Below are 52,220 nucleotides of genomic sequence, written 5' to 3' on the forward strand. Positions count from 1 at the left end.
TAGTTTGATTATTACACAGATACTTCCTGTTTTCTGCTCGTACTTGTCTTCTGGCCACCTCCAAACTGCCTGGAAACCAGTTATTTTTAGCCTTTGAACCTGAAGCCTGGGTAGGAGAGAGCCCTGGGTTGGGAGCTGGGGGCCTGAGTCCCAGACTGGTGGTCACCCCCTCCCTCCTGTTTCTCCACCCAGTGGCCCCACACCAGGCGGGTGGATAAGTGCTGTGCCCATGCCTCGCCTGGTCCACTGGGGATTCTCTTGCAGGCCAGGGTTGCTTGCTGTCTTCAGCAAACTTGCACTGGGCCCCATCCCTTCCCACTCCAGCCTCTCAGGGGCCCTGGGCCTTGGGCTGACTGGCCTCAATGTGGGGAACGGGTGGTTTCTAGCATCAGTATCCTGGCTTTGCATAGTCATTTTGGGAAGAAACCCAGGAATGAGCAGAATAGGAATGAGGGGGCCTTGATCTCCAGGGCAAACTAGAGTCCACATGCTCTCCAGCTGAAGCCATAAAGACCCGGTTCCTGCCAGCCTGGAAATAAAATCTAAACTCTTCCCTGGGATCCATTAGGCCCTGCCCATTTCTCTAGCTTTGCAGATACTGGTCTCCTTGCTGAATAAGGTTAGCTTTGGTATCCACCCCCCCTTATTGTCTCGCTGGCGTAGGTGGGTGATACATGGAGCACCTAACAGCCTCACTGCCCCCCAAGTGTTGGGAGGAATGTGGTGAAGAAAACTGAATGGGGAGAAGGGGGAAATGAAGGAGGGCTCATGGGCTCCCTCTGCTGGCTAAAGGCATCCCTGGAGTGCTGAGCTAGCCAGGCACTAGGTGGGCATCCAAGAGGATGGAAGGACCTGCAGGTCAGGCCTTCTCCCCGAGGTTGTGAGTTCACAGTCCCCAGAAAGGGGCTTCCAGGGAAACTTCTGAGTGGGAGGGTGAGAGCTAGTAAAGGCAATGCAGGATGCCGGGTGCAGAGAACCCCTCCAGGGGCACAGTGGCCTGCCTGAGCAATGGGATGACATTTTTTAACTGGGCTCCACACTGGGCAAGGAGTTCAAGCCCCAACCACGGGGCTTGAACTCACAACCCCGAGATCAAGAGTCGGACACTTAACCGACTGAGCCACCCAGGCGCCCCTGGGATGAATTTTTAATGTAAGGCAAAGTCAGTCCACAGTACAAAAATCTAAAAATCAGACCCACTTTTCCCACCTGGTATCTGGGAGGGTGGGGGAAACTGGGGCTTCTTTTGCCTGCAGGGGTTGGGAAAGGGCGGAGGAAGGCCAGAGAAGGGGGACGAGGGAACAGGCCATGGGAGGCCCTGCTGGAGGGATCCTGTCACCCCCACCCCTCTCCTGGAGCTGCCCAGCCTCCCGCACCCTGGGCCTCCGGCGCCCTCTGCCCGCGCAGGCCTGTGCTGGCCTGCCCCCGTCTGCCTGGCCTGGCCCTCAGAGGGTCAGGCCAGCCGTATCATTTCTCCTTCTTCTCCAGCCCCTTCGATGCCGAGGGCTCTGTTCCCTCTTTGGATCCCTCTGTCACTGCTGCTGCATCCTTAGGATTTGACTCCTCATAACTGACCAAAAAACAAAACAATAAGAACAACACCTTTAGAGGGGGAGGGCAGAACTCCCAGGCCCCGCCTCCCCACCATCCCAGGAAAATCCCTGGGCACACGAGGAACACCAGCCTGGCATTCACAGCCCAGCATCTTCCAGGACTTGGCCCCGGCCCCACAGTATGCCTTTCTCAGACAGGTTGCTGTCTTCTCTGTGCCTGGTGGTGCCAAGAGGTGGTAAAGGGCAGAGGCAGATGGAGGAGAGGATGGGCTTGGATGGATTAACTTTAAGCTTCTTGGACCTTCCACTGGAGAGTGGGGGAAAAAAATGGGGCAGCCAGGACGAGGCTATGGGAGAGGGTCTGCTTCCCAGGGCGCATGGCAGGAGTCAAAACAATTTGGCCCCAGGGGTGCAGGGAGGCAGGGGGTTGCTCTACTGGCAAGTGGCAAGGTGCCACTCTCGAAGGCTGCCACCTGGCTTAGCTCTTGCTATGGGCCCCATTTATCGAGCAACTGAGTTCACACCAAGGACAGTACCTATATCTCTTCCCCAGGTCAACTCCAGGAGGCAGGAATGTACCCACTTTGACGAACAGAGAGAGGCTCTGGAAGAGGAAAGTGATCTGCCCAGGGTTTATATGGAGGCCAGCAGTAAGAGAATCTACTCCGGATGACAAGGCTGTCGCTATCTGCTCTTTCACAGGAACCCCATACCATTGGTGAGGACAGTGACTTTCTAGAACCCTGCTCCCGGCCCTGAGCTTGGGTGCAGGGACTGCCTGGTGATTGTGGAGGTACCACTTGCTGCCTGCCCCTGGCAATGCTCCCTGCCCCGTCCACTGGAGCTGGGGTGTCTGCCCTACCTTGGGCCCCGGGGCAGTGGGGGGAAGCGGGCAGGTGGGCACCCGCCAGGCATTACATGGCGCTGGGATTCTGCGGGCGCCGGCGGCGAGGGCCAGCTAGCTTCTGCTGCATGGAGTCGGCCAGGCTGGCTGGGGAGCCCGAGACTGTGGGGAAGTGGGTGAGCCTCGGGGTGTGAGGCAGGATTTCCGCCGAGGACTCGTAGCTGTGTGAGAGACAGAGAGAGACAGAAAAGAAGAGATGGAGAGGAAAAGACGGGGTGGGGTGGGGTGGGCAGAGACTTCTCTTGCAAGGTAAAGGAGCAGAGCTGTGTCTTATTTTTACCTTCCTCTGCATTTTCAGACTCAGTGGGAAGCAGCCGGACTTACTAGGTGGATAAAAAAGATGTGCCTCACCAAAGGGACACCGTACAGCTGTGCCAGAGCAAGGTGCTCCAGACGCACAGGTGCTGCTGCAGAAACGTCTCTGAGATCTACGTCTGCGTGGACAATCCAGACGCAGAATGCTCTGCGAGTGCCTCCATCTGTGCAGGAATGTGCACGTGCACGTGTGCTGTTAGGAGCAAAGCTGTCTCTGAAGGTCTGTGTGACAGGGTCCGGGGTGCGGCTGGGGCGTGAGGGGGTTTTCCCTCTCCTGGCTATGAAATTTTGAGCCATGTGAGTGTGTGAGCTAAGTGAATAAAAAAAAGGAGAGCACTTCTCAAGGGAAAAGTAAAACAAAAGGTAAGGTGGAGAATTAGGGAGAGAGATGAAGAAAGAAAGAGACCAACCTGCTTTTTCATCTCGACCCAAGAACCTCCCGGGGGCAGGGGCAGAAAGGGGCGCCGAGTGCCCAAGTGGAAGAACATTTAGGCAAAGCAAGCACCGAGCAGGTGCCCTGGCTCTGGAGGCGCAGAGCGTGACCCACTGTGGACACAGCAGGACTGGGACTGATCGGGGGCTGGTTACCCTAAGGCAGGGGAGTGGCTGAGAATGGATGAGCCAGAGGGTGAGGGGAGGTGCTGAGTTCTGGGATCAGATAGCACCCCGGTCCCGAGATCTGCCCCAAGTTCATCCCCCAGTCTGGCCTCAGAGTCCACAGGGCTTTGCCAGCCAGGAGATATGGGCAGGCAGCTTGGGAGCCTGGGGCTTCTAGGCAAGACAGGGAGGGCAGAGGCAGGTACGGGGGAGGGGTGAGTCACAGGTTCCCCTGCAGGCAGCCAGGTGCACAGATGGCCTGGCAGGCACTCGAGGGACAACCTGGAGGCCAGGCAGGTGGAGCTGGGTGGAAGGCCCCGGAGTGGGCAGCTTCGATCACAGCTGGCAGCTATTTCTGGGTCCCTGGCAGGCGGGGTCAGTGGTGCCGGGGAGCAGATACCTGTCAGAGTCATGCAGGCCTTGGGGTATGGGTGTGGCTGGGCACAGGGTGTGGCAGCTGTGCATATGGCCACGGGGAAGGGGTATGAGTGCAAGTGAGACACTCGCCGAGGCAGAGCTATGGGTTAGAGCCACTGAGGCGGCTCAACAGGGACTGACACTTGATTTCCAATCTGGGGCACCTCCCACCACACTAGGATCCTCCCTATTACTCACATGGGAAAGCTGAGGCTGAGAAAGGGAAAGACTTGCCTGAAGTCACGCGGTGGCACAGTCAGGCTGGGAACCCAGGGCTCCTGATAGTAGGAGTGGGGCGGCCTGGGGTGGGAGGGAATTACAGCAGCCAGTCCCTTCCGAAGACCCAGAAGTCATCTGGATGTGGGGGTTGCACTCCCCTGGCTCCCAGCCTCACAGGCCAGGCACCCACGTGCTGGCAGAAAGGACAAGGGGTGGGGCAGGTGGCAGGAACAATGTTCCCCTGGAGACGTGTATAAGCAGCCCCGGCAGGCTCTGTGAGCTGCCCGCAGGTGCGCCTGTGCCTTGCAGATGTCCGCCCCCTGCCCTGCCTTACCTGAACATCTCCGTCACTTCCCCCTTGGCCAGTGCCACCAGGACAGGAAAGCCGATGCAGGCGGGGACCAGGTACAGAAGGGCAGGCTGTGAGAGAACAAGAGCTACTGACCAACTGCTGGGCAGCATACCGGCTCAGGGCCATGCCCATCACTCCAACCCCCTCCAGGGTGTGACTGATGGACAGTGACGGCCCAGGTTCCCAGAGCAAGTCAGTGGGTGCCTGGGCCTATCCCTGGGGCTCCTGACTCCCTGAGCAGGGCTGCTCCTCCCTGGGAGGGAAGGCAAGGAACCCAAAGAAAGTTAAGGGTACCCAGGAGTCTGGCGGGCAGGATCCTAATCACCTGGGACATCAGGTTCAAACAAGGAACCTCCTGGGTGGGTCCTATTCCCAGAAATTCTGCTTCCCTAGTCCAGGGATAGAAGTTTGCATCTTCAACAAACACTCCAGGAGATGCTGTTAGTTGCTAGTTACAAGACGACCTAGGCAGCCTGGCTCTAGAGCCTGGGCGGAGACTCCTGGCGAAGCTGGGTCTGGAGGGCAGGACAGCTGCGCCCACCACCCTGTGCTCAGCCTGCTGAAGAGCATTTCAGTCCATCTCTACATCCCCTACGACCATCCTCCTTGTTCACATGAGGAAGGCTGATGCTCTGGGAGGACAGGGGACAGCGCAGGCCTCAGATATCTAAATGGCCAAGTGGGGACTGGACCTCAGGCATATCGGACTCTAAAGCTATTCCTTTCCCTGCAGCATCTGAAAGCTGGACATTACTGTTCAACCCTCCATGACCTGCAATGCTCTCAGCGGCCTGAAGTCCTCATGAGATGTGACCCCGCTTCCTTCTCCAATGTTGACCTGACTTGCCCTACTCTGGCCACTATGACCTTGTTGTGGTCCTCCTTGTCACCTCTAGCCACAGGACCTCTGCACGTGCAGTTTCTGCCACTCGTGATGCTCTTCCCACCTCTGCCTAGACGCCTCCTCCTTCGGACCTTCGTTACTGGCGGGGAACCAGCCCTCCTGTTGCCTACTCTCGGCCCCTGCAGCATTCTCCGGCAATCCGGAGTGGAACATCACTCTGCCATTACAGACTTCGATCTCTCGGCTGCTAGGCTGTCAACTTCATGAGGGCAGGGTCCACGGCTGTCTTGGTCACTGCTCTATTCCTGGCATTCAGAAGAGGGCCTGGTAAATACTAAGCAAATGGCTTTTCCATGGGTGCTCACAAAGTTAAGAGGGTGTCTTGGAGACGACTGGGGTAAGGGCGAGGAGACCTCACTCCTAAGGTGAGTAAGGTCACAGAACAGGGCTCCAGAGGCTGCCGAGCCTGACATTCAGACCATTTGTTGGCACCTGCCACGCGTGGCCTGTGGACCATCCACTCATGCGTACTACCCCTGAAGCTAAAAACACAGTCTGAGTTCTACAGATGATGCTACTGAGGTTTAGACAGCGGGAAAGGACTCGCCCAAGGTCACATGAGGTGTGTAAAAGGAGCTGAGCTTCTCCCACCGTATCACGTATTTGCTATGAGTTAGGCTTGGGCAAGTCAGGCTTTAGGCCTTTTGGAGGGTGAAAGAAATGACAACAACAAAAGTCTACACCAAAACATGTGAGAGGTAGCCAAGGGGGTACGCAGAGGGGAATTTATAACGAACTCTAGGTGCGTTTATTAGAAAACAAGACTTGAAATAATCTTAGCTTTCAAGTTAAGAAGCCAGAAAAAGAGGGGTGCCTGGGTGGCTCAGTCAAACATCTGCCTTCGGCTCAGGTCCTGATCCCAGAGTCCTGGAATCAAGCCTCCCATTGGGCTCGCTGCTCAGTGGGGAGCCTGCTTCTCCCTCTGTGTGTGCTCGCTCAAATAAATAAATAAAATCTTAGGGGAAAAAAAGAAGAAAAAGAAGAAAAAAAAGCCAGGAAAAGAATAAAACACCAAAAAGTAGAAAGAAAACAATGATGACAAAAGACCAAATTGATGAAACAGAAAATGAAACAAATACAAACTTATTAGAATTTAATTTCTCAACAGGGCTTCTCATACCCACTTTACAGACGAAGACACTGAGGATCAGAAGAGGGAAAGGAATGCCCTCCTCACATGGCTGGCCAGGATGTGGCTCTAGGTGCCTCCGTCTCTAAGGTCTCTAAGTCTTCATCAAGGCCAGGCCAGGCAAAGTAGAGGGCTTCCCGCTGCGGGGGTTGGGGGGGTGGGTACAAATTTACCTCCCCTAAGGCCCGCCTTGAGAGCCAGGAGCCACTGAAGGGCTGCTGTGGGAGGTGGCAAGGCTGCTACTCTCAAGGCACCAGGGAACCTCTCCAAGGTCAGTGCTGAGGAGAGGCTGGGATGTCCAGCTCAGGACAGCAAGCTGGGCTTCAGGGCTCCTGGCTTGCCACCAGCCTTGACTCTGCTGTGTGACCCCAACTAAACTGCTTCCCTCTCTGTTACAATGAGGACACCTGATCATCTTGAAGGGCCGTTCTAGGAGGCTGCTGGACCCCTGGCTTGGAGTCTTTTTTTTTTTTTTTTTTTAAGATTTTATTTATTTATTTGACACAGAGAGAGAGAGACAGCCAGCAAGACAGGGAACACAAGCAGGGTAAGTGGGAGAGGAAGAAGCAGGCTCCTAGTGAAAGAGCCTGACATGGGGCTCGATCCCAGAACTCCAGGATCACTCCCTGAGCTGAAGGCAGACACTTAACCACTGAGCCACCCAGGCACCCCATGGAGTCGGTTTTTTTTTTTTTTAATTTTTTTTGAGAGAGAGAGAGTGAGAGTGTGCACGCGAGCACACGTGCATGGGAAGGGGCAGAAAAAGAGGGAGAGAGAGAGTCTTAAGCAGACTCCATGTTGAGCACGGAACCTGATGCAGGGCTCAATCTCACCACCCTAAGACCACGACTTGAGACAAAACCAAGAGCAGGACACTTAACTGACTGTGCCACCCAGTGCCTCTGGAGTTTCTGATAGAGGTTACATGGGTTGAAGACCACATAACCAGTGGTGACTCCCACCTAGGGAACTGCTGGCACTGGGACTGCCTGTGTCTTAGAAAGGAAGAGGGTCCTCAAGTAACAGGTTCCCCTTGTGTCCTGGATCCTCTTTCTAAGATTTCCAAGGAGATGCCCAGGTGGATGATGGGACAATGGCTGAGCTGCTGTGAGGGAGGAGCACAGGCCTGGGGCCAGGGGCCGGAAGTCCAGGGCTCCAGCTGGGGCCTAGCTCGACTTGCTGTGTGACCCAGGAAGGCTCCTTTTCCCTCTGGGCTACACTGCCCCACAGAGAGGACCACCTCTCCAGCCAGTGTGGGAGCTCCCAATGGGATCCTTGGAGTCTAGCCCAGGCAGAAGGCAAGGCTGCCACCTGGTGGCCTCTGGGGGAATGGCTCTCCATTGGAACACATTGGGGCTGGGACCCCAGAGGCCTCTAAGCTAGTCCCTCAGGCCAGGTTCACTCACTCTCGGGGACCTCCCTGTCAAGTGTCACTCTCAGCCAAAACAGCTCCCAAGGCCATCTGGAGTAGAAATGAATGAGAGGTGGTTCCTCCCTGGTTCTTGGTTTCTCCACCTATATGCTAGGGGACCCTGGACCTTTGACCTTCTGTAGAATGAGAAAATACTACTATCTACTTCGTAAGTATCATAGATGCCGTAGGGACTTAAGTGACTTAATGAGCAGAAGAATCTAGCATAGTGCCTGGCACACAGTAACTGCTCAACAAACAGCTATTGTGATGAGTTCAAAGGTGGCTTCTCTGTGGCTGGTGACCTGGGGAACCGGAAGGAGGGAGACCAGGGGAAGTGGAGGATGGAGGGGACAGTGGCAACAGCGACAGCTAATACTACCTGGGCCAGGCAAAATTCTGAGCACTCTCCTTATACTAACTCATTTCACCTTAAAAAAGCTCCAAGCTGGCTACTATTACTTATCCCAATTTTTTTTTTTAAATTAATCACTGAGGGAAATCAAGCATAACTTCAGTAATCTGCCCAGAGCCCTGCAGCGAACAGATGGAGGAGTGTGGACTTCCTCCCACCTGCGTCCCCTTAGCCTTCATTCCACCTGGCCTTTCTCACTGCCAGGGGTTCAGAGCCTGGGCTTGGATGCCACGTGACACGGGTTTGGATCATGGCTCTGCCACATGCTGGCTGTGTGGCACCTGACCTTCAGTCCCCTCAGCTGCTCATGAGGACCCTAATGAAGTCAGCAGAGCCTGGCACATTTGGGAAGTGCTTTGATTTCCAGTAGAGAGTAATCCTGTCTGCTGGCTGTCCCCTCCCAGTCTTACCCTCTTCAGGCCACAATGACATGCTCAGCCTTCATCCCACACCCTGATTCACTCTGGGGCAGCTCAGTACCCATCTTAGTGGGAGGAGGAGGCAGAGGCTGGCCTGCTTGGGGAGTCAGAGAAGGCCCCTGACACCTTATCACTCATCTGGAAAGGTAGGCACTGGGCTGAAACACCCAACACCCACTCCAACACCATTCCATCTGCCCCACTACGGAGGCTCAGAAGCCACAGCCCCTCTGTCCTAGACTCCCTGCAGTGGGGGCCATGTGACACTGATACGGCCCATGAGATGTGAGCAGCAATCTGCCGGGAGGGTTCTGGGAAAGGTTTTGTCTTCCTGATGAAGGCCACAAGCACGGCTGGTATCGTGCTCCCCCCTTGCCACTCCTGCACCTGTGCTACCTGCAACAGCTGCTGACATCCTGTGACGGCTGCAGGTGAAAGGCCAAGGGTCACAGACATGCCCACTCTGACCCTGCTGGGGAGCACCTACCTCTGGACGGCTCGTGTATGTCACAAGCCCTACGCACGGAAGTCCCTGCTGCCCGCAGTGGGAGTAATCCCGATACACGCCCACTCACCTGGGCGTGCTTGAAGATGTGCATGATGAAGATGGTGAGGCCCAGGCCGAAGATGTAGGCTGCGAAGCTGGTGTAGAAGTAGGTGTGGGTGTTCTTCTTTAAGCTTCAGGAAGGTGCGGGGCGAAAGAGGAGAAGGGTTAATCGCAGGCATGGGAGCAGCACCATCTCGTCTGAGGGGGCAGCTGGGGAAGACCCTGGAGGCTGAATGGGGTGGCTGAGAGGCTGGCACTGGGCACGCACTCTGGTACTGTCCCAGCTATAGGTCTTTGGACAAGTCGCCTTCCTTCCTTATGCCTCAGTTTATTCATCTTGGGAAAACCAGGATCCATCTGCTCAGTGGTTGTGAATATCATGTGCTGTCACCTAGAACGGTGGCTTTAAGGCTTTAGCCAGCATTCAAATCACCTAGAAACTTGCAAAAAAAAAAAACCCAACACAAAAAATAACAGACTTCCGGGTCCAATTAACCAGGGAGTCTGACTCAATAGGTCTGGGACAAAGTCCAGGAATCTGCATTTTGAGAAACCACCCAGGGAAAACTGATCTGGGGGAGTCATGGTTTGGGCAAAACTGATGCAGAAGCTGCAAAGCTGATTTACTCCTTTTCAGCGCAGCGGACGGTCAGTTCAGTGACCTGTCGCATGCTAACTAGATGCTGACTACGTGGATAAAGTGCCAGTGGCTTCCTGGAGGCGAGCCATCCGAGAGCAGCCTCAGGACTCAATCACACCGTTACAGGGCTTCCCTTTACGACCTCTGCACCATGACCTCTGGCTGTCCCTGGCACGAAGCACAGTGCCCAGCACCATCCGTGGACCAGAGGAATACTCACAGCCCCCTTTCCCCTTGCCCTGGCTGCCGCAGAGCCCGGAGCTGCGATTGCACTGGGGGCTCTGCTGCCGTGGAGCCTGGGGTGAAGCTGACTGCTGTGGGCATGCTGCACAGATTCTGGAACCAGCTCAGAAAGGCTGGCCGATCCTGCCCACCCAGGCTAGGAATGAGATTCTGCCTCTGAGGGTGCTGGCATCCAAATGTGAATCTGTGTCTCCAGCAAGCGGCCCAGGGACGCTCATGGGGTTCTCTCTGTGTCACCTCTGAACAGTCAGGAGTACAGCCGGCTGGCACAGATGTGCCTCTATTACAGACTGGCCAGGTCCTTCCCAAAGGCTGCCTGTAAGCCCATGGATGTGAGGTCTGAGTGGCACTATACAAATACCCCAGATGTGTGTGAGCGGGGGCAAGTTTCACAGGCAAACTTGATTTCAATGACACTGGTACAGTTTTTGTTACCACTGTCAATACTATTACTGCTTTTGCAATTACTGGGCAGAAGGAGATTAAGAAATTTCACAAACCATCTTGAAATTCAGTGTGCATACTGCGAACCTTCCACTGGAAAGACATCGCCACCTGCTGGCAGCACACCCAGCCGCTTTCACAGTGCAACCTCTTCTGTTGGAAGTAGTGACTCAAGTTGGCCCCCTTCCCTCTCCCTGTGCTCACTTTCCACAATGGACTGCACAAATCTGAGTGAGGGGAGCTCGGGGAGCAGCCAGAGCAGCTGGGACACAGTGACCTGAGCCTGGGCTGATAATGCACGATGACGACTGGACTGCAGCTGGGTCTCCCTGCGGCCCTGTGCTCAGCGCTCCCTCCAGGTTTTTTCTTGGTAATGCCGAGGTCAGAGCTCTTGTTTACCATGAAGTTAAGAATGAGAAACCTTAGCCCAGAAAGGTCAGATCACTTGCCAAGGTCACACAGTGAGAAAGCACTATGAGTACCACTAGGACCTTCTGGGTTTAAATCTCTTGGGAGTGTGATCTTTTTTTTTTCTTTTTGGCCACAGGGTCTTTGAACACACAACCTTCAAAGTGCAGATAAATCAGAATTGCACCAGCTACGCAGGTGGCGAGTGGGGTGGCAGGTCACCTCCTCTGGGCTCCTGAAAGCCACCGAGGAACCCCTGGGGTACCCCGCCCAGGAAGTCCCCTCACTCACGGAGCTTGAGGGCTAGAGTTTCCAAGCGGCTTACCTAATGTCAAACCGTAGCAGCAAGGCAATGAAGATCCCTGTGGGCAGAGAGCCAGGGTTAGACGGTGGCAGGGAAGCTGGCACCTCAGGAAGGCTTGGGGATGGAGTCCCCTGCCCGGGCCAGGGAGGAGCAGGCACTGAACTAACACGCAGATGGGTCCCCAAGCTGGTGTTCTCAGTCGTGGAGCAGTCACTGGGGCCAGCACTGCCACGTGCCAGCAGAAAGCCCATCTCTCTACCGTCAGGCCTCCTTAGAACAATAAGAAGGTCCCAGGAGTCTGCTTTGGTCTGGGACCACGCTGACCTGGCACCTCACAGTACCATACTGTGTCACACTGGGCCCATCCACCCAAGTGTTTATTGAGGCCTTCTAAGTACCAGGCAACAGGAAGCAAAATCACCACACCCACAGAGCTCAACCAAGGCGACAGGAGGTAGACATGCTGATCAAACAGGAACAAAATTCAATACAAGATCCCAACTGTGAAAGGGTGCTTTCTGTGTCATGGGAAGATATATCCGGGGACATGCCAGGCTGGAGGGAGTGGAAGGGAAGAAAAAGAAGGGCTTCTGTGAGGAAGTGACACCTGCCAGGGAGAGAGAACAGTACATGCAAAGGTCCTGAGGGAAGAAGGGCTGTGGTGTGGCATGGGTCAAGGAGCCAGGAAGGCTGCAGCCCAGAGGAGGAGACACGGGGGAGGGACGGCCACGCAGGGCCGTGGGGCACAAGGAGGAACTGGGTCTCTACCGTAAGGGAACACACAGCAGAATTCCAAGCAGGGGAACAACCTAAACAGATTCGGAAATCAACCCGTGTGGCAACTGTTTGGTTGGCGCGAGAGGCAGGAGCAGGCAGACCATCGGGAGGCTCTGCGGGAGCAGGAGAGGGTGATTAACCCCGTCCACCCACCGCACTCCTCCTGGCACTGCAAATCCCAGCCCAGACACGCCAGAAGCCTAAGACTCCCCGAGACCCAGCCAGCCAGGCCGGCCTCTGTATGTTGCTCACATACCACAACCATCGGTGACTGTCTCCCTTACTGGGCTCTGGGCTCAGACAGGGCAAGGGCTGAATTGCATTGAGCTGATCAGAAGCACTGGCTGGCAGTGTAGGACTAATTTTATTATTTATTTATTTATTTTTAAAGATTCCATCCTTAAGCAATCTCTACACCCAGTGTGGAGCTCGAACCTATGACCCAGAGATCAAGAGTCATACGCTCCACTGACTGAGCCAGCCAGGCGCCTCCACATACGACTGATTCTAAACTGGGAAATGAGGGGCGCCTGGGTGGTGCAGTCGTTAAGCGTCTGCCTTCGGCTCAGGGTGTGATCCTGGAGTCCTGGGATCAAGCCCCACATCAGGCTCCTCTGTTAGGAGCCTGCTTCTTCCTCTCCCACTCCCCCTGCTTGTGTTCCCTCTCTCGCTGGCTGTCTGTCAAATAAATAAATAAAATCTTTAAAAAAACCCAAAAAACTGGGAAATGAGTTAGTCCTCCCTGAAGACCTTGAGATTGTGTGTGAGTAGGGAGTGGGTGGGTGGAGAGAGAAGACAAAAGCTGCCTTTCTGGAAACAAAGCTGGGAACTCAGCATCCCCCTGGCGGCCGAATTCTACGACTGTTCTACTCATCCAGGGGTCAGAGCGCTTTCACCGCAAGTCATGCATCTGGTCTTCAAAACAATGGTCTGCAGCAGCCTATTCTTTGAAGAGTATCACTGGGGCACTGCGAGGGTGCAATCGACTTTCAGCTACTGAAATTGCTTAAAGACTTAGATACGTAGGTACATGCAGGGGTGTCCTGTGCATGCCCCAAGTCCAGAACTATGACCACCAAGGATACTGGGGAAGTCTGTGGTGTGCTGGGGCAGCCCATGCCCTGCACAGTCAGCTGGCTGCTTTCCAGGCTCAGTTTCTTCTCTCTGATGGAGCTGCGTCTCCCGGCCTCACAGCACTGCAAGTTATGGAAAGTCTTGGGTTCAAGACCATACTTCCATGGGCCCAGGAACCTGAGCAAGTCTCTTTGAGCCTCAGTGAACTCATCTGCAAAATGGAAATACCCTTTACCTCACTGGGCTGCTAGGAGCGCAAAGAGACAATGCAGGAGAAGCAGCCAGCTTGGCGGCGGGCACCCAGCAGAGTCTGACCCATGCGGCTGTGGTCATCACCATCCTATTACTATCATTGCTGTTACGGGCCATTCCTGCAGATGGACAACGCGGGCTGGGGCCCAGCCTTAGCCCTTATCAGTGCGTGAAGTTGTGAAAGTCCCTTTACTTCTGAGCCTCAGTTTCCTCGCTGGTAAAAGAGAAAACCTCTCTCCTTCACTGCCAAACAAAATCAAAGTGTCGCAATGGAAGTGCCTGTACCATCTCAGATATTAGAACTGCCATCATTTCTTAGAGTGAAAAATAGGTTGGCTTTTCATTTGTTCCACACTTTCTTCTTTTAAGCAAGCACCAGGGGCGCTCTGATCCTTGGACTCGGAGCCTCTGGACTACAGGAACAAGTGTGCCCTTTGGCTACCTGTCAGCAGGTCCGGATCTGCAGATACACACATCCGGGCTCAGCCCCTGCAGCGACCTACAGAGCAGCAGCTCGGCTCTGCCCTGAGGCTTCGGACTGGTAGTTTAGGCTGCTGGTGCCCCAAGGCCGGGCAAGGCTGCAGGCGCCCAGGGCTGTGTGCCCGGAGCCCAGGTGCGCTGACTCACAGCCACATGTAGTCGGTTCCGAGGTCCGCTCACGTGGACCAGCAAGCGCGTGCCACACATCCCTTTGCCAGAGTACAGGAGCGCACGCTCATGGTGCGCCCCCCCCCCCCCCCCCCGNCACACAGGCGTGTTCTTGCTGGGACCGGGAGAGGAGGACCAAGGGGACTTCGGCAGTTCGGGCAGACCAGTACTACTCGTACACGCTGGCAAGGGGCGGGTGCGCGTGAGAAGCCTCCGGGGATGCGCTCGTCACAGAACGCATTTCAGTCTGTCACAGACACCTAACTTTTCCTGTTCTTGAGTAATGTCTGTTCAGTTAGACCCGAAGCTCCGTGAGGACGGTTGTGCTCACTGCTGTTCCCCCGCTGCCCGGCTCAAGGCCTGGCACGTGACTGCTGCTTGACCCTGGGCTGACCCAGGGCTGGGTGTCCAGAATCGCCTGGCCTCTCCCTTCCCCGTTCCCAGTGGCGAGGCTGCGTCACATACTCGTCCCCTGCTTTCTCTCAGGCCCCTCCACCACTTGTACCTCGACCCCACCCCGGCCTGCTCACCAGGAATGACGATATCTCCGAGTCCCAGCATGGCAAAGTTGTCTGCTTCGAGGCCCTTCTCCAGCAGGTCCTGGGGAAACACCACTGTGGGGGGAGGCAGGGATGCGAGGAATTGGTGAGAAGCTGGTTCAGACTGCCTCCCAGCCCCCCATCTCTGTTGCATGAAACTCACACACCTGCATTTAAAGGGGGGGGTGGGGAGGTGGTGACAGGTTGAAGGGCAAAGTCTCCATCTGGAACCACAGCGGGTTAAAGGGGAAGAATCTAGGACCATCTAGATCAAAGTTGCCTGCCTTTACTGAGCCACAACTCACACAGCACACCATCGGTGTTCTTTGGTAGCCATGGAACCCTCTGGTGAAGTGGGATCGACCCCAAAGCCACATGGATGAAAGAGACCAAAGAGCCCACGCAGTGCTGACATCTAATAGGCTTTCCGTCTCACGACGGCAAGGGTGGGGACAGGTGGTGGTCCTTGCTCTGCAGCAGGGGGAGCCTGGGCTGGAGGCCCTTCCTGGATGTGCGGAAGGAGAAAAAGCCACACTCCTACAAACTCCTTACTCAGAAATCATGCTGACCCACTCGTTTAGATAAACACAGATGGAGAGAAATGCTTCCTCTGTGTCCAGTTATGGCAAGAAGGGGCTGTAACTGGATCTCATTCATAGCGCCTATTTTTCTTTTTAGTATTTTATTTGAGAGAGAGAGAGCGAGAGAGCACAAGTGGGGATGGGGGTGGGGGGAGAGGGGCAGAGGGAGAGGGAAAAACAGGCTCCCTGGGATTAGGACCTGAGCCGACGGTAGACGCCTAACCGAATGAGCCACCCAGGCGTCCCTCCATACCACTGTGTAAGCAGAGAGCAGTTAGGTGAGGGCTTCAGGGCGAGACTGCATGGGTCTGAATCTTGGCTCTGGTCTGTGACTTTGCACAGGTTACTTAGCTGCTCTGCGCCTTAGCTTTCTCACCTGTGACAGGGTATAACAGAACTGACCCCACAGAGTTGTGGTGAGAATCAGATGATTTGCACACATTGTTAACCGTCACCCCATGCCTTCTTTACTAACCCGGTTCTGACTTCGGGTGGGGCAGCCTTCCCAGGGGATGGATCAAGTGGCACAAGGCTGGGGCAATCTGGACAACCCTGGTCCCTGAATTCCCCACTTCCCTTCCAGCTAGGGGCGGCCATGTGGCCCGGCTCTGGCCAACGCTATGTAAGGAGAGGTACACTGGGGGTTCTAGGTGAGCTTGTGCCTCCCTAATGAGCGCACAGATGCCCCCCCCCCAACCTACTTCTTCCCCCCCTGAAAGCAGTCACAGTGATTCACAGATCTCCGCATTCCATCTTCCCAATCCTGGTACCATTCAATTCTGAGAGGCAGAGGTGAAAACTAGGGCCCAGAGAGGTGAATGGTCTCTTGCCTAGGCGGCCCAACCAGCTAGTGTTGGATCTGACACACCAGTCCAGGCAGCCCAACTTACCCACTCTGCCATCCTGCTTGAGCTCTACGGCTAGCAGTGGAGGGCAATGGGCCTTCTCCCCATGCCAGAACCCATGACAGTGTCACTGCCCTCTTCAGAGCCTTCCAATGGCTCATTCACTGCCCACTGGGCAGTCCAGGCTTCCTGGCATGATACTCTTGGCTTCCCAAATCTGGCCTCTTTTCTGCTGCTCCCCTAAACTCAGCCATGTTCCCTCCCTGATTCTCTGTTCCCAGGGCCCTCCGTGTATTTCCCTGCCTCTGCCCTTTGCTGAAGCTCTGCTCTCTCTTCCAAAGGCCCACCCTGCCCCTGCTTCCTTGGTAAACACGTGATCATCCTTCATGACAGCTTTCCTGGCACCCTGGCTGGCTTCCTCTATCATGGCACATGGGGAGGAGCTGCTGTTCTGGCTGGCCCAGCATCTCTTCTCCTGCCGCAGAACTGCCTTGCTTTACACCCTTAGTTCTGGGGGGCTGCCAATTCAAACACTCTGCTCCCAGGCACTGGGGAAGGCAGCAACCCAGGCCTATCCGTTGTGATCCTTGCCTCCCCAGCAGGAGGGCCTGGCTCACAGGCCCACTGGTTTATTCAGACCAAAGCTGGTAGAAGCTTGTTTCCCTCAGGGTCCCTGAACTGAGACCATAGCACCTGGGAGCAGTGTGTAGCCACGAACGTCTGTCCAGCTCATGGGGGCCTGTCTGCAGCAGCGGAGAGCAAGACTTTGCGGAGAACAGTTATTTCCTGCTTCTCGGAGGCCGGCCTCCCCCTGGCTGCTCAGCGCCAGTGGTGCTCACTTCCCAAGACCAAGGCCTTCCCAACAGGACTCCCCCTTCTTCCTTGCTATCAGCCCGACTCATTCCATCCTCTTCTTTGGTACTCATGATCCCAAAACGGGGCTCTTCAGTGGTCTGAGCCTTAAACTCAAAGCTAATCAGGCTTTTCCACCCCCACTGCCGATGACCAGTTTGGATTTGGGCCTGTGGGGGGAACCTCCCTCTCTAATGAGAGAGACACAAAGTTCCCTCTCTCTGCCTCTGGACATGGCTGGGTGAAGAGTCAGTACTAAGAGCTGTGGCAGCCAGCTTGGGACCACGAGGTAATGAGCTGAAGGGACAGGCGGATATGCTGAAGATGGTGGGGTGGACACTGAAGCCAGCCAGCTCTTGGTGACCGCACTGGGGGACGCTCAGGAACGCACTGCTGAGGCGCTCTGCCATGGGCCCGCTACAGAGACGGCAACACTTCTGCGTTGCTTACTGATGCCTAGATGCCTGTCGCTGGATTTTCTCCTCTTTATCAACAACGGGTGGCTACCCGGAAGAACAAAACCTGAGCCATGTGAGGGGGGTGGGACAGATCATGCCAGCTAAAGCGCCCAGTGAGAGGCTTCGGGCCTCAGTGTGGACTCTCCTTTCCTGGAGAGCCCCCACGTGCCCCGCTGCAGGCTGTGTTAGACACCCCCTCTGTGCTTGCTCCCCTCTGGCTCATCCCATATCACACTACACTGGGGCCAAGCGGCAGGACGTCAGGGCCTGGGCAGAGGGCGGCTGCGTGTGAACACAGCCGATGAATCAAAGAGGGAAGGAAACCAGGCTGGAGACACGGGACAGCCTCGAGGAGGAAGAGCCAAGGGAGAGGTACCGACCAAAACAGGGACCACGAGGGGGAAGGACCACGAGGTGGAAGTAGAGGGGCTCCCCACGGTGGATGTGGTCACTTACATTTTATTGGTGCCTCAAAGGACTTGGCCACCGTCACCATCACGTTGGTGCCAAATACCTAGGAGGAGAAGACAGGAGTCTGGAGGGAGGTGAGGGCCAGGTGGGAAAGGAACACTGTCCTAGGAACTCTTTTTTTTTTCTTAAAGACTTATTTAAAGGAGAGAGAGCGCATGTGGGGATGGGCAGACGGAGAGAGACAAACTCCAGGAGACTCCTGTCCGAGCTTGGAGCCTGATAACAGGGCTCGACCTCAAGGCCCTCAGATCATGACCTGAGCTGAAACCAAGAGTCAGTTGCTTAACTGACCCAGCCACCCCAGTGCCCCCGTCCTAGGGACTCCTGATGCAATGTTGCCTGACATCCACAGGGAGGGGCAGGGAGTGAGGAGCTGTTCCAGAGCAGATGGAAGCTGAGATTAGGTGGCTACTGATATTGGTCATAGGAACACCGCATGGGGCTCCTGGTTCTGGGCAATAAGCAGGGCTATTTGAAGGAGCTGGAAAAGGGCCTCTGACGGCCCAGGCCAGGTCTCCTGTTTGTTCAGGGCTCTGCCCACCCCTAAGAGATAAAGTCCTCCAGCACCACCCACTAAAGGGTCTTGGAAAGAGGCTGCCTGAGGCCAGAAAAAGGTGCCTAAGTCAGGCTGACCTTGAGCCCTCAGCATGCCTGTGGGGAGTGGGCATAGCAAGCCCCTCAGCCCAGGGCTGGTGTGTGCCAGAGCGTGCTGCCAACGGCAGCCTCTGTCCTCAGACTAGTGCCCTGGCTGCGCCCATTCATCAGCATTAACCACCCATGCCTGAATTTCTCTGAGTCTCAACTTGCTTGCTAGGAAGACACAGAAAAGGAATAGTTCTGCCAGGCCACCAGGAAGAAGTGAGGATGGCTGGAAGGCCTGGGGCACAGGGTGGGCTCTCAGCCACCTGGGGAATCTGTTCTCTCATTCGTTTCACAGATGAGGGCAAGTGGGCCTAGAGAGGACCTGCTCTGGGGTCTTGACTTCCAGGCTGAGGCAGCTGCCTTCCATCAGATGACTGCTGCAAGACAGAGACGGAGGAGGCAAGGCCCACCCCAGCTCCCCACCTTAAAAAAAATAGATTATTTATTTAATTTATTTGAGAGGAAGAGAGAGCACAGAGGGAGAAGCAGACTCCCCGCTGAGCAAGGAGCCTGATGCAGGGCTGGATCCCAGGACCCTGAGATCATGACTCGAGCTGAAGGCAGACGCTTCACCAACTGAGCCACCCAGGCACCTGGCAAGGGGCCCTTTGCGTCCTAGCCCGACTCACCCAGAAGACATCGTAGATGAAGAGTCCACCCAGCAGGATGCAGCCGGTGCTAACGTTGTTCAGGTGCAGGAGCTCCACCCCGTTAAGGGAGAAGGCCAGGCCAAAGAGATTGTTGGCAATCCAGTGCTGGGGAAAGGTGGGAGTGAGATGGGCTGTCTGCCTACCCTGCTCCCGCGTCCCCTCATGCTGCCCCAGGCCCTGGCTCCTTACCTTCCTCAGCAGGTACCAGACGCCAACGATGCTGCTCAGGCCCAGGCATACCAGGTCCTTGGCGTCAAACTCATAATTGATGATCTCTGGGCAGAGAGGCCGGGTAAGTCCACTCCCCGGGGCGGGGCTGCCCCTCCCACCTGTCAGCCCCTGGACGGAGGAGGGCATGGCTGTGGGCACTGTCAGAGCCTCCCCAGCACCCGCCCCCCCACCGACTTCCTACAGGAGGGACTGGAGGCCCAGAGAGAACACAGGCCTGGCGCAGGGTCAGTGGGAGGTGGTCTGTGGTGTTGGAAGCACAGACTCTGCATTTGTAGCTGGGTGACCTTGGGGGAGGCAGTTCCCTCTCTGAGCTTCAGTCTCCTCCTGTGTATAAAGGGGACTGCAGCACCTCCCCGATAGGGCTGCTCTGGGGAGCAAGTGAGATGGGCCTCACAGAGCACTCAGCACAGTGCCTAGCACACAGTGGGTGCCCCATCAATGGCAGCTGCTACTGAGCCCAGGTCTTTAGCTAGGCCCCGGTCCATTCAGGAGTCTTCCTACTTTGCCATCAAGGGAAATCAAGAAGATTGCTGTAACCCTACATCACCAGCAAAGGAGGAAGAGGAAGACGGTAAGAGCTGGAGGCCTGGAGAAAAAGCAGGAAGGAGTCCCTGCGTGCTCCTGTAGGGGGCCCTGTGGTAGACATTCCTCTTATAGCCATTCTCCATCACTTCCAAGTTTCCTAGTGAGGAAGCCCAGGAAGGTGGTGGGGCTTGCCCAGGGTTACAGAGCGCAGCCATTTCTTTCAGATTCCAGAGTGGAATGGACCGCGGGTTGGCCCCAATTTTTGTTCTCTCCTCTGTGGTAACAGCACCCTGGGAATTTTTTTTGGTTTTAATTCAAGTTAGTTAACATAGAGTGTAGTATTGGTTTCAGGAAGCACCTTGGTGATTTTTAACTGGACGTGAAGCCAGTCAGCTCACGGCCACATCTTCTGGCTTGCGCTGTAGCTAAATGGGCCTGTGACATGGTGATGGTACACCATCCTGGGCCTAAGGGCCACCCGCGTGTGACGGAGCACAAGACAGATGGAGCCTTGGCTCTCAAAGATTCTGTGGTGCAAGCTTAGCACTTTTTTTCCTTTTTTCCTTTTTTAAATTCAACAATCACCTCTTGGGCACAGACGCACTCGAAATGCAAAAAGGAATGACTTAAAGTCACCACTCTTTAGGAATAAGGCAGGATGTGGCAGGCGCCCATAAGAGAGAGAGTGACGTTCACAAGCTCAGCCTTTTATGCAAGAAATACTTTCCATTTGGTCAAGCCACTGCCAATACTGTTACAGCACTAGAACTCATGTTTGAAAAAACCCCCAAAGCCCAAGCATTTCCCAAGGTCCCAGAGTTTTCTTTTCTTTTTTTTTTTTTTTAAATCAAAGAACCCCCTTTCCAAGTCTTAGGTGGGAGAGCCATCACATTAAAAACAGGTATAACACAAGGAGCTACGCCAGCCACCGTTAGCGGGTGCTCCCTACCACGAGCCAGGCTGTGTGCTGAGTGCTCCCCTCATCACGGACTCCCATCCTAACAACATATCTATGAGGAAGGTACTAGATGGATCATTTTCATTCTACAGATGAAATAAAAACGAAAACACCCAAGGCTCGGAGGAGTAAAGGCATTCACCCAGAGTCCCCCGTGTAGGCAGTGGCAGAGCGGGGTGGGAAGCCAGGCAATGTAATTGCAGAGCCCACCTTTTCCATCCCTTGCTTTGTTGAAGAGCCCCGATATTGGAGACAAAGGGGAAGGAGGTGAGAGATCCCCAAGGCAAGGGAAAGTGGGCAGCACTGACCTTCCTTGTTCTCCCCAGAGCCCTGCGTGAAGAGCAGCTGGTACTGTCGATTTGGAAAGTTGGCTGGAAAAAACTTATTCATGAAGGGGCTGGAAGGAAAGACAAAGCAGGTTGGCAAACAGGACCTCCACGGGTAATTGCAGCCCCAACCCATCCCAGAAGCACCCATTTACAGCTCTTTCCTCCTGGCACCCTCACAGCTGCCCTGATGGGGAGGACTTATCAGCCCTATTTCGCAGATGGAAACAGAGAGAGTAAGTGACTGCCCAGGGGTGACTCCCCATCTCAGCTGAGACTCAAACACAGGTCTCTGGAATCCTAGTGCTTCCACACTGCCTCTCGGTTATCATCCAAGAAACACAAAACAGGGCCAGACGTCCACGTAAGATGCAGTTTTAGAACAGGAATGGATGCCAAAGCCTGGTCCGTGCACTGTCTCTATGAGAGTCCATCGTCAAGAATGCGTATTCCTCGACTCTCTTCTAGACTTACCAAGTCAGATGACCTGATGGTTACTGCCTACCCCCCACGCCATGACTTGTCAGGCCTGAGATTTTTTATAAACTCAGCTGGACTCAATCAGCTAGAAGAATCACAGCCCTAAGGTGCAGGTGGGAGGTGACCCTCTCATTCCTCCATTCCACGAGGCCTCTGTTGCTCAGGATGGGCTTAGCCTCATCTCTGGAAAAATGGTCTCTGATTACCCAGCATACTCTATGCCTTGGCCAGGCAGGGAACAGAAACTTTCTTTTCTGGATCATCTTCAGAAAAAGATTAGCAAATCAGGGCCTCCTGGCCCAGCCTGGCCCTGGGGCAGCTCAGCCCAGAAGCCACACCAGTGGTGTGGCTTTGGGCGAGTCACTTTAGTGGCTCATCTCCTCAGCTGTATATGGGGATAACAATACCACCTGTCTCAAATGGCTGCTGTGAAGATAGGCGAGAAGGGAGGGGAGAGGCTTAGCCCAACTCTGGACCCACAACTGGGTGGGGTGTAAGAACTCTGGGCTTCCATCAGCGTTGGCACTTGTCCAGAGGCTGAGCTCAAAAGCATCTGGCAACAGCAGATCAGACTGACAATGACTGATGAGGTGGGCAAATCCAGAATGGTGCTCCCAACTGGTAGGTAAACGGAGGCAGGCCAAGAGCTACCCTGGGCACAGCAGTAAAGGCAGGGAAAGGGAGCTCCCTTTCTAAGACCCTGGGGGTTGGAGAAAGGAGATGTGGAGTTAAGAACTATTTCAGGGCCTCTTTCCCCACTTGTCAAACAGCTTCCCCGTCTGCAGGGCTGTGGCACGAAGGAGAGCTTTGTGAACAGAAGTGCAGCAGACACGAGGATGGAGCCGGGATGGGGCTTCCACAGAAGGGCTCTGAAGCAGTGGGGGGCAGAAGCTGGGGCAGATGAGGCTAGAAGCTACTTTCAGCTCAGTTTGCTGAATCCCTTTTGGGAGAGCCCGAAGCCAGAGCGTGTGGGCAGAGGCAGAGAAAGGCCCGAGGAGTTAAGCCCTTCACTGCAGGCTGGCCTCTTCCTCGGGAGATTGATGCTTAGCTTCTGAACCAGCAGAGCAGTGACTCGGGGCACGGACTCTGGAGCCAGACTTTCTGGATTCAAATCCTGACTCTACCACTGATAAGCTGCGTGATCTTGGGAAAGTGACTTAACTGTTCTGTGCCACTGTTTCCTCTGGAACACTACAGTAATATCTTCCTCTTAGTTATTAAGAGGATGAAATGAATGCTTGGCAGCCTGTAAGCTTAACTGCCACTTTGACTTGAGGTAAGAAGTCTCCAGACTGATGACCTGGTTACCCCGAGCAACGAAGAGCTGCTGGATAACACAGGGCAAGAGTCAAGCAAGCTGGCTGGTGAGCCTGAACTTGAGAGTAGGGGTCCTGTCTCACCACCTTCACCCCACCCACGCAGGCCTGGTGCCTGGGAGGCAGCCAGTAAGCGCTTGCTGACCGCTCTGAATGCAGACTTCTGCAGCAGGCAGAGATACTTTCCGGCCCTCAATGGCTCCCATAAAACCTAAAGGTCACTGCTTCCTGCTGGGAAACCACATTCTGGTGCCCTTCTCCCCTGGGAGGGGAAAGCAAGGGTTGATAAAACTGACCTTTTCTTCCTGGGGTGGCAGATTTTCGCCTTACGGGCCCTTTTCCCTCTAAAGGTCAGCTGGATGGGGTGTGAGCTCAGAGATGATAAAAATAAGCTGAGGTTCCCTTGGCAGGATGGGTTCTGGCATGGGCTTGGAAGTCTTGGTGGCTGCACAAGGTGGAGGCAGGCGGCAGGCTGGGGGGCGGCGGCGGCAGGGATGGAAGGGTCCACAAGAATCCCCACTTGGGGCTGACGTGGCTAGGGGCCGGGCTCTTCCGGCCCTTCAGCAGCTCTGTCCCCCTAGTCCTCTGGGGACTGCAGGACTGCTGGGCGGGGCACCCTCTACAATCTGTTTCCCCTTCTCTCTCAACAAACTGGGAAGAACATGGGCCGTGAAGTCAGACAGACCTGGGCTCAAAACCCCCTCTGCCCCTACCAGCTGTGAATCCTAGCGTCACACGACCCCTCAGAGCCTCACCTTCCCCGAATCCCACCTTCAGACCCTCTGGTTTGGATCCTGATGGAGGTCTGACTCCAAGTTTGTGGCTATAAACAGCTCATGGAAATCCTAACTAAACTGTAGCCTTTCTTTGAGAAAGTATTTCAGAAAACTCAAATTTGACTGAAGGAGAAAAATAAATTTAATTTTTGGCTCAGCTTTCTAAATAACATGATTAAATTACCATGATTAAATTACGCCTTCCTCCCTTTTTGCTAAAATTATGTGCATCTGATTCAGTTCTTTTCCATGTAAAGTTTTCAAAGCCATTTCTCTCATCCCTCCCATTTTTGGTCCATGAGAAATTTTTCACAGGACAGCTCTGATGCTGTGTAGTGAGTGCCCCTTCTGCCCATGGTCATCCGTTGTGTTTATGAGGTCTGATTTTCCCAGGTCAAATACTGTGCTCTAAATTTTATCAAGAAAATGATTCTTCTGTTAAGTTTTAGTTGCTAATATATTTCGCCATGTGCCATTTCAGTTGATTTTGTTCTATTTCTGTCAATAATTTTTACCAGTTTAAATTATGAATTAGTTAAAAAACAGAGACAAAATACATCGGGTTCTCTGAGGTGGCGCTTGGGCCATGGGGAGGCCTGGAAATCTCAAGCCTCTCACAGATCCAGGGGTGGGATGGACAAGAATTGGGGGGGGGATTGTAATCTGCATAGGGAAGGAGGGGTCCCAGTGCCTGGAAGCGACTACCCCCATCCCACCCCACCCCACCTCACCCCAGATCCATCAGATAGAGAGGTCTGTCCTTTGAGGCTGGGTCTGCCACCATCTTGCTAGGTCCGAGTCACTCAGGTCGATTCTCCGGGCCTTCATTTTTTAGGATAGGGGGCTGGACTAAAATTCTTTTAAGATGGCCAGGACAAGATTTTATGGGTAAAGGGCAGGTAGAGTTGAAGACAACACTGAACTCAGTCCCAGCTGTGGGACCTTGGACCAGAAGTACGACACAGTGCGCTTGGCGCTGTGCTCCGGCCATGCTATAGCTGTGGCTCACCAGATCCTTCCATGCCCCAGTGAGGAGGTGCTCATAGTGTCTCCGTTTTACAGAACTGATGCTCAGAGGGCTTGAGAAGCTTACACAAATTAAAGAGCTGGCAGAGCCAGGCCTTGGTCCCAGGGCCAGCTGTCTCTTGAACCCACGCTCGAGTACCACGCGGTCCTGCCAGCGTGCCTAGAGCAACAAGGCCAAACTCATCTGGCTTTCGATGTCTCCTGTGAGCAGGCCCGGCGCTTCGTCTCTGGCTTTCGCTCTGACTACTGCAGAAAGATCCCGACTGCGCCTTCACTGCACACAGACCTTCTAAGCTCCTGGCTTCCCCCTCTCCTTCGCGCCTCTTCCAGGTTTGCCACCCTTCAAAGCTGACTTTAAGCTGTGTTCCTTCCTTCTGGGAACCTCCCTGGTCTGCTGGCCACCTCATGGTCAGCGGTTTTCAACCTGACACTGTACCACCTCAAGCGGCCAGATGGAAACACCGTGGACACTTTTGCAGTCACAAGCTGGGGGGGACTGGGGACACAACTCCCATTTAGTAAGCAGGGCTAGGGAATGCCAGATGTTTATAACGCATGGAGAACTGGCCTGTCCACGGCGCTAACAGCAACACCCCGAGGGTCCCCGGCTGCAGTCCTTTATCCCCACTGAACACACACAAGCATGTGGCCGTCCCAGCAGGGTGGCAGTGGGAAGATCGCTCTGGGGCCACTTAGACCTGGATTTGAATCTTGGCTCTGCTGCTTATCCATTGTGCGATCCTAGCAAATTTCTTAATCTCTTTGAGCTTCAGTGTGCAAAGTTAACAGGATTAAAAGCAAAAGCTAACCTCCTGAAGTTACCTGGCAGGTTAGCACAGGAAGTAATAGTAACAATGACAGTTAACAGTTATTAGACACATTAGGTGCCAGATACCGGGCTAAAAGCTTTCCCCCATGACCCACGAGGAAGGTTTGATTATTTTCCTCCACGTTCGGCTGAGGAAATTGAGGCCAGAGATATTAAGTGACTTGCCCTAAGTCACAGGGCTATTAAGTAGCAGAGTCTGGATTCAAATTCAGGTCATCAAATTCCAGAGGCTGCATGCCTAACTTCTCACTATACTCACTGCCTCGCTCTCATTAGGAAATAAGCTCACGCACGAGAAGCCGGGCTGAGAGCTTGGTGCCCAGCAGCCTACGACACCTGGCAGGTGGCACTGGTACTCCCCATCTCTCACCGCGACAAACAACTTTCCCAACAACCGTGGTGGGGGGAACACCCACTGGATACGCTTATCAGTCCTTGTGAGGAAACTGCGTCCCACAGAGGCTGCGGTTCTTGTCCTAGGTTGTCCACGGTGTACCACAGGGGGAAGATGCCCTCGGGTTTTACAGCCAGGATTCAAACCTGGCTCTGAATGACGCCAAAGGTCATGTTCTCATCCAGGACCCTGTACTGGCTCCTGAGAAAGCTGCTTCAAATGTTGCAGAGATGCCTTCTGACCTGATGGTGTGGGACAGGGCCAGGATCCCCAGCACGAAGAAATACATGGACAGCAAGAGGTTGATGTACTCCTGGGAGAATATCTGAGGCAGAAATAAAAAAAAAGAAACAGGAAGTCAGGGTTGCCAGTGACTATGAGGAAACCAGAGTCCCCGCTTCTCTTCTGGAGGTTGGTCTCACCCCTCTGGAGCTAGGGAACGGTGGCAGGAAGACTCTCAGACAGCGCTAGGGGCCTTCTAGCTTCTGTGGCTACAGAAGAAAACGGAGGGACCTCAGGCCCCCGGAAGCGCACCCAAAGCAGTCTGTGTATTTGTGCCCGGTGGCTCCACCATCTGCAGACAGGCAATATGGCGTCTCTGCTCAGAGGCCCGGCATGGAATCATGGGGGAGGACAGTCCTGAGTGTGGCGTCCCAAGGGAGCCATCTGAACCCATCTGAACCTCAGGATGCACTCTTCCAAGGTTCCTTCTCCCTGCTCAAAAATCTAGGGAGCCCATTACACCAAGGCCCGAAGCATGCTACGTATAAGCCGATTGTGCCCTGCCCCATCGTCCACACGACATTCTTCTGGAGGACTCTTCCCATGGTGATGGCTGGAAGCTCTAACAGCAGGCCCTGTCTTCTGCTTCTCGGTCTTGCTGTCAAGTGAAACTGGGAAATGTTCTCTCTCGAGGTACTCTAAAGCCACCTGTCACTGCTGTGAATTCTGGACTCTGGGGAAGGCCCCGTCATCTCCCTCTGCATTCACCCTCTCCTGAGTTTGCTTTCCGGTGGGTCTCCGGCTGGGAGGGAACCACGTGCTGTGGTATGGGGCACAGGGCACTCTCAAGGAGGCTGTTACAGAATCTCTTTAAACGCCTGTCTGCCCACGTTGCTCTCACAAGCTCAAGGTCCACACCCTCACGTGGTGTGCAACCTTCTCAGCTGTGGCTCACAACACGTTGGTCGTCCTTCGACATGCTGGGGCCACACTGGCCTTTCTGCAGGGCCGTGTCTGTGTCACAGCCCCGCCACAGGCAGCCGGCCTGTGCACACGCTCTTCTGCTGCCCGGGACATTCTCCTTTCCTCAGCTAGGCTGCCCTTCTTTCTTCACCTCTCAGCTCGGAGCAGCTCTCCTTGATACAACCACCCCTCGTTAATTCAGCTTACACATACTGACTGCCTACTACATGCACGGCATCGTGAGAACCACTGGGGATACAGCAAGGAATAAGGCATAAAAGTCCCTGCCCTCCTGGAGTTTGTGCGCCAGCGAGGGAGAAGGAATCTCAAAAGAAACAAATATGCAATATATTGTCAAGTGGTGATGGGTGCTCAGAAGAAAAGCAAAGCCGGGCAAGGAGACAGAGGAGAGGAGAGCTTCTCTTTTAGACAGGTGGCCAGTGAAAGCCTCCCAATGGGAAGATACTCACCTCGTTCAGGAATAGAACCTTACTGAAGTAAGGGAGCCGCTGTGAAAATATTTGAGGGCAAGAGCATTTGGGGCAGAGGGAAGGATGAGTGCAGAAGTCCTGAGGTGGGTATGCTGCTTATGTGTGTGAGGAATAGTCAGGGCCTGTGAGCCTAGAGCTGATAGTAAGGGGATGGTGTCAGGAGATGAGGCTGGAAAGGTTAAGAGGGAGAGAGATCCTACAGGGCCATGAGAAAAACTTGATTCCTCTGGGTGAGACAGGCGGTATTGGAGGCCAAGGGCAGGGGTGTGATGTGACTGGATGGCCTGAGGGCATCCCCGTGCTGCTGTGTGCCCAGTAAGGAGGGCAGTGCAGAGTCTGGAGGATAGAGGATGTTGCCCTCGGCTGGAAGATGGGAAGAGCAGGGAGGACGGAACCCAGAGTTTGCGGCTGGCGGAGCAGTGAGGTAGATGGAGGTGCTGCTGTCGGAGGTGGGGTAGGGCAGGAGCGGGGGTTCATGCTGACTGGGGGCTCTTCTGTGCTTTCCTGGTGCTACACCTTGCCTCTCTGGCACTTTCCAGGACTGTAACTTCACATTTATCATGTGACTGACTGGTGTCCATCTCCACCAATTAACAAGAAACTCCTTGAGGGTAGGGGTGGTCAGTTGTTTTTCTCACTCTGGGCCTTGTACACAGCAGGCACTCAGTAAATGTTTGCAGAATGAATGGATGAGCAAAACAGTGGCCTAGAATGTGACTACCGTAAGAAAAAGCCCTATGAACACATTTCACAGGCACGGGGGCCATGTTTTATGAAGTGTGGTGGACCTCTTGGTAGTGTTCCTTCCACGTGGGCCCTTGGGAAGATCTCTCTGGCTGCAACTTAGAGCCTGCAGCTGGCTTGACTGTGTGGCCTATGAACTGTGCGCCAAGTCTCGCCAAGTCTGGCTTGCTTTGTGCTGTAGCTGCCAGAAACTCAGAGCCACACCGGTATTAGAGTCTCTCTGACAAGAGTACATGTCTTTCACTTTAGAGCCTGGGCTTAGGGTATGGTCCTCACCCAAGGCTTCGTTTTATCCTACTTCAATTTTCTCTTTCACTCCAATTTCTTCCTTTAATGCTTTTACTTATACTGCTGCATATAATTTTTATAAGCTGTCTCAAAGCGATTAGTTTAGAATGAGGTAGGCTAAGGTAAATTTCAGGGTATTGAGAAATGTCCCACCTGGGGGGAGAGGAGGAAAGGGGCTGAGTGATACTGCCGTTCGGCAAACCAATCAACAAGCCGCCTGCCTGGAGTCTGGGAGGAATCTGTCGGCTGTGTGGTCCAGGTAGCCTCTTCTCAGAAATCTCAGTGTGGACCCTCTAGAGACAGAGACAAGAGGTATGCGGTGTCCTCTGGTGCAAGGCAGGCAGGGGCTTACCCGCCTGGAGAAGGGGACAGGCTGAGCATCCAGCGCCTTCAAGAAAAATGCTCATACCCTCCACTGCCAGAAACTTCTTTCTGAGGGAACCTAGCTGAAGGAATGAATCCTAAGTACTAAACATGTCGGAAGGTCTTGAGGCAAGGGCCTGGGTATGTATCCCTGGTAGTCAGCACAGCACAGACCTGAGACATATCTGCCAAGAGCCAAGTTGGAGGCAATGGGCTAGATGTACAGACGGCCACAGATCTCAAAAGTACAGGGGGGAGAAAAAGCAAACAGATGTACTGAACAGCTCTATCTATGGAAGCTGGACTCTCAGCAGACACAGATATGCTGATACCATACGTTTTACAAGGAGACACACATCTGAAGACAAAGCCAACTCATCAGAGCAGGTGCTTCTCGTGGAGATGGAAATGAAGGTGGGAGATGGAGGCAGGCACTAGGGGTGAAGTGGCGCCTGGCATGGACTGATGATGGTGTGCTATGAACCAAAGCATGGAATAAATTCAACTCTTCACCCAAGGTCCAGGGGAAAAAAAAAATCAGCGCATACCTAATGTTATCTAATGCACTCTCATTTGTAAAAGTCGAGATGACTTCTTCTGTTTAAAATGAGGGAGATACTGGAGGTGAGCTGTGGTCAATCTGCCCTTGGGGGGATTCTGAAGCCACTAAGAAGTGTAGCTCTGATCCAACAATGAGGGAGTGATGGGACAGGAAACAGGTGTTATATTATGTTGTGACTTGCTCACAGACCGGTAGAAGTAAGGAATTCTGATGCTACTCAATGCCTGTGAGAGTGTAGGGGAGCTGCAAACTCCCAACTATCAGGGCAAATGTAAATGGGTGCCACCTTTTGTGGGGATTTGGTACTATCTGTTCAAATTACAAATGGAGATGTTATGTGACCTGGTCCTCCTACTGCAGATATACTTGCAGATATGGGCCCAGGCAAGATACCGTGCCCAGCACTGCTGTGATATTCCAGCACTAGGCAGCCCTCAGGGCACAGCCATGGAACAGGGCCACAGGCAGGTGTTAAGAAGAATGAGGTAGATGTGAGTGCGTCAATATAAAACATATCTCTACGGTAAAAATCCTGTATCTCATACATATATTTGTTTTTAAATATTAACATAAATGTAGATCTATGCATAAGATTCACAAGAAACTACACTGGGGAGAAGATTATGGCTCATTTACACCCTGCCTTAGATTGAAAACGTTTTTTTCCGCCATCTACCTGTGTTCTTAACATGTGAATTCAAGTCGTCCTTGAGGGCTTTTCAGTGACCAGGGAAAAAGTGCTTGTGAGGCACGAGTGCAAAACAAAAGACACAACACTACAGCTAGGATAGGACTATAATTATGTGAAAAGCATGCTTATTAAAACCCTGAAAGGAGACATGCCCAAACGTTAATAGTGATTGTTACCTCTGTATATTTTTCCCCACTCTTTAGATCTTCCCCTCCCTTTAATTTTTTTACATATCTTACTTTCATAATCAGAAAATAGTACGTGTTATATTAAAAAAAAAAAGAAAAGCTTCAGAAGAGTTTGCAGTAACATGAGAGAATGCTTATGATGCTATTAATGGGGAGTGAAAGCAGCAGCTACAAAACTGAGTACGCCACGTGGCCACAGCTACGAAGAAACCATGCACCGGGAAAACAGCGCAAGGACACACCTCCAAAGGGAATCTGTGATTGTCTCTGGTAGTGGGATTTTGGATCACTGCTGTTTTCCCCTTTTTACTTTTCTGTGCTTTCCACGTTTTCAACACTGAGCCTGTGTAACTTTTATTGGGAAAATAAACCTCGGTAAATTAAAAAAAAAAAAAAAAAGGCAATTAGTATGGTAGAGGCGTACTGGAGACACAAGCTAGACCCCATCCCAGCATAAACAGCACAACGCAACCAAAACTGTATCATGAAAACGGAACAAAAAAGCCAGGTGGAGAAAAGAAATAATGACTATGGGAAAGAGTCCGGATGCCATCGGTGGTTATCTCTGTGTAGTCGGTCTAGAGGTGAATTATTAGGACTTCCCCCCTGCTCTTTATTTTCTACAAATGAACATGCATATCTCCTGTGATGGGAAAATAAAACGAAACAAAATAAAGTTACTGAAACCAAATGACACAACAGGTGGCAAAGGACTTACTTTGAAAAAGAGATAGAGCCCCAAGAGTGTGCAGCTGGCGATGATGGGGAACCGGGCAGCATCCCGGCTGGTGATCGTCTCAGGCATGTCCGAGGCATTCTAGAGCAGATAAAAAAGGGGACTGTGATTAGGGGGTGCGATTGTGGCCTCTAGGCGCTGGAGCTCATTCATCTGCCCCGCCACATCCTCCTGACCCCAGGCTTTGGCAGTGTGGCTCCCTCTGCCCATCCCAGGGGAGATGCTCCATCCCGCCGTTTTGCCACTGGGGCCATATGGACCCCGAGAGCGCACGTGGGGCAGATCTGGAGAGAAGAGCGAGGGCAGAGGCAGTTACAGCATGTAATAACTGAGAGAAAACTCTGGAAACTGTGCAATAGGGTAGCCCTAGACCTCATGAGAACCATTCCCAGTTTCCTTATGGATTAGCTACCAGGTAAACATGATGAATCTGTTATCCAGTAAGCATGAGTAGACACAAACCACCAACAGATAAAACAGACAAGCAACGTAAACTACACAGGAAGACACCGACTGCAAGGAGAAGCAAATCCTCACAAAACGTACGCTTAAGAAATCCGACTGGGAAAACCGAATCTGGTTAAGAGTAAAAGCCACAATTAAATCCACAATGGCAGATGCTATAGTTGGCGACAATGTGCTTTGGGTAAAGACATGACAGAGGATAAATATTTACACGAAAAAACCTGAATGTAGTCAAAATAATTTCAGCACTTTAAAAAAGGAAAAAACTGGGAGTGGAGCGACAGCACAGCATAGGGATTTTATCAACTTCATAAAATTCCTGCCAGAAAACTTTCTAATGAGAACCCATCAATGGTAGTATAATTCTGGTTTGAATATATATTAAAAAACACAGAGATGAAAGCTTTCAAGATCATCACGCTCTTGCCACGCCTTCTCTGCTATGCAGAATCCTTAGTCATCAAGGACCTGGTCAATGCCACTGCCATGAAGCATTCCCAGATTTCCCACTGGGCTAAGCCTACTCTCCCACTGCGATTCCCCCTGTGTTTTATAGGTCTGTTCTATTTATATCCTAGCTACCAGAGGTCCTGGTAATGCCAGATGAGACTTCTGCTCCAGTCAAAGTGAGCTCTCTCCACAGGCTCATCACAATGCTGGAGGGTCCACCATCACGACGTCTGTCCTGTGAATAAGGCACCAGCATCCCTGGGACAAGGGTCATGTTCAGCGGCAGAGTCTCATTCATTTTTTTGGCTCACAGCTGCCTCTTGAAAACCAACAGGACAAGACATGCTAAAGGGGAAGCTGCCGGGAGAGGGCAGACTTTGGGTCAGGCAGACCTTCTGCCCAAGGATGGAAGGAAAATTGCAGAAGGGGAAGGAGACGGGGGCAGAGAGCAGTAAGCCCATGAAATGGTCACGAAATGGCGCTGGGGTGGGGAGCTGGGATGGGCACACACTGTCGGCTTTAGTACAGACTGGCCCAGCCTTTTGGGGAGGGCAACTTGGCAGGTGCATCAAACTGTAATTTGCACATGCCCAAGGACACAGAGAAGGTTCACAGAGCAGGGACCACAGAAAGCTCTTATTCACAGGCAAAAATTTTCATCCTCACTCTTTTTTTTCTTTTCATCCTCACTCTTTTTTTTTTTTTTTAAATTTTTTTTTAAATATATTTTATTTATTTATTCGACAGAGATAGAGACAGCCAGCGAGAGAGGGAACACAAGCAGGGGGAGTGGGAGAGGAAGAAGCAGGCTCATAGCTGAAGAGCCTGATGTGGGGCTAGATCCCCGATCGCCGGGATCATGCCCTGAGCCGAAGGCAGACGCTTAACCGCTGTGCCACCCAGGCGCCCCTCATCCTCACTCTTGATAAGAGAAGCTCGAGTTGAAGTACACTGAGATTTCAGTTTTTGTCTATCAGAAGAGCAAAAGTCCCCATACCGGGTAACAAACTGAGCTGGTCAGGCTACGGGGAAACAGGTGCTGACCCTTGGTACCTTCAGGAAGGTAAACTGGTCTTCCTGCAGAGAGCACGCTGACGATATTTGTCAAAATCACAAGTGCATATACCTCTGACCAAGAGATTCCACTTCAGGGAATTTTTCCTAAGATAAAATTCACACATGTGCAAATGATACACGTAAAGTATAAACAAGGTCCTCAGTGCTCTATTAATGGCTTGCTGGGTGACTGAGGCAAATGCTTTGCTCTCGGAGTCTCAGTTTACTCATCTGTCAAACAAGATCACAACCTCTAGCTTTATTTACCTCTAAAAGGGCCAAGAGACTTCAACCAAAGGAGATATGGGATGCGACACAGCCTGGCAGATAGTAAAGTATCATGGCGAACCCCAACATACGCCTGACTGAGGTGGCTGGGAGGGAGCCCCTCCTCGCTGGAGTACCCCGGGTGGCTCTGCTGGGAGGAAGGGGTGGGGCAGGTGAGCAGTACCGACACACAGAGGCAGGGTTCTCTCCCTCCTTCTCCTCCAGCCCTGGGTTTCTGCTTTCGGCAGCAGTGTGCTGTGGGGCTTGGGAAAATTTCTCCACCCCTCTGTGTACCTCCACAAACTCAATGTACATCCCATGTAGCAGGAACAGAGGCACAAATGCTAAGTTAGACAGCTGTTAATCTCAGAGTCCACAGGGAGGCCGGCCAAGACCCTGACATGTAAACTGAATCTCACGATACAGCGTGACACGTGACCAAATAAGACATATGCTGCTGTGATACCCAGTATGCGCGCCCAGTGGGTGGGAGAGGGCCGTGATGTCAGAAAGCCCAGCCCGACCTCCAGCTCTGCCTCTTCCCAGCCATGGGGCCCAGGAATGTCATTCTCTCTCTCAGAGCCTCAATCTCCTCAGCTGTATGGCGAGTTTCAGGACTCTATTAATTTTTTTTTAAAGATTTATTTGAGAGAGAGAGCGCATGCACACAGGGGGCGGGAGAGACAGAGGGAGAGGGAGAAGCAGACTCATCACTGATCGGGAAGCCCGCTGTGGGGCTTGATCCTAGGATGATGAGATCATGACCTGAGTTGAAGGCAGACGCTTAACCAACCGAGCCACTCAGGCGCCCCAGACTTTTGCATTGGAAATACTTAGTGTTGTGCCTTGAGCTGTCACACCAGCTGTCTAGACTCTGTATTATTATTAATAGTAGTAGTAGGAATAGTACGTATAAGGGAATCAGAAGAAAGCAGATGGCACTTAGGCAAAGCCTTGAAGGTCAAGCACAGGTTCTGGTAGGGGGCAGGAGGCAGGTACACCCTGAGTTGAGGAATTTGCTCCGTGTACAAGGAAGGGAAACCCGAGGCAGAGGGACCTGCAGGTGCAGAGCACATGGGACTCTGGCCTCATGTACAAACCAGTGTTACGGCTCATTTCCACATATTCCTTTCAATTCAGCCCTGTATCCTGGGTGGGAAGAGGCTTAAAATTACTTGATAACAAGCCAAGGTTGGACACATGTCCCATTATACAAAAGACTCTGGTCTCCTCTGTGGATGACTGTGTAAATAGCCATGCTGCAATGCTGAGTCAGAATGGGAGACTGGAAATCCGACAGTAACAGTAATAAGGATAACATTTACAGAGGGTGTTCTATGTGCCAAGCCCTGTTCTAGGTGCTATACATGATTTCATCCTCACAAAAACTCTATAAAGCAGATATTTTAAGAGCTCCATTTTACAGACAGGAAACTGAGGCTCAGGGAGGTGAGGTAACTTGCTTAAGGTCACAGAGCTGGTGAATGACAGAACTAGGATTCAAATGGAGGCAGTCTGGTTCCAGTGTCCCAACTCTTAGCCACTACTTCCTAGATGACCTCTACCTTACCTACCTGGAAAGTTCTGCTGGCAAGTTGTGGCAAGATGCTCAGGGAACCTGTGTACAATGAAACAATTAACCTTTGGGGCGCCTCGGTGGCTCAGTCAGGTAAGCATCTGACGCTTGATTTTGGCTCAGGTCATAACTTCAAGGTTGTGAGATGGAGCCCCACGTCAGGCTCTGCTGGCTGGGCATGGAGCTGGCTTGGGATTCTCTCTCTCACTCTGCTCCTCCCCCCACAAACAAACAACAAACTCCAAACAGTTAATCTTTGTCGTTACAAAAATACAAAAAATTATTTGGATTCTAAATGCAGTAGCTCCCAAAACGCAAAACATAATTGTGTGTGTGTGTGTGTGTGTGTGTGTGTAGCTGACACAAAGAGCAGAAATAAATTTAGCTTCCAGTGACATTCTGGATGTTATCAGGGCGGAAGCAAAAGCAGCAAGGGAAGACAGATGCCCAGCCTCAAGTCATTGGCTCGGCCCGAGCTCTGGGAGTACTGCTTCCAGGCCATGCCCTAGAAATGATCTGGGACTTGTGGACCATTCTGTTACTTTGTCACCCCAGCTGGAGACCCCAGGGTCTCCTCTTCTTTCCTCCATTCACTCACTCACCTCACCATGACTCTGCTTCCTAAACATTTCTAGAACTAACCCCCCACTCCAATCCTGTGCTCCACTGCAGTCTTCATCATGACTCCCTCACCAGCCTCCTTCCTGTTTTCCCTTCCGCCCATCACTGACTCTGCCAGGAGCTCTTTCTGAAGCCCAGACCTGACTGTATCACACACCTGGCTCAGAAAGCCCTGGAGACTGGGCTACTGTGCAGCCATTACACAGGAATTGAGGTCACTGCTGGTGGGGGTATAAACTTATACAACCGTGAGGGTGCATAATTTGAAGTGCCATCTACACCAAACATGCACACAGCCTTTGACCCAGCAAATCAATTTCAAAACAAACAAACAAACAAAAACCTACAAATACAGACAAGTGTGAAGTAACAAACATATAAGGAGATTAATTTCAGCATGGTTTTTAATAGCAAAAGACTGACACTCGTCTAAACACCCCGTGGAGGACTCTAAATCAGAGGTTCTCACACGAGCACACAGAAGAATTGTCAGGAGGACTTGTGAAAACAGACTGCCAGGCCCACCTTGAGTTTCTAATTCAGACTCTGCATTTCTAACAAGTTCCCCAGTGAGGCTACTACTGCTGCTGCTGCAGGCCCAGCGATCACATTTTGAGAACGAGTGTTCTAAACGAATTGTGGGATACAGGTAAGATACCATACAGCTGTTAAAGAACACGCCCACTCCATGTGTACTGATATATTTGGTCTCTAACATATATTCGATGAAAAAGCAAGATGCAAAAAAGAGAGTATTTATAACAAAATGTCAGTTACACTGAAAAAATGGGAAAGCATATGCTTATTTATTTGTGAAGGCACAGAATTTCTTGGCTGGGTATCCAGAAACAGGTAACAGGCGCTGCTTCTTGGGAGGGAAATCGGGTAGTTGGGTGGGATGGAGGCTTTCACAATGCCCTCTGCACCTTTGGAACTCTATACCATAGGCATGCATTACCTCCTCTCCCCGTCATAAAATAATGAGGCAGATCTGCAGGTACTGACAGGAAAATGACCAAGACAGTGTTAAAGAAAAAAAAAAAAAATCAAATTGCAGAGCAGTATGTACTGTAAAATCCCACTGTTATAAAAATAAATCTATATTTGTATATACACACAGGCACACACACATTCATATATACACAGAAAAAGTTCTGGAAGGTTCCACACTAAAGAGCTAACTGGGTTCCTTCAAGGAGTGGTACTGAGGAGGCTTTTCCTTTATACTTACTTCTGCATGGCTTGGATTTTTTTTTCCCCTACAAGTGCAAGTGTGTGGTCATTTTCTAACTATGAAGATGAACTACTGTGTTGTCTTCAGGATTCTGTCATGCAGAAAGGCTGCAGGCTGCCTGAATACCTTCCTGTTATGGCCTCCAAGGCCCTACCCCGGGGCTCCCATCATACTGCTCGCTGCCTCCCTGAATGCACCCTGCGATGCCATGCCTCCCTCTCTCCTGTTTCCCCTGCAGAAATTTCGCCCATCCATGCAAAGGCAGCTGCGGCCTCCTCTGGAAGGCGTTATCAGGATTCGGTTTAGTCGGCTGCTCACACATCTGTTTCTCCGTGGGGCACTGAGCTCTGGGAGGGCAGGGCCTGGCTTTCTTCATCCCAGCACCCCTGGTACCCAGCCCGGGCCTGGCACAGAGCAGAAGCCCAGTCCAGTGGGCTGAGGGGCTCCTCTGAGTTATAGGCCAAGGGCCTTTGAAGTAATCTGATCCCCAGCTATTGCTTGGACTGGGATTTGCTCGCTTCTGGGAACACAGGTCTCTGACAGGGATGGGCACACCTCTAAGACTGCTCCTCCCATGGCTACTTCTTCCCAACACACTCCTGGATACTCCACCTTCTTCTCCCTGTGATTTCATAATTTGCCCTGCCTGTTATGGACAACTTGGCTCCTGGGAGAATTCTGTCCTCACATGCCCTCTCGGCTGGCTTTAAGGTCTCACATTGGTGGGAAATCAAAACTCCTGGGCCCCCACACTAACTTTTCTCTCCTTGCCACGTGACCAAGGAAACATGACTCAGGGTAGAAAAAGGGAGTCGTTTGGCTTGTTTTTTTTTTTTCCCTAGGCCCAAATGCCACTTGTGTGGGTCTATAGAGGTACCTGTATCAAGGACAGCCCTGGACGAGGCCTAGAAGCACCTAGTTCCGCCCCTTATTGGCAGAGGGATCATGAGCAGTCATTTCTTTGACTCTCAGTTTCTTTCTCCGTGTGACAGGGAAAATAAAACTGGATCCATCTGTAACATTCAGTTGCTGGGAGAATCAAAGACGGTGAAGGCTTTGTAAATTTCAGAACATCCTGGTTACTGGTGGTGGGGCTGGCCGCCTGCAATTTCACGCAGCTTGCAGGAGATGGTGGGGCAGGGATTTAGAGGCTATGGTGGATTGAAAGCTCCCTTCTATGCACACCCTGTCTGTTCCCGCCACACCAGATCTTCCACCAACTCCAAAACTGTCTTTTTTTTTTTTTTTTTTAAGGATTTATTTGAGAGAGAGGAGAAAGAGAAAGAAAGTGCATGAGCAGGAAGGGCAGAGAGGGAGAGAGACTCCCAAGCAGACTCCATACTCAGCACAAAAACAGATGCAGGGCTCGATCTCAAAACCCCAGGATCACGACCTCAACAGAAACCAAAAGTCAGATGTTTAACTGACTGTGCCATCCAGGCGCCCCTCTCCTGAACTGTCTCATGCCGCGGCTTACCTGGCTTCTTCTGCCTGGAATGTCTTCTGGCTGACATTCTACCTCTGCATCAAGGCTCAAGCCCATCTCCAGCACAAAGCCTCTCTGCCCTGCCTCAGCTGTGCTCAAACTTTCTCCCTAAACCCCACAGCACTACTATACTGCAATCACACAGCTAGTTATTCCTCTCTGTCCAGGCACCTTAAGTCCTAGGTGACAGGGCTCTGACCCACTCATTTTTGCAGCCGACCCCCCCGCCCCGACAACAGTGGAGGTTCAGGAAATTCTGTTGTTGGTAAAATGTTTTCTTAAGAGACTAGTGATCCTTGTGTAGAAGACACCAAGGAGAATCACTCAGTCTTGGGAGCCCCTCAGAACAAGCTGCGCAGTTTGTGCCATGCTGTCTTTACTTCCTTTGTCCTCATCTATTTCAGAACCTCCCCCTGCATCGAGTGTTTGCCAAAAAGGCATGCAGGAAGGTTGACGGCCACCTGAACTCTGCTCAGAAGAGGCAGAATGGAAAGGCAAACAGGGCCATCTAAGCCTTACCTGACTATTCCCCTTTGTGTCTGCCCATAAAAGGAGCCAACAGAGAGTTCTCTGATCTTGGGTAAGGAAGGTGGCAGATTTCAAATTGGGTAATCTTTTGAAAACCTGCACTCGAGCAGTTTCAAAAGTGGCAGCTGCTTTGTGGACCTGCCCTCTTCGGGTGAGCCAGCTTCCGCTTAGGTTCAACTTCAGGTTTGGGTGGGGGAGGAGTTACAGATTAGGAGGGGAGAGGGTGCCAGGAAGCGAGAAGCCATTGGTGCAAGGGGCTGGAGAGGGCTTAACATAGGGAAGAAGATGGAGGGCAGGGGAGATGATGGGGTCCTCTTAGGTGTCCAATGGGACATATGTTGAGAAAGGTCAGGAATGGGTCTGCTAGTCTCCAAAGACAGGCCAACAGCAGCTCAGTTGCTCGGCAGGTGAGCCCAATTTGGTGGCGGGACTGTCTTAGGAAGCACAGGGAGAAAAGCTACTTTGAGGTAGGGTCGGGGTCTGAGCTAGAAACAGGGTGAGGAGTTGGGAAGAGGCAGGGTCTGGGCTCAGGCTAGGACAGGTCCAAGATTGGGAATGTCTACCAATGAGGGAGAGAGGACCAGCCAAAGAAGGGGTCTATGCTTGGTTAAAAAGAGAGGCACTACGGTGCCGGGTTCTGAGGGGCTGGCTGAATGGAACTGGTCTGAGAAGGGAAGCAAAAAACTGGGGCCTGAGCTGCGGTTATATCCTTGGGTTAATTTTTTCGAGGTGGCACAAGGGCCTGATTTGAGGTTCTAGAAGAGCACACTACAGGTCAGATTCCAGTCAGACAGGTGTCACAGTTTCAGGATGGGTCTGGATGCTAGAATTTGCCCTAGGGTGGATGAGGCAGGGTTCCCAACGGAGGAATGACAGGGGGCTGTACCATTCAGTTGTCAGAACCAGCGCCCCATCAGGTACAGATGGGGTTGACCCGGAGCCCAGGAGGAGGTGTCCCATATGGGATGAGCAGCCAGAGCAGAGGGTGGGGCCGGCCTGGCTGGGTCCAGTAGAATCAGAACAATACACTGCCCGAATCGTAAAGTGAGGTTGACAGTGTTTGCAGCATGATGGACAGAGGGAGGGATGTGTCAGGGTCCGAACGGGGGTGGAAGCCGGTCCCTATCAGAGAAGGTGTCAGATCCCGGAGCACGTAAGGCCAGCTCCCGGATGTGGCTCGGGATGGGGAAGTGGTGGTGATCCATGCCGGGAAGGGTCCGCGTCTGTCGTGGTCCGGGTGGGAGGTGGAAAGCGCGCGCGGTTTTGTCTCCGAGCCTACCTTGCCGCGGGCGCAGCGCACGGAGCGCAGGGCCCCGAAGAAGATGGGCAACAGCGCCATGAGCAGGAGGCTGCCGTAGGCCAGCGCGATGCCCTCGGGCGTGGAAGGCGGCCGGGTCGTGCCGTTGGCTGCGCCGCCTGCCTCGGCGCTGCCGTTGTGCGGGTCGCTGAGGGCCGAGTCCATGGCGACGCTGCGCTCGGGGTCCGACTCCAGCTCCGGCCGCCGCAGCAGAGTCGCAGACGGGAGGACTGGCGCTGCGGCGAAAGCCACGTTCCCTTAAAGAAACAGGAAGTGACGTGCCTCCCTCGCCGGTCGGCGCCGCGCACGCGTGCGCGTTCACGTCTCCCCGCCCGCGCGCCCTCTAATGGTAGCGGAGGGCCGGGCGACCAGTTGCTAAGCAACTAGCGATTGGTTGGGAAAGGAACTCTGAACCACTGTGCTGCGCATCCACCCCGAGGGAGACCCGAGGATCCCACGCCCCAGTCCTAGCCAACTTCCTCAATTCCAGGCTGTTCCGCTCCCCACAAGTCTTCACCCTAATAACTAAGAATTTGTTCATTCATGCATGATTCATCCAATATTTAATTGTTCCTTCGCTCCTTAAATAGTTGAGTATCCCATCACACGCCGGGCGCTCCCCTAGGCTCTGGGAACACGGGGAAGAACAATACAGGCAAAAGTCCGTCCCTATACTCGTGAAGCTTGCATTTTTAGTGCGGTGGTAGGGGAAGATGTTGGGAAGACAATAAAATGAAAATAAATAAAATATGAAGTCTGTAGGATATTCGTGTGTACTTATGTATTACATAGTATGTTAAAGGACATAAATAATTCAGAGAGACCTCCGTCTCTAGGAATCTAGTTCACTTCTGCATTTGGCCTGGGCCAGGGTGGTTCCTGTCAGTTCCAGAGGACGAAAATCAGGTGGTTGGCTCTGCAGATGAACAGTACTGTTGGCACTTCCAGTGTATGTGTGTCTAGGGCTGAGGAGAAGGTGTGGGTAGGAGTAACCTGAACTTAGGTGCAGACCACCCTGTCTGGGGCTCCTGGCTATGCAACTGCTACCCTAGTTAAAAGCTGCAGAAAGTATGTGGCAGGCAAACTGAGAAATTTGCACAAGTGCAGACAACCTAGCACTGGAGAAACTTTGGGCCAAGGAGTGGGGAAAAACGCATGCTCTCCAGGAACCCAGGAAGTAAGTCAACCTGAAACCAGGAAAGGAAGATCCATTCCCTTCCAATGTCCCTTTAATACACTGTGGTGAAAAAAGCTTAACTATGTCGGTTGGAAAAGGAGAAATACTTAGAAGGCCCAGCTCCATTAGTACAGAGCAGGCACAAAGAGTGGATTTAGAGCCGAGAAGCAGTAAGTTGATAAATGACACAGATGGTATAAAATCACATGGTCTGGTCCAAGCTTGACAGGTGGTGAGGTGGGGTTGGAGCATGGGGCTCATGGTGAGGGAAGACAAAGGTAAGGAGTCAGACTACAAGAGTTTTGTTTTGTTTTTGTTTCTAGAGGGTGGGGACGGAGGGAGAGGGAGAGAGAGAATCTTAAGCAGGTTGCACACCCAGCAAGGAGCCCAAGACAGTCCTCCATGCAGGGCTTGATCTCACAACCCTGAGATCATGACCTGAGCCAAAATCAAGAGTCGGGACGCTTAACCGACTGAGCCCCCCAGGTGCCCCCAAACAAACCTATTGTTCAAACTCTTACAGTCTGAGGCACCCGGGTGGCTCAGTTGGTTAAGCGTCTGACTCTTGATCTCAGCTCAGGTCTCAGTCTCAGGGTTGTGAGTTCAAGCCCTCCATGGTGGGCATGGAGCTTACATTAAAAAAAAAAGTTGTTTGTCTAGTATGTGCCAGGCACTGAGCTAGCAACTTCATGTGTGTGTAGGTGTGTGTGTGTGTCTGTGTGTGTGATTTATCTCTGTAATGCTAGTAAGAGATGATTGGTCCCATTTTACAGATAAGGAAACTGAGTCTCACAGAGGTGGGCTAAACTAGCCAGCCCAGGTTACACAGCCAGAAGTGGAACAGGAGACTCTTGAACTCCAGTCTGTGGGACTCCACAGCCTTTGCTCTTTGCAACATTCCAGATACACAGGAGGGTCTGGAGTTTGCACCAGAATAACTGAGTTCTGAGCAGATGGCGTACAGTTTCAGGCTGTGTTTTTCAATAAGCCAGGTATGACCTGAATGGATGGATGAAGGCAGTGTGCCTGATGAATTCATCCATCAATAATTCAGGCCACAGGATTTGCCCAGCAACCAGGCCTCACGGCTCTGAGCCTCCTCATCTGAGAGCACGTGATTGGAAATTGGATACACTCCTGCTTCCCCCTAGGCTGAGCATTTGATTTAGTTTGTTCTAGGGAAGATCTGGCCATCTCTCTTTACTCTCCAGAGTGGGAGATTGTGAGTATGACCCAGGGAACTAGGGGGTGACCCAAGTTCAGAAAGATCCTATCAAGGCTTCTGGAGGGTTGGATTTCTGGCTTGGAGCAGACGTGTCTTGATATTGTCTGAAGACAGGGGTGAGACAGTCTGCAGGTGGGTGTCCTGAGGCTCTATCTGCTGAAACCTCCACTATGGGGTTCCTTTCCCAGAGGATATCTGAACTGGAGCTCAAGAACGGAGCTTGTTTAGAGCCTGGGATAGTTAAATTACCAAATATTTGTTCCAGAGAAGGCTGCGGCCCCATTCTCCTGTTCACTCGTTCCTGTATCTAGTCACTGTGAATGGATTTCGGATATTCCAACTTTTTTCTCACATATGCTCACACACATACTCACCCACACTTACGCATACTATTAAATGTTTAGTTGTTTCAAAAAATAACAAGCAAAGATCGTGAATGGATGCTGAAACTGTTGTAAGGTTGAGGAACAGGATAGCCATACAGTCTTAGAGCAGCCCTCCACAGATTACCTACTAACTACAAAAGGAAGAAGTTTCCCTCGTGATGGAGTGACAAAATGGGATGGGATGGGATGGGATAAAATGACCAGATGTGCCTTGATGTGTGGGACACATCGTCTGTGCAGTCTTCATGCCAAACATGTTTGACCCACATCTACTCAGGAAGGAACATCAGAAAAAGTCAGAAAAATTATAGACTGGAATATTCTACAAGACAACTAGCCTGGCCTCTTCAAAAATGTCTGCGCCGCCGTGAGGAAAAACTCCATGGGGGGTGTTGTGGTTGAAAGGAGACAAGCGAGAAGTACCATCTGTGATTGGATTCTGGGTCATAACCTTTTTAAATAGGCTGTAAAGAAAATTTTCAGATGAATGAGGAAATTTGGATATGGATTGTTTGGGTGTGATTGTATTGTGATTGTAGGACCTTGCTCATCAAGGTGGGTGCCCAGGTTAGCCCCATCAGTATCACCTGGGTGCCTGGAAGCAAGGCAGACTCTGCCCCACCCAGACCTACTGGATCTCCCGCTGACCCACAGGCACACGGTCCGAGAAATGCTGGTGTGGGAGACTCACCTTATTTGTGGGTGGCACATGTCTGCCTAGGGCCCAGGTGGTCCCATGTTCTTGATCCTTGTGAGAGAATGGGCAGGAAAGCAGGAAAACTGTATAAATGTTTACTGTTCTCATTATCTGCCGAGGACACAGGGCCCTCACATGTATGTGCTCAATAAATGTTTGTATATGAATAAGTGAACATATTGGACTCTCCATCTAACCTTCACTTTCTCACCCCACAATCCCCCAGAGCTTGAGTCGAACGTCAGCTCAGTGTCAGCTTCCAATGTCAGGGAACCCCAAGGAACCCCTGTATTTCTAGCAGGGTGGAGCTGGCATGAGTGCCTGGGGGGGTTTACTAAGATCAAAGAAACAGGGAGAAACACTTTTGGTGCCTCCATACCTCCTTGCCTTAGGGCTGGAATCCTTATTTGGGGAAATCTTTCTGGAGGCCCAAATTGCTCATGTGAATTATTTTCAGCTTCACGATCTTAGAGAAATTCTCACACAGGTCTCTTAGGGGACATATCCAAGGATTTCCAGCAGTGCTTGTTATTTTTCTTGGTAGCAGGAAGTTAGGGCAAACTTAGGTATGTGTCACTGGGGAAAGGATGGACAAGATGTGCTGGAGGTAGACTGTGGGATGCTGGACAGCGGTGGAAGCAACAATCTGAGCATGCTCAGCGGGGATTTGGGGAGGACAGTCGTGCTCTACGCCCTTTGCCCTGGCCGGATTAAGAGAACCCCTTGCACTCTCAAAAGGGTACCGGTTGGGATGATAATGTATGGTCACTTTCATGGGCCAAGTGGAAGCAGAGCCTGAGATAAGGATTCTTGTTTAAGTGATTCCGAGGGGGAGTGTTCTTGGGAGGAAGGGTATGAGGGAATGCGGGAGATAAAAGGCTAAGTGAGGAGCTGGTCCCGGTTTGCTATGACCCCAAGGACAGCTCTGGGGCACAGACCTCACCACAGAATTGTTCCTGCTTTGAGGCCAGACCTTGTATACCCTGTACCTGTCAGTCATTGGCCACAGTCTAGGAGTCCAGGGGCGAGGTGCCCTGGCTAATTGGCTCCCGTGTGACCAAGGGCAATTCTCCAAAGAAGGTGGCCATCGTGAATGGCTTTCAGGCAACACTCTCAGTAGCTGGGGGCTGGGCCATTATGTCTGGTAAAGGGCATGTGGGTGAGGCACCAATGCCTTCCTTATAATCCCCCTAACCTTCAACAACATGTATAGAACTTTAAAATGTGGAACTGAGTATTAAGAAATGTGTGATATGATTTGCATAAGTTAAAAGTACATGTCACATAGCAACATTGAAAATCTAATAAGAATATTTACATATTAAAGAATATACGTTAAGCACATTAGAATGGTTCTATAAAGGGATGGGAATGAGAGTGGGAACTGGGGATTAAAACAACAACAACAGGGGCTGGCTCTGTTGAAAGAGAATATGACTCTTGATCTCGGGGGCGTGAGTTCGAGCCCCACATTGGGTGCGGAGATAACTAAAAATAAATAAACTTTGAACAACAACAACAAAATGTACGTAAGTAAAATAAAACCGGGGCTTTGCAGAAAATGGTGAAGATAGTCTGCCATGAAGGAATGAGTACAATGAACTCATCCCTCTGCTTCTGAGATTTAAAAAAAGGAAATACACGGGGTGCCTGGCTGCCTCAGTTGGTGGAGCACGTGACTCTTGATCTCTGGGTCGTGAGTTCAAGTTCCACGTTGGGCATGGAGCCTACTGAAAAGAGAAAAAAAGAAGAAAATACAAGATCTTCGAAGACTTTAAGAAACAACTGTCATTTCCGAGTTCCCTTTGTTCTTTGTTCTGCTGGGGGCAGAGGCTGGATTTGCAAAAGGAATGACAACCGCCCTTCTGACAGTGGGTTGGGTTCTTTGGTTGGCAAGGGCTGAAAGCCCGGCTGGAAACACTTTAGGTAAAGGTGGGACTCCTTGGCCCTTGAACTCCAAGGAAATTGTAAATAACTGAATCACTCGACAACTGGCAGGACCCACAGGGACAGAGCTGGGCCTGTTACCCCCAGCAACCAGGGCATCTATGCTGCCAGATTCTCTTTCTATTCATCTCTGCGTACTGTCTTTATTCTCTTCCACAGTAAACCCGTGTGCTACAAATGGCAACCCCCTGAGCTGACTTACCATGTAATGATTTGCCTCAGGAACTCGGAGGCTCCTGGGTTCATGAACCCTCTTGGTTCAGGGTGGTTATGGTGTCTAGCTCCACTGTCCAAAGGCCTCTGGGGTGGGTGAGGCTTCCATTACACAGTCTGAGTTGGGGGTCAGTGAGGATTTCCGTAATCACCAGCCAAGCCCAAGCCCTAGGATGTTGGAATGATGAAATGTTGAGTCACAGGCTGTTAGCATCCCAACGTGCTCAGGGTGAAAGTGTTATCGGCTTGGCATTGGTACTTTTCCTAGGGAAGGCATGGTGCATGTGTCGAATATGGAAGATACCATGACAATCTGCATGAGCTGAATGGGAGACCCTAAGAGCCCTGGCTGGCAAGTACAAAAGAAACAGAAATGGCAAATCTGCTTTGCATTAGAAATGAAAGGAGGGAGAGAAAGAGATAAACAGAGACGAAGGGGCGGGTGGAGGAAGGAGAGGAACCAGCAAGATGGCCTGAGTCCAAGACACCATGTGGCGAGAGAGGAAAATTCCCAAAGGTGGCACGGAGTGTCTATCAGGGATTTCCCTGTTGGGCTCCATACTGAACAGAGCGAGGGGCTACCAACCAAGGAGAAAGACTTTTGGAATCAGAGGATAGCATGAGAGCTCCGGCTGCTGAGTGGGAAACAGCTAGAATGGCTAGAACAAGAGAAATAGACCGAAGAAGAGATGGTGTGGCTTTGGCCAGGCTGGGCTGGTGGACATGGAGACACGTGGGTGTGATTAAGATATACTCAGGAAATCTCTTGAGTTAGGATTTTAATTAGAAAATAGAATCAACAAGACTCCTGGATGGGGTATAAGGGAGGAGGAGAAACTGAGTCTTGCATTTCTGAACTGAGCTACCGGATGGATAATGTGGCCATTAACGGAGAGAAGGAAGATTTTGGGGGGCCAAGTGTCCTCTTTCAATCTGGTATTCTGTTCTTTGGGAGGCAGCTGCTTCCCTTGTGCTAATGTCCTCTTCTGCCAGCAGAGGGCAGCCTAGACAAATAAACAGACTCCGTACTGGGCTCTCCCAGCCGGTCCTAGGGACACTGGCTACGGAAAAGCCGTTGCCTGGCTTACGGAAAAGCAGTAGGTCTGCTCTGAGGCTTAAATCCAGCCTTTGACTTCGAGGGCAATCCAGACACAGAAATCTGGGCTGTCCATGTCCAAGGCTGCTGGACAATCCAGGCCGCGTCGTTGCTTCCAAGCTATTTCAATAGCTTTCTAATTCACCTCCTGGAGACCCCTCTGCGTCTTCTCTCTTTGCTTGAAACCCTTCAATGGTCCCCCTGCCCTCATGGTAATCTCATGCTCCTCACCATGGCCTTCAAGGCCCCGCATGCACTGCCCCAACCAAGATGTTTAGCTCGTCCATTATTACTTCCCTCTTTCACATCTAGCTCTTTTATGCCTCAGGTCCTTTGCATAGGCTGTTCCTTCCTTCCTGGTCTTCTCTCTTCCCAATTTTATTTTTCTTTTCTCTCTCTCTCTCTCTTTTTTTTTTTTTTAACGTAGGCTCCACGCCGAGCACAGAGCCCAACACGCGGCTTGAAGTCACCATCTGAGCTGAGATCACGAGTTGGACGTTTAACCGACTGAGCCACTCATGTGCCCCTCTCTCCTGGATTTTTTTAGCTCCTTCTCACTAGTCTTAGCTTAAACTTTACCTTACATTCTTTATCTCAGCCTCTTAAAAAAAATCCTCATAACACTGCAGTGGGTAATGTGCTAGGTACCAGGATAATCTAATAAATCAATTTGTGTTTTTTTTGTCTCTATTTTCTCTTTCCCTTTCTGTATTTCTTGCTTAGGGAAGGTTTGCCTCAGGAAGGTTTGCTTATAGAGTTCAAAGCAGAAGTTGCCTCCAAGGCTCTTCCCTTTCTGGCTTCCATTTTTATACGTTTAAACGTGGTGGAACAGATGCGGAACCTGTCAGCTCCCTAGGTCCAGTCCCGCTCACAGATGTTTTGTATGACCTTTACCTTCACAGGTTCAACAACTGTTTTCACTCTGTTGCCAAAGTTAAAACATAGAGCAATTTCAACAATTTGGATATTTGACTTCTCTTGGACATTTAGAGGGTCTGGCCGTCTCGGGCTTGCATTTCCAGGTGATGAGCACTAATATTTATTGACTATCTACTGACAGCAGGCCCTGTTCAACGTGCTTCTCCCGTGAGCTTGTGATCCAGGTGGGGACAAGTATTATTCTTTTCCGTGGCTACAGAAACAGGCACAGAGTGGTTAAGTGGCTAAACAGTAGCACCGGAATTGAACCCAGGCAGCCTAGCTCTAGAATGTGGGCCCCTACCCATGAGACCATGCTGCTTGATGGCAGGTGTGGGCTGAGCTGTGTTCTCTAGTTTCCAAGCTCATTTTTTGTTGTTGAGTTTGTAAATTCTTGTTGTAGAGAGAGTAGCTCATTTCTTCTGAGGGCAAGGATAGCAGGAGTCACAGAGGAACTCTAGGAGCTCTAGGAGGAAAGGAAGGTTGATGGGGTCTGGGATCAGGGGATCCTCCTGTTCCCTTCTTGACGGTGCCCGAAGAGGTGGACAGACTCTGTGGGGATGGATCCAGGCCTGGTGATCCCAGCCTCCAGCAAGACTTTGAAGCCCCAGGCTTGGAAGCAGGGGCTGCAGGACTTTAGGGCTTGCTGACAGCCTGGACGCAGCAGCCAGAGGCCTCCTGTGGCCCAGTGCTGGGGAGAGCCCCTTGGCTTCCCTTGTTGTCCCCTGGCAGGGAGTAGCCTTCAGAAGGGCAGACACTGAATTTCTCTCTAGTCCAGAAGGATGAGGGCAGTAGGGGTAGAAATTAATTTTTTGTTTGTTTGTTTTTTAAGATTTTATGTATTTATTTGACGGGGGGGGGAGAGGGAGAGAGAGAGAAGAGAAGCAGGGGGAAGAGCAGGCAGAGGGAGAGGGAGAAGCATGGTATCCATTGGGCAAGGAGCCCGACACGGGGCTCAATCCCAGGACCCTGGGATCATGACCTGAGCTAAAGGCAGACACTTAACCATCTGAGTTACCCGGGCACCCCTGTTTGTTTTTTAAAGATTTTATTTATTTATTTGAGAGAGCAAGAGAGCACAAGCAGGGAGAGTGGCAGAGGGAGAGGGAGAGGGAGCTGAGCAGGGAGCCTGACACAGGGCTCGATCCCAGGACCCTGGGATCATGACCCGAGCTGAAGGCAGATGCCTAACTGGCTGAGCCACCAATTAGCACCCCTTCTTTCTCCCTCCCTCCCTCCCTTTCTTTCTTTCTTTTTTATTTTTTATTTAAAAAAATTTTTTTAAAGATTTTATTTATTTATTTGACAGAGAGAGACAGCCAGCGAGAGGGGGAACACAAGCAGGGGGAGTGGGAGAGGAAGAAGCAGGCTCATAGCGGAGAAGCTGGATGTGGGGCTCGATCCCAGATCGCTGGGATCACGCCCTGAGCCGAAGGCAGACGCTTAATGACTGTGCCACCCAGGTGCCCCTCTTTCTTTCTTTTTTAAAGTAATCTCTACCCCCAACGTGGGGCTCAAACTCAAGACCCTGAGATCAAGAGTCACACATTTTTCCAACTCAACCAGCCAGGTGCCCCGAAATTAATTTGGTTTTTGAGAAAATAAAGAAATGAGTATTTCTTGCACACCTGAGTTTGGGGGTTACGATGATCTGATGCAACAATTTTTTTTTTTAATTTCTGGTTTTATGACGTTTTCTTTTTTGGTTTGTCTCTTGCATTAGACTGTGAGCCCCTTGACGGCAGGATGCGGTACAGCGCTCACCAGGGTTCACCTGCACATCTACCGTCTAGAGAGCACCAGGCATACAGTAGATGCTCGATCATCCTCCTGGTACTGATGACACACACCCGGGGGTACTTTCTTCCCATGCGCTGCGCTGGACATTTATACACAATAACTAACCCGTTTCATCCTCCCGCCACCCCACGGGCAGGCATCCTTATTGTCCTCATTTACATGTGAGGAATTTGAGGTACAGAAAGGCTAGATCATTTGCCCTAGGTCACACAGGCTGGGTCGTGCCTAGTAAGTATTCATGAGCGAATACTTAGGGACCTACTCCTGGTGTATTCTCGTTGGCCCCTGGGCTGTCCCTCATCAGACACGGCTGTGTCCCACCATGTCCGAGGGTGAGACCCAGGCAGGCGACTGTGTCAGGGAGTCCCTGAGGCAATGTTCTCACCTTACAACTGGTGATTGATTGTTTTTAGTCACATCTGGCCTCTCCTTCTAGCCTCTTCTCCCTTCGTCCCCAGCATTATACCTACACTTCAATATACCAATGACTCTTAGGCCCCTAGATTCTTTCAGCCTCCCTGCTTTGGCTCGAGCTCTTCCCTGTGCTGGGACCGTCTTTCCAATCCTGAGATTCCATTCTTCTAAAAGGAGAAACCAGGAAGGGAGGTTGGTGAGAGCAAAGTGGGGGATCAGAGTCAGAGCTGTGCTGGAATCTGGGCTGCTGGCCTCCCAGCCCAGAGCCCTTTCCACAGTGGGCAGCAACTCTATTTGGCATTACCCAGAGAACAGGGCCTGAGTGCCCCCAAAGAGCTCTTCAATTCTAATAGTGCCTGACATTCTGTCATTGGAGATCACTTCCTTTGGGGAGGCAAGGGGTGTTGAAGGCTCTTTGGTCTCTAGGGAGCCCCAGCTAATGATGAAAACCCCTGTGATGAGTCCTACCCCGAGCTCATGTCAGCCCATTCCCAGGAGGGTGATCTGGCTGACAGGCAGCCAAGGGTGAGATGCCGTGGGAAGGAGATCCTGCCTGAGGCCTGGGGGAATGTGGGAAGCACCAAGGCAGGCAGAAAAATGGGTCAGGGGTGGGGGTGTTGGCCAAAGGGCGGGGCAGCTGAGAGAGCTTTGGCCTGGGGACTCGGGAAGCTTGCCTTCACCATCAACTTGCCGTGTGATGTTGGGCAAGTGTCTTTCCTACTTGGAGCTCTGACCTGGGTCAGTGCCGTGGAACAGAGTGGCTTCTGGTTTATTGTAAGGCTCTTGGTGTCAGGAAGTTGGGGCGCCAGGTGGTGGTTGCTATGACAACTATCTATCTGGAGCTAGTGACCCGGGACTCCGTTGCCATGACTATGATCACAAGGTCCAAGAGCCAACTGACTGGCTGTCAGGTCTGCCTCGAGACAGTTTCCTCCCTGTCACCTCCTTCCGTCGCCCCTAAAATTCAGTGTGTGTGGGGCCAGAGAGGTGTCAGGAGTCAGGGACCTTATGGCAATGCTTTCTCTTCTACTGACGGGCCTGTCACCTTGGCTAAGTCTTTGCTTCTCTCTGGGCCTTTTTCCACATCTGGAAAATGAAGAGTTTGCCCCAGGCCCTTTTCACTCTCGATTCCTACAACTTGACTCACATAAGAGACAAAGTTTTAATCCAAAAGGTTGTTTCCAGGAATGATATGAAAAGTATTAACAACTGTTATGACCGTCACTCCCTGACCTACCCACACAGGCCTGGGCTGCCCTGCCAGGCAGGGGTCACCCCTTTAGTAGCTGGAAGTGGGGAGGCCTGGCTCGTCCCAGAGGAGGGTGCAGAGCGGCCAGTATGCTTGAGGGGTACGTAGAAGGCACCCAGGGCAGGGGCTATGAAGAACGAGTAGGCAAATACCGAATATCCTGACGACTGGTATGGCCATAACTTTGCACACTGGCTGGACACGAGCCCCTGCTGTATCGGTGATGGCGGAATGGCAGGCACTGTGAGGAGCGAAGGGAGATTGCCTGAGCGGAGGGCCACACTGATGTCCCAGAGATCAGGCTCCGAGGAAGCCAATGGCCCTTAAGCCCTGCCCCGGTCTGAGAGCAGGATGGGTCCTGCCTCCTGCTCGCCGCACCTTCTCTAGCCGTGCTCTCCCTGGACAGTCGGAGCTGCCAGCGTCTCAGTTCCACGATAGCTGCTGCCCAGACCCGCGGGGAGGGCCCAGCAGGAGCTGGCAGAGCTGGGCAGTGCAAGGAGGAAGCGGAGAGCTCGGGGGACTCCTGCTCCTCGTCTCCCAGGAGATGGGGCCCTGGGCAGATGCCAGAGCCTTGGCCTCTGGGATCTGTCCCTCTCCACGCACCCCCAGCCCGCTTGTCTCTCTCAGCAGGACTTTGCAAACAGCGTCTCCGGATGGACGGATGGACGCGTCTGCTGCCTCCTCCCTGTACACTTTCTATTCCCAGCCCTGAGCCTCAGCCAGGGTTCCTCAGGAAAATTGGCTGAAAGAGACATTTTCCATACTCTTGACTCCTCTGCTGGGCTAGCTGTCCCTGCCCCCACTCTCTCCAGCCGCTCCTCCAGCTGGTCACCAGGACCCAGAAGGGGGGGAAATACTTAGTCAACTGGTTGCTGCTCCCTGACCCCTTAATTTTGTATGTCATTTTATCTTCCTGGGCCTCAGTTTCTTAATCTATGAAATGAGCTAGCTACCCTGAGAAGCAGGCTTGGGAGTCGGACTTTTTTTTTTTTTTTTTAA

General features: G+C 52.1%; 1 protein-coding gene across 10 annotated transcripts; it reads right to left on the bottom strand.

Moving 5' to 3' along the window:
• Positions 1 to 1,107: 1,107 nt before the first annotated feature.
• HM13 (histocompatibility minor 13) lies at positions 1,108 to 40,381 on the bottom strand. 10 transcript variants are annotated; one of them, XR_004619947.1, is made up of 14 exons: positions 40,082 to 40,381; positions 31,102 to 31,200; positions 26,114 to 26,196; positions 21,033 to 21,121; positions 19,200 to 19,339; positions 18,990 to 19,115; positions 17,704 to 17,761; positions 14,503 to 14,586; positions 11,243 to 11,279; positions 9,211 to 9,313; positions 4,340 to 4,425; positions 4,021 to 4,086; positions 2,416 to 2,618; positions 1,108 to 1,570 (listed from the first exon to the last, which is right to left on the bottom strand). XR_004619947.1 is itself a non-coding variant. In XM_034641907.1 (14 exons), exons 1-14 carry the CDS (start codon positions 40,262 to 40,264, stop codon positions 1,468 to 1,470), a joined length of 1,350 nt encoding a protein of 449 aa, XP_034497798.1. In that variant the 5' UTR covers positions 40,265 to 40,381; the 3' UTR covers positions 1,108 to 1,467. The 10 variants fall into 10 exon arrangements, 8 of the variants coding, with proteins under 8 accessions (XP_034497798.1, XP_034497797.1, XP_002918331.2 ...); XM_034641907.1 differs by having other exon boundaries at positions 2,472 to 2,618; positions 19,200 to 19,285; XM_034641906.1 differs by having other exon boundaries at positions 2,472 to 2,618.
• Between the last annotated feature and the right edge of the window lie 11,839 nt (positions 40,382 to 52,220).

The sequence above is a fragment of the Ailuropoda melanoleuca genome, chromosome 13 (genome assembly GCF_002007445.2).
Source record: "Ailuropoda melanoleuca isolate Jingjing chromosome 13, ASM200744v2, whole genome shotgun sequence".
In the NCBI taxonomy this organism is placed as follows: Eukaryota; Metazoa; Chordata; class Mammalia; order Carnivora; family Ursidae; genus Ailuropoda; species Ailuropoda melanoleuca.

Excerpts from the sequence above, each read along its gene's own strand:
- HM13 (XM_034641906.1), bottom strand. The coding sequence starts at position 40,264 with ATGGACTCGGCCCTCAGCGACCCGCACAACGGCAGCGCCGAGGCAGGC. Across the intron at positions 31,201-40,081 it reads TGCGCTGCGCCCGCGGCAAG|AATGCCTCGGACATGCCTGA; the intron begins GTAGGCTCGGAG and ends TATCTGCTCTAG. Across the intron at positions 17,762-18,989 it reads TCATCTACGATGTCTTCTGG|GTATTTGGCACCAACGTGAT; the intron begins GTGAGTCGGGCT and ends TTCTCCTCCTAG.